General features: G+C 45.2%; 3 protein-coding genes across 14 annotated transcripts; 2 read left to right on the plus strand and 1 right to left on the minus strand.

Moving 5' to 3' along the window:
* Nucleotides 1–6,047: 6,047 nt before the first annotated feature.
* On the minus strand, nt 6,048–17,283 carry RNASEH1 (ribonuclease H1). 7 transcript variants are annotated; one of them, XM_083495696.1, is made up of 10 exons: nt 17,084–17,283; nt 15,965–16,045; nt 14,604–14,704; nt 13,733–13,801; nt 12,512–12,691; nt 10,764–10,863; nt 9,325–9,379; nt 8,820–8,904; nt 7,297–7,421; nt 6,048–6,453 (listed from the first exon to the last, which is right to left on the minus strand). In XM_083495696.1, the coding sequence occupies exons 1-10, from the start codon at nt 17,266–17,268 to the stop codon at nt 6,367–6,369; spliced, it is 1,068 nt and encodes a 355-aa protein (XP_083351822.1). In that variant the 5' UTR covers nt 17,269–17,283; the 3' UTR covers nt 6,048–6,366. The 7 variants fall into 7 exon arrangements, with proteins under 7 accessions (XP_083351822.1, XP_083351821.1, XP_083351826.1 ...); XM_083495695.1 differs by having other exon boundaries at nt 14,583–14,704; XM_083495700.1 differs by having other exon boundaries at nt 14,583–14,704; nt 17,080–17,179.
* A 2,666-nt stretch (nt 17,284–19,949) lies between these two features.
* RPS7 (ribosomal protein S7) lies at nt 19,950–26,818 on the plus strand. Its single transcript, XM_083495775.1, has 7 exons — nt 19,950–20,036; nt 21,925–22,006; nt 22,429–22,500; nt 24,266–24,409; nt 24,865–24,929; nt 25,723–25,873; nt 26,690–26,818. The coding sequence occupies exons 2-7, from the start codon at nt 21,932–21,934 to the stop codon at nt 26,765–26,767; spliced, it is 585 nt and encodes a 194-aa protein (XP_083351901.1). The 5' UTR covers nt 19,950–20,036; nt 21,925–21,931; the 3' UTR covers nt 26,768–26,818.
* An 11,542-nt stretch (nt 26,819–38,360) lies between these two features.
* On the plus strand, nt 38,361–60,013 carry COLEC11 (collectin subfamily member 11). Of its 6 annotated transcripts, none has more exons than XM_083495736.1 (7): nt 38,361–38,659; nt 41,922–42,071; nt 47,651–47,722; nt 53,320–53,391; nt 53,681–53,734; nt 55,303–55,398; nt 55,523–60,013. In XM_083495736.1, the coding sequence occupies exons 2-7, from the start codon at nt 41,942–41,944 to the stop codon at nt 55,930–55,932; spliced, it is 834 nt and encodes a 277-aa protein (XP_083351862.1). In that variant the 5' UTR covers nt 38,361–38,659; nt 41,922–41,941; the 3' UTR covers nt 55,933–60,013. The 6 variants fall into 6 exon arrangements, with proteins under 6 accessions (XP_083351862.1, XP_083351864.1, XP_083351863.1 ...); XM_083495738.1 differs by having other exon boundaries at nt 38,364–38,659; nt 55,541–60,013; XM_083495737.1 differs by lacking the exon at nt 38,361–38,659 and adding an exon at nt 41,370–41,792.
* Nucleotides 60,014–60,948: the final 935 nt, after the last annotated feature.

The following is a 60,948-nucleotide window of genomic DNA, read 5'->3' on the forward strand; positions in this document are numbered from 1 at the left end:
TTGTTCGGTCCCTGCTCCTGCCAACCTAGCAGTTCAAAAGCACATCAAAGTGCAAGTAGATAAATAGGTACCGCTCTGGCAGGAAGGTAAATGCCGTTTCCGTGCGCTGCTCTGGTTCACCAGAAGTGGCTTAGTCATGCTGCCACATGACCCGGAAGCTGTACACCGGCTCCCTCGGCCAATAAAGCGAGATGAGCGCCGCAACCCCAGAGTCGGTCACGACTGGACCTAATGGTCAGGGGTCCCTTACAGGTGGGTTGGAGAGAAATTCACACTGTGAAAGCCTGCCTAAACAATTACCATTTTCAGAAAACATCTAAAAGAAGGTAGGGATGATTCCTGACAAACCTCTACTAGTTCAGCAGGAAGTAAGTCTCACTTTATTCAATGGGGCTTAGTTCCAAGTAAGCGTGCATCAGAATGATTCCTCCCACCGAAACACACACACACAAAACATTGTGGACTAAGCCTTGCAACCTGTAACATTACAGGCTTTTAGCATGAAGCTAGAAGGCAAGAGCAAAGCTGGAGAGAGACTGGCCTTGCATTTCTGATGCCAGAAGGCAAAGATCAGGTATTACAGCTTCACTGCAGGGCATGTGTGTGCGGCTTATTCCTTTGATTCGGCTGCCACATAGGCAATCAAGTGGAAAGCTGTCATCATATTGGGCCTGCTTGCACAGAAGAAAAGTCGGGTAGCGTTATTGCCTTTCATCTGGCAGGAGAGAAATAGGGCAGGTTGCCAGTCTGCGCAGGACCCCAAGAATTTATTACGCTCAAGGCTCAATCTATATACACACACATCTCCTTGAACATTAAATTCCAGACGGACATTGCTCACAGCAGGAGCCTAAGGAAACACCAAATGTTGCATCTCGGTGGTGTTGTCAGGGTTTTCCTCCCCTTTTCCTTTTCTCAATTATTTTTAATTCAGCTCCCCTCTCGTTTGCGGATTTCCAAGCATATGCCAAGCACAGCTTGCCACACATCAAATGATTTTTATTTTGCTGGTGTATCCAAAACTGACACAGGGCAGGATCAGAAGCGATCAGCAGGAGTGGAGGGTTTTTTTTTCTCCTTGTAAAACCCCCTCCCCAAAAAACCTGCCTGCTCCCACGGATGCCTGGAGGCCTCCATTTTCTCCAGCTCCCCGGACTGCTAGAAACACACCACGCGAAACACTCCGGCAAATCAATTCTGAGTCAGATGCTCCTCACAATGCTCCCCTCGGTCCCTCTAGGCAAAACTGAAGGAATTTCTTCTAAGCTAAGCAGGCCAGAAGGCTGTCTGAAAAAGACAGATAGGCAGAGAGAAAATGAGCTCTAAAGGTGCAAGTAATGGAAGGCTTTCTTAAATCTCCCGGCTCAAGCTAGAAGGCTGGTCAGGGGGAGCTGAGAAACAACAGTCAGCAGTAGGCCATCTTGAGTTCTTGTTTTCAGGTCTCAGAGCTCAGGTGAAGAAAGTTAAATACTGCAGTGGTAATCTTTTTCTTTTCTTTTCCTGGGCTAACGTTCTTTGAAACTATTGCTGGAGCGCTGGGCTTTCTGGGAAAACAAGGGAGCCTTAGTAAAGGTAAAGGGACCCCTGACCATTCGGTCCAGTCGTGGCCGACTCTGGGGTTGCGGCGCTCATCTCGCTTTATTGGCTGAGGGAGCCAGCGTACAGCTTCCGGGTCATGTGGCCAGCATGACTAAGCCGCTTCTGGCGAACCAGAGCAGCACACAGAAACGCCATTTACCTTCCCGTTGGAGCAGTACCTATTTATCTACTTGCACTTTGACGTGCTTTCGAACTGCTAGGTTGGCAGGAGCAGGGACCGAGCAGTGGGAGCTCACCCCATCGCAGGGATTCAAACCACTGACCTTCTGATTGGCAAGTCCTAGGCTCTGTGGTTTAACCCACAGCGCCACCCGCGTCCCAAGGGAGCCTTATGGCACTTAAAAAAACTATGGGTGAGAGTCACGTAATGAGCCTCATCAGCAGAAGTCCTGCACAAGGACTTCCGCTTGAGCAACAGGGCTTTGCCCCTTCTTCCCCTGTGCATCCCCCAAAATTGAGCAGGGTGCAAGGAGGGATAATTCTGAACAGCAAATGGAAATGCTTGTGCAGATGGAACAATTAGAAGCGCGCAACATTTGATTACCCCCGTAAGAAATTGTGGCATAAGCCAGCGGGTAATGAACATGTTGCCTGGCAGCTATTGTGACATTTCTTATCCCCGTCCCCTGGCCATGCTACCTGATGGCAGCTGTAGTCCCATGGCATCTGGAGGGACTGAGGCTCCCTATAAGCTGTTGTGGACCAGAGTCTGCCTCATCAGATGCCGGAAATGTTATCCTAAGACGGCAAGCGCGCGCACACACACTCATTGTGTTCAGTGGAGCTTTTACCCAAATAAATAGGCATTGAGTTACAGTGAAGTCTTTATTTTATTCAGCATTCTTCAGTTACAATGCAGATTTAATCCCTCAGTGGTAGCTTTGCAAGGGAGAGCACAGGAGAAATTAGGTGGAAATGGAACTAGGCTGTGCACGCTGCTTTCAGGAAAGACCCAAATTTAACTCTTAACGCTGAAACCTCAAGGCTCTGGATCTGTCCCCCTGGGCATAATCTGAACTTCGGAAGCAATCGCTGTTCTCTGCCCACCTCAGCCCTCAATTCATACCTTTGAGGATTGAGGAAATAGCTCGGCTGGTTAGAGGGTGGTACTCATAATGCGAAGGTCGCAGGTTCGATCCCTGTATGGGACAGCTGCATGTTCTTGCATTGCAGGGGGTTGGACTAAATCAGGGCTTCCAAAACATGGTCCTCCAGCTGTTTTTGGACTACAACTCCCATCATCCCTAGCTAACAAGACTAGTGATGGTCAAGGGTGGTGGGAATTGGACCAGATGATCCTCAGGGTCTATGATCCTATTGCTGGTGTTGGCAAACGGTGCAACTTTTTTCCATGTTTCTGGTTACATACACCGTCTCTGTTGCCATAGGTCATAGGTAGGCAAACTAAGGCCTGGAGGCTGGATCTGGCCCAATCGCCTTCTAAATCCAGCCCACAGACAGTCCGGGAATCAGCATGTTTTTACATGAGTAGAATGTGTGCTTTTATTTAAAATGCATCTCTGGGTTATTTGTGGGGCACAGAAATTCATTTTATTTTTTCAAAATAGAGTCCAGCTCCCCCACAAGGTCTGAGGGACAGTGGACCAGCCCCCTGTTGAAAAGGTTTGCTGACCCCTGATCTAAGGCCTCCCATGAATGAAGAGTCTTTCCATTTGCAGAAGGCACACTTACAACCAAAGCCTTAATATTTAGAAGATGTGTCATGTGGATGTTTGCGACTAGTGACATACTAGCATAACGAAAGGCCACAAGCCTCCTGGAAGATGGAATTTCTCCTCAAATCTCTCTGGGAGAAAAACTTCTTAATTGTTTGAGAAAATAAAAGCTGAATGCATAGGCAGCCTTATCTCTACTAATGCACACACAGAAAAATCTATTTTATTGCGTATTTTTAGTATGTGTGGCCATGTTTTTATAACTGGTTTTATATCTGTATACTGCTTGGAAGTCATTGTGGCAAGTAAGTAAGTAAAAATGAAGGCTATAAACACATTTTTTAGATAGAGTCAAATATGCAAGACAAGACAATCGGGAAGCTTGAGGTGCTTTATTTATCACCCACCCTGATTACATACATCCTGATTTTACGCACATGTACTTGGAAGCACATGTACTTTGGGACGCAGGTGGTGCTGTGGGTTAAACCACAGAGCCTAGGACTTGCCAATCAGAAGGTCGGCAGTTTGAATCCCTGCAACAGTATGAGCTCCCATTGCTCGGTCCCTGCTCCTGCCAACCTAGCAGTTCGAAAGCACAAAGTCCAAGTAGATAAATAGGTACCGCTCCAGCGGGAAGGTAAACAGTGTTTCTGTGCACTGCTCTGGTTCGCCAGAAGCGGCTTAGTCATGCTGGCCACATGACCCGGAAGCTGTCTGCGGACAAACGCTGGATCCCTCGGCCAATAAAGCGAGATGAGCGCCGCAACTCCAGAGTCGGTCACGACTGGACCTTACTTGGAAGCAAGACCCAGCCTGTTCACTGCGGTAACATGCACAGGACTACAGCCTCAGATCTTGACCAAGGCTGCGATCCTAACTGCTACGATCTGGGAATAAGCTTCATTGAATTCAGTAGGACATCAGAGTAGACATGGTTATGATTGCAGGACAACCTCCAGACTTTGTAGCCGTTCTCTAAGATGCATATCAGGCACAGGCAAATTTGGCCCTCCAGATGTTTTGGGACTACAACTCCCATCACCCCTAGCTAACAGGGCCAGTGGTCAAGGGTGATGGGAGTTGTAGTCCCAAAACATCTGGAGGGCTGAGTTTGCCTATGCCAGGCATATATCCAACCTTTTCCTCCCTTGTTCAGATCCATTTCTAATTTGAAGCCATCTTTTGCACTGCCTGCAGTGATTGTAAAATAGCCTTAAACCAGGGAGGCTGCACTAATGGGCCATAAACAATGAGAGCAAGCTGCAGAGAACTCCAGCCACTTCTAAAGTGCCTGCCTTTTAGAGGTTGGGTTGAGCTTTGAGTGCATTACATTCTATGGGGCAAGTCAAAACACAATACCATGCCCCTTAAGCCTGTGTGACATTAGCTGGAACATAGAAGCTGGTGACTAAAACTGGCGAAACATCCCCTTCCTTCTGCCAGTAGATGTTTGGTTGGCACAAATCATTCCAGGCCTCTTTTAGACATCTAAAAACAAACGGGCCTTTGCAACGTCAATTTCTTTTTATCAGCCTGTATTTATTATCGACGTTTACAATTTCTGTCCTCCATTTTTATGGTAGTGTCGTCTAATTATTTTAAGAAAAAGAAATTAAAGTGTATCAGGAATAGAAAAAAAACCCAAACTTTGTGGGTTGTTTCTTGTTTTGCATCGCCCAAATAAAATAACCTTGTAAATATGCAGAAATTAGACCACTGAAGTCATCCACGAATCACAGTGTTTCTCGTGGTTCCAGGTTTCTTGATGACAATACAACATCTCCTCCTCCTGGTAAAATAAGCAATAACCTCAGCAGACGGGAAGAAGCTCTAGGAGGGAGAAGAGTCACGGAATAAAACATCTGCTGTGTATTCTGAGCCATCACCTCCCAGGGAGATTGGCAAATGACTTCTGCCTTGCCAGTTCAAGGAGAGACAGATCAACAGCACCATGCTCTCTGATAGATGAAGGGGAATATGAAGAGAGGACTGGTCAGGAGAGGTCATTAATAATCTCAGAGAACCATGAAAACTGTCAAAGTCAAATCGCATGGCATCCAGGCAGGAAAAAAAAAAGCAAGACTTGGAATGCATTTCTCTGCACTATTATTGTCAATCCATTTGGAGAGGCACACAGCTAAATAAGCAATGGCCACAACACAGTTGCTGGGATCCAGTTGGTGCCCTTGAATTTCCGGGGGGGGGGGGGGGCTTTTAAACCAGCAGCGGTCTGCTAAGTCTAGAAGGATATTTATTTACCATCCCTAATCCCCAGTTTGTGCTGGGTGGTAACCCGCGAGCAAATCTTCCATGGCCACAGGGAACTGGGGGAGCAGGATCACCGCATCCTCTGTTGGCATAGGTCAAAATGTGACCCCCAGCCCTTTCTTATCAGGCCCTTGGGACTCTCTCTGTACGGCATACCCCACCAAACCTACTTTACCCTCCTCCAGTGTTTCTGTGACTGGAGTGTATCTCCAACAATGCCAGGGTTGCCTGGTGGATTCTGTGCAGAAACAACTACCTATCTTAAAAAGTCAGAAATATAGATTTGCTGCTCTTCCCATTTTTGCTTCTGGACCCACCCACCAACAACTTGGTTAATAACAGGCTCCCCGCATGTGGATTGAAGTATGAATTGGAGCAGTTTTTTGGGCTGATTTGAGTATACTGTCCTGCAGTTGCTACTGATGTGTATTTGGCACGTGCTGTTGTAATCCATGATTTTGGTGTTTGTTGTTATTATCTATCGCAGTTGAGATGCCAAGATGAAAAACAAAAACTTTTATTATTATTTTTTATATAAAACACAACTCTTGAATGTACAACTGTGAAACAAATGACATGCTCTGGCAACGCCTTACGTAAAATTCTGCAGTGTCGTAACCAGAATGCATCAAACAAGCATTTTGTTCAAATATCTCTTGCCGTCTTTCGAATAATCCTAAGTATCCAAACTTGAGGCTTCTCAGTATCAAGAAATTGGATACAAGTCAGTAAAACTCACATTTATCCATCACAATCGCAGCCTGTCAGTCAGAAATGCTGTTGCTCTGCCCCCAAAGTCAATGAATATTTCTAACACATTCTAGGACAAGGACTTTCCAGCTCCTTTTTTTGCTAGTCGATCAGCCGCTTCATTTCCAGCAAAGCCAGAATGACCTGGAACGTGTTTCTGTTAACAGTAAATTGAACCAGTTACTACAACTGTACAACCATCTTCATTTTATGACTATCTCCAAACCCTCCACATCTCACGAGACAGCTTTCAGTTCAAAGTGCCAAAAATGACTCTTTAAAAAAAATGCCAATACAGTGGTGCCCCGCAAGACGAATGCCTCGCAATACAAAAAACTCGCTAGACGAAAGGTTTTTCCGTTTGCGATTTGCCTCGCAAGACGAATTTCCCCTATGGGCTTGCTTCGCAAGACGAAAACGTCTCGCGACTTTTTTTCTTTGACTAAAAACAAAGACATGTTTTGTTTATAAAGTTAATTTATTTTCCCTTAAATTTTTGAACTGCTCTTTACAGTATGTGTGACTTTAAAGAGCAGTTAATAAACTGTTGTTGTACCAAATTTGGCTTTGTTTGGACTTTTTTTGACCATAGGAACACATTAATTGATTTTCAATGCATTCCTATGGGATTTCGTGCTTCGCAAGACGAAAAATTCGCTAGACGACAAAAATTGCGGAACGAATTAATTTCGTCTTGCGGGGCACCACTGTACTCAATTCTTTTATTTCCAGCCCCCCACCCCACTCGCAAAGGGTTAGAAAGCAACATTGTATTTCAATTTTCCCTAAAAAACTGGTGGAAAAAAATACACGGGTCAAAAGAAAATGCTGTTTTCTGATTCAAAACATAACAAAACACAGGCCTTCCGCTGGACTGGTACCAAACACTTGCACATTTCCATTACTAAACAGAATTACTTGCATTATTTTGTTAACATTCGTTTTTAATAGTATGCACTTGATATTTACGAAGTCTGCCTTTTCAAACCTCATAACTTACCCACTGGATATCCATGCCTTCCGAAAGATTAGCAAGCCTTTCAAAGTCCTCTCTGTTTGTTACATCTGTTCCTTTGTATGTTTTCCAGTCATTCTTCTTCCAGTTTTTAACCCAGCTTGTCATACCTATGTAAGAAGAGGCATCTGTTGTATCGTGACTTTTTTAAAGGACTGCTGAAATTGTCCTCGGATTCTACCGCACATCTGCAAAATGGCATCCAGTTGTGCTGTTCAAAGAAGTGCACATGGTGGTGAATCCAAGCTAGGTCTAGGCAGGCACTGAATGCTTGCTGTGATAAATTTGCAGCCCATTGTAAGTCATGCATATTCAATTTGACTTGGGGCCCACCATTTTAAGCACCGGTCAGCTTATAGCTGGTCTTGCCTGCCAAAAGTAGAAGCTGAAGTCCAGATCTTGAAGGGGTCATTTGTGGACAGGGACCCACTTCCAAGCGTAGATAGCAGGTAACATCTGCAGATGTTCAGGTCTCTCTCAAAATGAAAAGTTAAAACCAGATGTGGATTCTACAGTTATCAATTCACTTCTAACCTTTGCTTTTGAGAAGGAAGTCACCTTCTGGGTATACAGTGGTACCCCGGGTTACAGACACTTCAGGTTACATATGCTTCAGGTTACAGACTCCGCTAACCCAGAAATATTGCCTTGGGTTAAGAACTTTGCTTCAGGATGAGAACAGAAATCGTGCAACAGTGGCGCAGTGGCAGGCCCCATTAGCTAAAGTGGTGTTTCAGGTTAAGAACAGACCTCCAGAACGAATTAAGTTCTTAACCCAAGGTACCACTGTATATGGGTATTTATTTATCTATCAGGTTTGTTGGATCCCTGCCAATGCAGGTTTTAAACATAGGAAATGCCAATCCCTAGCTTGGGAACAAATGCATCCAAGTTGAAAGAGGATAAATCCAGAAAGGCAATGTTGGCTGGTAAATCTTGGGACTGGGGGTTGGGTGGAAAAGAAACAGTGTATGGAGAACAGCTTCCTTTGGCCACAATGCTATTATTGATTAAGTATTCTCCGGAGAGCAGCATTTGTTAGCTTTCAATGTAAACCCTTCCCAAGCCACGAGCTTTTAATAGAAAAACACCCAACGCTCATTCGCATGCCTGCTTATCACCAGGATCTGCTTAAACATCAAAAGCAAACATTCATTATATATTACATGCTAAATTCCTAGGTCTTGATCATTGGAACGTTCATTATTTCTAGCCCACCTTTTCACCAAAGAGCTCAGGATTGTACACATAGTTCTCCTCTCACTCTCCATTTTATCCACGCAATGCTGTGAGGTAGGTTAGAACAAGAGAATGTGACTGGCCCAAGGTCACTCTGAGTTTCATGGCCAAGTGGGACTAGAACTCTGGTCTCCCAGAAAGGTGCTAGAAGCGTCTGGTAAATAATCAAAACAGCAAGTCCCATGCCCTGCACAAACTTATTTTCCGTTCAGAAGGCCATTTCACATGCTTCTTGCCTTATTACTTACTCCCAATACACAATGACTTACCTTCGATGGTGAACTTGCTGTCAGTATAGATTGCCAGTTTATTGATATTTTGACTCTTGGCTTGCTCTATTGCTTTGCAAGCTGCCTACGGAAAACATTTAGAATACACAACTCAGCAGAAAGGAAGTTGAACCATCAATACTGATGCCAAGTTTCAAAATTGTAACACAAAAGCAACGTAATCCAATTCTAGCACTGTTCGTCCAGAAGTTGATGCAAATTATGTTAAAGACAATTGGGGGGGGGGGAGCCATGGCCAATTACTTAACTAGGTTTTATGAATTTTCATAATAGCTACATAATTATTATGTGGCACTAGCCTATCAATCATGCAATTTCTTGTTAGGATTTATGAGTTAACTTTTTAAATTGTACTTTCAATTTCTCCAAACACTCTCTCTATATATATCCATGCAGTTCCCCCCTTGAAACAGAAGGGCATTTCCATTAAAACTAAAAGGCTCAAGCACTCAATTGTGCCAATTTTGTGTTCCATTCAACTTACATGTATTTCAGCCCTTTGATTAGTCTGCCGCCCAGGAAGTCTTTCACTACTATTTCTGTAGGAGTACAAAATACATACAACATTCAAGTAATTTTTCTCAGGCATGAAGCATTTCAAGGCTAATATAGGGATCAAAATACATCTGTGACCTGAAAGGCAGTCTGCAGGTTTATAAGAATAGGAAAACCAATGTTGTTATTCCTTCAAACCACAGATTTTCAAATTTAGCGCTATGCCATGTTTGTTTCTACCTGAATTGCTCATATTGGATTAAAATAAATGCCAGAGGAAGGCTGTGGCCCTTCTGTCCCAACAGCCCCTGCCAAAAACCCATCCAAGGGTTAGGAAGCCCTGTTGAGTGAGATGGGCTGAGGAACTATGGCATTGAGGGATGAAGTAGAAAGGCCGAAACTTGGACAGAAGCACCTCCTGGGAATGGAAATCCAATCCTTGCCATTTTAAAGTGTCTGGAAGTGGGCCACTACCAGATCTCACATTTCCCCCAAGAGCAACTGGAAGGTTTGAAGGGCTTCTCATGCTTTCAAGGCTGCCAGTGCAAGATGTGATGAATGGCTAGTGCTCTTGGTTCTGAATGATTTAGAGAAATCCCCTGGGAGGATGACCACCTATTATTTATGATGATGATGATGATGATGATGATGATGCAGTCGCTACTTTCCTTTGGTCCACACATTCGTCAAACAAGCCATTTCCTTCAAATGTGACCAAGGAAAGGACAGGATTGGTAGACAACAAATTGCTCCAACTCCGACCATCCACCTGGACAAACGACAGAGGCCATACTTTCCCTCTACATATCACAAGCCCTGAAGATCTTCAGCTGGATAGGAAGACACATTATACTGAGGGCTTTGGAAGCAAATTCTGACAGATGCTCCTGGCATTAATTGCTTCTGCCAGGGACATCTCAGCAGCTATTTTGGACAACACTGTGCTAGCCTCCATAATGTGACTTCCTACCAGTCTGGTTTCTGGACATTTGCTTTGGTGGGCAAGGAGGCAGCCACTTTATCCGTCTGAAGCAGCATGAACTCCTTCAAGACAGAAGAAAAGGGATATATCGAGACGGCACCATGAGGCTGACTCAGACTCCTCTTTGGTTAGGAAAGCAGTGGACAGATGCCATGCACACTTTTTCTTCTTCTTACAGCCTAGTCTGCAGCCAATGAAACTATGCTTGGACTGGTTTCACCTGGCCGAGTGGATGGGGCCAGGAACCTGCAACTCTTCACAAGAGCCAGAAGACTGGATCAAGAGAAGTGGGTCCACCCTCTAGCCAACGTTTTCTTCTTAAAATAGTATTAGTGGAAGGACGGCAAAATACCGCGTCCAGATTCAAACAATAGGGATCACCGCAAAAAAAGTGCCATTAGAATGGTTTTTATAGTAAGTTATTGGACCATTTATTTCTTACTTACAAAGGATGATCGGGTCCCCAATAGACACCAGTTCCAGCACGTGCTTTATGGCGCCCATTACTTGAGCAACACCCATCAGTATAAACAACTGCATAATCTCCTAAAAATGCAAATGGGACAATTAATTCAGAAGGAATATTGCCAGCTGGATGGACAACAAGTACTGATATTTAAGAAAGGTGATCAGGACAACCCAACATACAACTGCCAAATTGAAGTCTTATTGAGGTTCCCTCAAAAATACACACAGGACATATTTTAGAACAATGGGTAAAAAAAAAACCACCATACAAAGAAGCCATGTGCTGCTCCCAATGCAGACTGGCTTTCAAGGGACACAGCACAACTGAGCCAGTTTGTTTTGAATTACAGTATTCAGAAAAAGATGGTGAACTACCAAAATAGCTGTATGTCACATTAACATTATTGTTATTTATTCGGTTTATATACTGCTCTTCATCACAAGATCTCAGGGAGGTTCACAGAATAAAACGAAAGATAAAAACCACAAGTTTTAAAACATTTGTCTCCCATGACTCCATCAAAGAGTTATTTCATCTATTTACCAGGAGATATAAAGTGCTTTATTATACTAAGGGTCATCATCTACTAGAACCTATTACACAAGTTTGTGAATTATTATATATAGTGCAGAAATCTGCAGTAGCTTAAGCAGAGGATAAATTGGATATAATCAAATATAAAATCCTATGTGAACTATTTAAGAGCTCCACACAGAATGTCTGGTACATTACTTTGAACTGTGAAGTAGCTGTCTCTTCTTTAAACGGAGGCATTCATATATCCCCAATTCAGTGCAGCGGTACCTCTGGTTGTGGGTGGGATCCGTTCCGGAGGTCCGGTCGGATCCCGAGGTTTCCGCAACCTGAGGATCACTTCTGCACATGTGCGCAGGGCGAAACCTGGTAAAATACTTCCGGGCTTGCCGCATGTGCATGCCAAAGTTTATGTAACCAGAGGGTTACATAAACAGAGGTTCGACTGTACTGGAAAAGCTCTCAATGTAAAAATTGTTATCGGTCAATGTGTTAAGACCTGGACTCCAAACTCTGTACAGCCACTAGTGGTGCAGTTCAAAACCTGGACTACTCTGGTTTAGTGCTGGGGCCACTGCTGAATCCACAAACTTGCTTCACACAACAGTAGGAGTGGAAGGTGATGGGGGTTGGGGAAGCAAATCACTGCACCAGCAAGTGGGCCCAAAGCCATCATGTGACAACAGTGGGGCCAACTCAGGTCCCAAGGGATCCTGGGCAGGTGAAATCCTTCCCTTGGAATACACGTTCCAGCAATTTCTACTGGCTACCGCTGATATGAAACCCACTAGTGGCACTTCTGCTTGCATGTCGACAGGGACACCTCTACCTATCCCCCCATCAAAGAGGGTTTGGATTGTGTCATAACTCACTAGGCAGCAGCTAAGTCAATTTCAATAGGAGTGACTTGTGCATTTCCAAGAGTAAGAAGACTGCAAAGCTCTTTTGCATATTAAATCTATATGCAAAGAACTTCCAATGGGGGGGTGGGTGGAGAAGAGGGCTATTGGGTTTCTTTTTGCTCTTGTTTTTCTTAGCTATTTTGGGGTTTGTTATCTTATATTTTTTTATGTTGTGAACTGGATAGAGGATGGTGTAAAATTTTAATAAATAACAACAGCTTAAAAGGTCTATTTAAAAATTTTAAGGAAACGACGTTGTTTAGTCACCTGCTACAATAAAGGCACTTACCCATATATGAGAATTCATCTTTGCGTTCTGGAGGTGTGTAAGGTACTTCGGTATATTTTACACGCTTTCTCTCACGTTGGTTCTCTGAGGGCTGTTCATATGGTTTCTTGTATGAACTATAATCTGACCACGATGTTGTCTTCTTACCCCTGAACCTATTATTTCTTGGTCTTTCATAAGCTGCATTATCGAAACCGTAGAAGAAATGAAATGCAAAAAATAAAAAATCACATTGAAAGTATAATATTCATGTTCAAGAACCTTATACACCCACAATCACATAAATGAAGTCCCTCTAAAGTAATTAGAAATTAACTCATAAATTAACGGTGAGCAGGACTGCAGAAAAATGCATAACCACACACAGAGACAGACACAATAAGGGATATACTACAAGGCTAAAGAGTGAGCAGTGCTAACTTGTAGAAGTATGCTTTCAGCGATTAAATGGAGAGCAGCACAGATCCACACAAAAGATGAGCTCGTGGAAATCCACTGGCAATTTCTAGGACTACTTAGCTGTCTCTACTACAAAACAATTAGGACATGGTAGTTTTTCCACATATTAGGTACATGTTACAAGTTGTGAGTGGCTTATGTAGATCTGTATTGCCTACTATACAGATAGGCAACAAGTGTGTGAGCTTCTCAAATGTACCAGAAAGGAATGCCCTATTTGGGCTCACTTGATACTTTGGATTCTCAACCAAGTGACACATAATGTAACTCTTCCATTGTTTGGTGTAATGTATCTTGTGTTAAGTTGCTTGGAGACCTCTGAGGACCAAATGACTAACAAGTCTAACAAATCGCCATAATCAAGTAAGTTTTTTTATCCAAAACCTACAACAAAACCTGGGGGATATTTTCATGAATCTGTAATTTGTCCTGACCTATCTGAAGCACTTGCTTATTTTTATACTCCCAACTCTTTCTATGCCTTCTCCAAGCACTCAGTCCATGGCATTCAGCCACCAACAGAAATATGTGGAAGCACTAAACCAGTATCCTGGGCGAAAGCAATCCAGCGGTGGCACTGAAACACTCCGTCTCTCTTTCTGGCAAATACCACACTGAGCAAGAATGAGAGACAGTCAGGTTGCAGTTTAGTAATGCAAGGCACATTAGACAAGCTCCAGAACGAAAGCACAGGGGTGTGCAGCCTGGCGCATTATGCATCTGCTACAGCACTACAAACACCAAGACAAGTATGAGGAGCACCTTCAGTAACAACCGCTGGGTCATTAGGTGGTGATGCAGCTGCATGTCCTGCATCCCCTGCCGGTGTGCCTAGTTTAAAGGGAACACATTGTATTATGTGACAAAGCAATTGCCAGTACAAGTTCTTCTTGTGCTAGATGATCTGCATACAAAAGTCACGTGGACCAAGCTCCAATGCAACTGTAGGTTTATCGAAACTGCAATTTGATCTTACATGCTTCCTCAAAAGTAAGCCCCACTGAGTTCAGCAGGACCCATTCCCAAGGAAGTAAGCAACGGAATGTAATCTTCATTTCCCAGCTTTCTAAAGTAGCCCACAGGAATGTAACCATCTTCAATAGTTAGTCAAGCAGTACACTATCTAAAAATCTTGAACACTCTCATAAAGCAAAGGAATTATTTTAATTACAAGGTCTTTCAGGCCCCTTATCTGTTGCCTTTCAGATGTTGATGGACTCAAACTTGCATCAGCCCAGACATGACAGAGATGGTTTGAGTTGTAGTCCAACATCTGGAAAGCCATATTCTCCCCATCTCTGATCTACTGCAAAATGAGATATGCAAGGGGTCTAGACTTTCCCTTCTTTCAGCTGTAACTTCTCACCGCTATTAATGCAAATCCACCACTTTCACTTAAAACCAAGCCAGATCCTAAATCTTCGGTGGAGCAATTAGCCTACATAAAAAATCCCCCAGAACTGAGAACTCAGTCTGTGCCATCTAGAAATACAGCCGACCAGTGACAAGTATAGCAAGCTTTCTGCGGGAAGCATTTAGCACGCCCACACTAATTACCAGAAGGCTACTCTTAAAATTTCTGCCAAGCACCAACCCTTTACAGGGTGCTTACCACTTGAATGACAAAATGTACCTGTTGATCCATCATTTACGAAGTCCCAAGCATCTTCCTCTGTTGAAAACTTCTTGAAGCTAGCATATTTATATTTGTCAACTTGTTCTTTACATTCCTCCCTATAAAAACATAAAGCTATTATTATTAATTATTATTATTATTATATCTCCAATGCCACCTACTCTTCTATTAGAGCAAATCGGGGGACACAAAGCTTTCCCCTATATCAGCTGAAGGGCAATCCTCACACAATTCTTGGAAGGAAAGCTTCCCAACCTCAATAATCCACCATAGTTTTAGCCCTTCAAAGGAGAAAGGTCGGGGTAGGCTATGCGAACCACTTTGGGGCCTGGAAACATTACATAAATCTAACCATTTTTTTGTTGTTTTTCAAGTAATTTAAATGCAAAGCCCCACTGAACTAAGAGCACTGAGCTAGTGTGAGGAAGATTTGGGTTAAAACCTGCACACAGTTATGAAGTTCGCCCGCAGCCAGACACCTGCTCTCAGTACCACCACCTGACAGTGTTGTTAGGAGAATGGGTTCTTTTTTAATTAAAAAAGGGGGAGTGAGAGATGATGTTTGCTGCCTTGAGCTCTTTGGTACAGGCTCAGCGGGTAGAGAACAAGACTCTTTTAATCTCAGGGTTGTAGGTTCGAGTCCTGCGTTGGGCAACTATTCAACACAGATATAGGCACAGTCATACCTCGGGTTGAAGTAGCTTCAAGTTAAGTATTTTTGGGTTGCACTCTGCGGCGACCCGGAAGTAACAGGGCGCGTTACTTCTGGGTTCCGCCACTCGCGCATACGCTCAAAATGATGTCATGTGCATGCACAGAAGCGGCGAAACACGACCCCCGCAGTTGTGTGCTACGTTTACTTCAGGATGCGAACGGGGCTCCAGAACGGATCCCGTCTGCATCCAGAGGTACCGCTTTTCCTTTCTCCTCCTGTGACGAGACTGCATTTCAATATTTTAATGTTGTATTTTAATCTTGTTTTTAAGTTGTATTCATTCAACTTGTTTTTATTATTGCTTGTTAGCCGCCCTGAGCCCAGCCTTGGCTGGGGAGCGCAGGGTATAAATAAAAATTATTATTATTACTGCATAAATTTGATTCTCTCTGTACTTTCGACAGATCGGTTACATCTGTTATTAATTAATATTATTGAGAGACAACGCACACGCTCTTGTAAATCAAGAAAAAAAATTAATACAATTTTTTTTTTTACTAAAAAGAAAAAAAGTCCTGCAGGGGAGGGAGGTGGAGCAATGACCCTCGGGGTCCCTTCCAGACTGGGAAGAATACGAAGCTTTTTAGCCCTAGGGAGAAGGGGGAGGAGAGAGACTGGCCACTCCAGGTGTGACTTCGCTTACCAGGTGCGATACACGCCAGTCCTCCGGCCCTTCCGCACCGCGTAGAACATGTTGCCGCTCCTGACGGTTCCGGGGCCGCTGCTGGGGAGAAAACAAGGATGAGCGAGTAAGGCCAGGATCCGGCGCAGCATAATAACTGCCGACTTCGCCTCTCCTGACCTCCCAGCTCCCCACCCACCGCCCTCTCTGCCCGTCTTCGCTGTTCTCCTACTCTTCCGCTCTCGGGCAGCTGCGCAGGCGCATAACTAGTTGCTGGAGTTTGAGGGTCAGGCTGAAAACAACAACAAAGGCAGCCGACACTTCCGGATCACAAACGGAAGAGGGGGGAGGGCACACGCAGCAAGTAACCTCCTCCGCCCCTCACATGGCAGCTATTTAAAACACGGACCGACCGGAAGAGGGGTGCTTTTCGAGTCTTTTCTCCCCTAGGGTCCAACCGAGGAAGTGACGACGCGGAGGAAAGCAAACAGTGTTGCGCGCAGGCGCGTTGCCACCGCCGCGGTCTCCGCCTCCGCTCCTCAACCGCCTTGCAAAAATCGGAGGGTGGAGAGGAAGGAAATCTCAATAAAGGAGACAGAAGCGCATGCGCTGGCGCCGAAGGCGGGAAAATGGAAAGCACCGGTGTTAATTCAGTGCACCTTACTCAGAAACAGCCAAATGGGACTGGAGACTTTTTTCACCAACAGCAGCTAATGGCTTTATTCTGCAAACGCTTTAAAGCCAAACTTTCTAGTTCCTGGATTTATTGAGCCTCTGTGATGGACAATAATTCTACACGTGTTTGCCCAGAAAGTAGTCGACGTTTACTCCCGGGTAAACTCGAATATATTATAGTCGTAGCTTAAGCGACATCACACCAAAGGACAGCAAAAAGCATAATAGAAGAAAGGATATGAGCCCCAAAGACTGACTGCATGCTTCGCCAATCTAACCCACTTCTAAGCGCCACTGCGCTGCGATAGTAGAATAAGGCTGCAATCGGCCACGTGCTAGAAACCTTTGCCGAGCAAGCCTTTAAAGCCATGGCAGGCTCTGGGCTGCAAACCCAGTGGCTCCACTTCGAACTGAAGCCTCCCTCCACCATTTTCGGCGCATCCGCCCATGCATCCGCTCACCTGCCTTATCTCGCAGATCAGGATAGGCGTGAACTTCTCTCCCTGCGCAGGCACACAAACCGAATGGCGCTTCCGGGACTTCCCGCTCTCCCTAGGAGAGATGGGGGAAAACCACTGGTGAAACAAAAAAGAGGGGGGAACATGCACCAGGGTCTTTGAAAGGTCGACTGTACTTCCAGGACTTTCCATGCATTACCCCTTTCACCAACAATGGTGCTTTCTTACTACCGATTTAGCAAATGCTGGAGGGCAAAGAGCTTCTATTGAAAAGAGGAAATGGTTCCCCCGCCCACTCTAAAATGTAAATTTGGAATGAGCGTAGGATCTCTTGCATAGGATCAGCAAACTTGCATTTCCCGACCCACCAACCTACCTACCTCAGCCTGTCGGTTATTGAGGCTCACGGTGATCATTTTCAATCTCCATTTGAGGCTGCAGTCCTTTACAATAAATTACACAGTTACCTTGGGGTTCAGTCCCATTGAACAAAGTGGGGCTTTTTTTTCTAGCAGGTGTGGATAGGGTTGTGATGCATGCGAAGAAATCCATGCCTTCTTCCTTTCACTTTTCCCAAATGATAATCGCCCCGAACCCAATGTTCTCCTACTTGCTTTGCAGCTCTTCAATTCCAGTGAAATGCCACTTCAGGGCTGCCACAAACACATTTTGACTAGCGGGGAAGCAGGAGAAACCTGAGTGCTTGCTTGATGAGCCCACCCAGGCTATACCTGAGGTTCCATCCCTGAGGTTCCTAGAATTATGTCCATCTGCAGAAGCCTCTCTTTGGGGACTCAAAAATATTGAGTCATCAGCAGGATGGTGGGTAAACTACCCCAGAAGGATAATACCCCTCCCCGAACACCCTATGCACCTCTATTTTTGCTTGTACACTACCACGGATCATAAATTATATTTGCAATGCGCCTAAAGTGATGTTTTGAAACAGATTGATAAATTCTACCTCTTACTGAGCAAAAAACAAAACAAAACCGTATTCTTACAGGTATACAGGTGAAACTCAGAAAATTAGAATATTGTGGCAAAGTTCATTTATTTCAATAATTCAACTTAAAAGGTGAAACTAATATATGAGATAAGACTCATGACATGCAAAGTGGGATATGTCAAGCCTTTATTTGTTATAAATATTTGGTGGAACACTCTGTCACAAGAGACTAGGGCCCTGCGGGACTTGACATCTTTCCGCAGGGCCTGCAAGACAGAGCTGTTCCACCAGGCCTTTGGCCAGGGCACAGCCTGACTCCCTCCCTCAGCAATCTTCGCGGAGCTCTGGCCCAATGGTTGCCAGTGGCTTGATTTGAATTAATTTGATAATGAATGATTTTAGAGTGTTGTTTGTGCTGTACCTTTATACTGTTTTATTGTTGTTAGCCGCCCTGAGCCCGGCTTCGCCTGGGGAGGGCGGGATATAAATAAAATTTATTATGATGATGATGATCATGGCATACAGTTGATGAAAACCCCAAATTAACAATACAGTGGTGCCTCGCAAGACAAAATTAATCCGTTCCGCGAGTCTCTTCGTCTTGCGGTTTTTTTGTCTTGCGAAGCACGGCTATTAGCGGCTTAGCGGCTATTAACGGCTTAGCGGCTATTAGCGGCTTTAAGAAAAAGGAAACAAACTCGCAAGAACTCGCAAGACGTTTCGTCTTGCGAAGCAAGCCCATAGGGAAATTCGTCTTGCGGAACGACTCAAAAAATGGAAAACTCTTTCGTCTTGCGTGTTTTTCGTCCTGCGAGGCATTCGTCTTGTGAGGTACCACTGTATCAGAAAATTAGAATATTAAATGAAATCAGCAAAACAAGGACTGCAAATAGAGCAACATTGGACCTCTGAGAAGTAGAAGCATGCATATGTACTCAGTATTTGGTTTGGGCCCCTTTTGCATCAATTACTGCCTCAATGCGGCATGGCATGGATGCTATCAGCCTGTGGCACTGCTGAGGTGTTATGGAAGACCAGGAAGCTTCAATAGCAGCCTTCTGCTCTTCTGCATTGCTTGGTCTCATGTCTCTCATCTTTCTCTTGGCAATGCCCCATGGATTCTCTATGGGGTTCAGGTCAGGCGAGTTTGCTGGCCAATCAAGCACAGTAACCCCATGGGCATTGAACCAGGTTTTGGTACTTTTGGCAGTGTGGGCAGGTGCCAAAGTCCTGCTGGAAAATGAAGTCAACATCCCCATAAAGCTAGTCTGTGGAAGTGCTCCAAAATCTCCTGGTAGACAGCTGTGTTGACCCTGGACTTAATCAAGCACAGTGGACCAACACCAGCTGATGGCATGGCTCCCCAAATCAACACAGACTGAGAAAACTTCACACTGGACTTCAAGCACCTGGCATTGTGTGCCTCCCCATTCTTCCTCCAGATTCTGGGTCCTTGGTTTCCAAATGAGATGCAAAAGCTGCTCTCATCAGAAAAGAGATTTTGGGAGCCATGTCATTTTGGAGCACTTCATGCTTATCTCATATATTAGTTTAACCTTTTAAGTTGAATTATTGAAATAAATGAACTTTTCCACGATATTCTAATTTTCCGAGTTTCACCTATAGGCTCACGCAGGCAACTTCCGTCTAGACAACATTGGAGCGCTTTCTTTTTAAAACGCCCATTAGTGCGTGCGTATTTGTTCCCTTGGTGGAGTTGCAACTTGGAAGAAGGAAAGGCATGGAAGGTTTACAGCCGACACAGCCACATACTCCCGGTTCCCCAAAAGTGCTCTTCAATACAGCACACAGTATTGCCGTTTGGTGAAAGCAGCGCTTTATCCTCTGCCAGGAGTTCCCACCCGCCGGAAAGCTTCAGAAGGGCGGAAGTACCATTTCAATCCCAAGCTCCCCGGGACGAGAAGTGGGCGGCGTTGCGGCTCTTCCCGGCAGAGAATCTGTGGCGCTCTCGCGAGAACTCTTCCTCTTCCTTAGGCCGGCGCTGAGAGAGGTAGGCACGGCCAGCCGGGGCCTGTTGGGCTGCGTGGGGGCTTTTTCCCGCGGGGGCTCCGGTGATATTACTCCGGGGCGATGGAAGCCCTCGCGCCTGGCCTAAGTGTCCAGAGATGCGTCCGATTCGCCGCCCCTTAATGCCCGATGGCTTCCTGGGACGGCGAAGGAGACCCATTTCGGGGATGGGGCAGGGGACGGTGGAAATGACCCCCCAATTCTCTTTCTCTTGGCTGTTGGAGTGTCCACGGGCCTTCCATGTGCGCCTGGCTTTCGCAGAGCGTTGCACCGAGCACACTGCTTGGGACGCGCTGTGAAGTCTTATCAGTAGCTTTAAGCACTAGGCAGGACTGCCTTCCGTGCTTTAGCTTTCCCGGGGGAGGGGCGCGGAGGCCAGTTCTACCTCCCTTTCGCCCCCCCCTTCCTCAACCTCCAAGGGTAGCAGCACATGGCGCGTAAGCTCCCAGTATGCCCTGCTCGAGTAAGAGAGGGATGCAAAGCAGGGAGCTTTTGCCCCACAGTTGTCATATCTCCCCCATACTGCAGGGGAGGGAGACTTTTGCCTGATGTGTGTGTGTATCTGTGAAAGTTGTTCAGACGTGGTCCTGCATGAATCCTATTTAAGATGAGGAGCCTGTGTTCCCCTAGGTCAGGGGTCTGCAACCTTTAAGACAAAAAGAGCCACTTGGACCCGTTTTCGAAGGAAAAAAAAACTGGGAGCCGCAAAACCATTGCGACATTTAAAACAAATATATCTCCGGAGCCGCGATCTGACAGCGGGCGGGAAGGTGATGTCGGGACGGTGCGTGACTAACGCACACACCACCCCCATGCGACATCACAGCCAGTACAGTGCCCGCCACAGTGGGGAGTGTCGGGGCGCACAATGCGCCTCCTCCCCTCGCTAGTATCCGCCCCGGAGCCGCAGCAAAGGTGTAAAAGAGCCACATGCGGCTCCGGAGCCGCGGGTTGCAGACCCCTGCCCTAGGTGTTAATGGACTATGGCTCCCAGCATTGGCCTAGGTGTCTGGAAGCTGCTGGGCTGCAAGTTCCCAAAAGCTGTTTCAGATGGTAGCTCTGCCTTGCCACTTAGGAATTCCGGATAGCATGCTTACATCAGGAAGAACTTTCTGGTGGTAAGAGCTGTTTGGCAATGGAACAGACTCTCAGAAAGGACTCTCCTTTCTTGGAGGTTTTCTAGCAGATGTTGGATGGCCATGTGTCATGGATGCTTTAGTCAAGATTCCCACATTGCAGGGGGTTGGACTAGAGGACCCAACCGGGTCCATTCCAACACTCCAGTTCCATGGTTCCATGATTGTGGCCCTTTGATAAAGCTTTAATAAGATGCTTAAGACTGGGGTTCTCATGTGCTTCTCTAGAGTCTCTTTGCCAGAATTCTGTGGTAGCTGGAAAATGCATGCTGCTGCTCGCCTTCTGTGTGTGGACTGTTCCGCATCGTATTAATCTTGCATTTTATTTGAGTGCTTCATATAGTTATTGAGAAAAAGGCCTTGTAAGATACACTGGTGTTAATGCCCCCATATTGTAGATGTGGGGGCTGCAGTTCAGAGATTATGTCCTCCCCACAGACCTCCATTAAGATCCTGGCTAAACTTAAACAAGAGTGTTGTTTTGCTCATAGTAAATACTTTTAACCACTGCACTCCTCTTTGTGCTACTTCAACTAAGCGTGCATACAACATTTTTTAATGTGTACTAAGACTAAATCTATCACTGCTTTTTCCTTAAATAAGATGACTGAGCCAGCCTTTAGAATTGGCTTCTTCCACCATCAAGGCTTTCCCTAATTTGATGTCATTGTGATAGGTGGAAATCATTCTTTAAAACAGTACATTGAGATATTGATTGTTTCCTTTGAAATGCAGAAAGGCCATGTTCAGTTCCAGCGCAAAGATTGTGAAGCCCAATGGCGAAAAGCCAGATGAATTTGAGTCTGGCATCTCCCAGGTAAGTGCTCCTTTCAGCTGGTAATATAGGCTGTATTGTGTACAGAACATGTGAGGGTTGGAATTTTGAGGCTCCAATATGATGTCATAGCCCTATATTTTAGTATAGATGTTGTGCTAATTAACATTCAGCAGCTGCAGCCAGAGTATCTTTGTAAGCTGTTTATTTGCAAACTCCTCTACTGTTGACCAATGTTTATGGGAACATTTGAACTATATGTATTTGATATGTAACTGAGGTAGTTGTTGCAGATCCTGCTACATCAACTTGTTGAATATGACTTTGACAGAAGTCAAAGGAACATAGGTATTCAGTGATTTCCCCCTCAAAACGTTTTTTACAGCCAAGAACAACTACAGTTATTTTAGAATTGGTTTGTTGCATATATTTGTTAACATTCCTTTTAACTTTCCTCCCTCAAGGCTCTCCTGGAGTTGGAGATGAATTCTGACTTAAAGGCTCAGCTGAGAGAATTGAACATCACAGCAGCAAAGGTAGCTTAAAAAACGGTGTTTCTCAATGGCGCAGGCTCATTTTATAGGATGCTTGGTGTATCTAAGCTACCATGTTGGTATTTAAAGTGGTAATTTCAGTGTGTGTTAAGTTCTACAGCGTTTTTCCGCCTGGAAATGTCTTTAGCGGACAGATGTGTAACTTCTTGTTGTCTCAGAGTCCAACATGGGCATCCATTGAGGTGGCTCTCACATGGCTCTGCCCAGGTGGCGTATGGGAGCTTAGCCCCGTAAGGGGCAATGATGTATAGTCCTATTCCACAATGTTGGACATGAAGCTCCCCCCCCCCCTCCCGACTGAAAAGGCTGTTGAGGGAGGCATCCTGTATATTCCTATAACTTCCCAGCTTTTACAGTTGCTGTGAAGACAAACCATGCAGGACACAAGTGATCAAACTAACTGGATGTGTTCAGGATGAGCTGCATTCATTCATTCATTCATTTCATGGAAACCAGGAATGTTGTTATGTGCACTGTAGTAGTTGTGTTTGCAGAAATTAGGGAAGCTGTGCTGCTCACAGAAAACAGATATGGAAAGTCAACATGCCATTCAAAAGTTAGGAATTTTAAAATACCTTAGAGGCCTGGTCATGTGCAGCATAAGCTATTATAAGCTTTCTTTCAGATGAGGAATCTGAAATAATGGCTATTTCATGAAGTCATGGCCAGGCCCTCATGAGTTCAGTGAGCTGTGTTGATTTTCCTTCCATTGGATATATCACATTACACAGTTATTTTTCCTTTGGTGATATATACTAAAAATGCACACAATCATCGGTTGTGTTCCAGTTTTGAGAATCACTGGAGATTATATCTGGAGCTGAACAATTATCTTTTTGTTAAACAGGTAAATTGGACTTCCATCCTATATCTACTTGTATAAAAGTAAAGATGTGTAGGGTTGTGGTAAAGGCTGCCTTAAAGGATTCTGGAATAGGCTACACCGGGTTTGATACTTATGTATCCTGTGGCTTCCTCTGAATTATCTAGTATTTGCCACTGTTGGCGGCTAATAGGCCAAGTGGATGCTGGTCTAACTTTTTGTTGGAGTTTGTACAACACCCGAGGTGTTTGTAACCCAAGGTACCACTGTAGTTTATTGGACAAGTGCTTAAAACACTTGGAGGTTTTCAGGTGTGCTTTCCTAGTTAATTTCTTTAAATATATATATCATTAAATAAGATACTAATACATTTAATATGGAACTTGATAAACGTGGTTCTTTTCTTCCATAAAACTTAGTGGTGCTTGTTTCTATTGGTCTGGCCTTAGGTCTACTGCAAAATGGTGATACTTAGAAGTGCTTCTTAGGTTGTTGCCTTAAGAGCCTAAGAGTTTTTCCAAAAAAATAAAGATTTCATTATTGATCCTTTTATTTTTATTTATTTATTTTATATACCATCTTTATCTTCTAAGGATCTCAAGGTGTGGTTTACATGGTTTTCCTCCCCATTTCATCCTCATACCCACCTTTGGTAGTTTAGCCAAGAGGGGACATAATGTAGTGGTAGAGCCCATGCCTTGCATGCAGAAACTCCAAGGTTCAGTCTGTGGTATCTCCAGCCGAATGACCAAGCTGCAGGCACTTCTGCTGTGACCCACCGCTAGTCAAGACCAGATCATAACTGAGCTAGATAGACAATGGTCTAAAGAAGAGCCGTGTTTCATGACTGGAAGTAATCCTGCAAATGCTGGATGATATTTCAAAACTTAAACCATGTTCATTCCCAGTTCTGTTCTTGCTTAGGAAATTGAAGTGGGTGGCGGTAGGAAAGCAATCATCATATTCGTGCCAGTCCCTCAGCTGAAATCTTTTCAGAAGATTCAAGTGCGGCTAGTTCGTGAGTTGGAGAAAAAATTCAGTGGAAAGCATGTGGTGTTCATTGCTCAGGTAGGTGGCACCTTGTCATAACTTTCTACAAAATGCTGGGTTGGTGGGGAAGTGTTAATGGAGGTAGAACAATTATTTGTCTGTGAAAGGTGTGCTAAATTGAATAAGAACACTGCATGCAGCCTTGTACATACTTAGGCACAAGTCTTGAACTGATTCCTACTTCCAGCTCTGTATATGCAGCATAGCATCACACAGGAACTAGGATCACAAGAGTCATAGCCTTATGTTTTTAGAATTGTCCTCCATGAATTTGTTCCTATCAGTGCTGGAGGCAGCATTCCTCTGAATACCAGTGGGTGGGGAGAGCACCATTGTGTTTAAGTTCTGCTTGTGAGCTTCCCATGGGTATCTGGTTGGCTCTAATACTTTTCATCTTAAATCTGGTTTCTTAATTCCATTCCTAAACACGAGAGAAATGTGCTGATATATGTCATGCTATTGTCTTTTAACAGAGAAGAATTTTGCCGAAGCCAACAAGAAAAAGCCGCACAAAAAACAAGCAAAAGCGTCCCAGGAGGTAATCTCAAATTTATATTATATGTGTAATAATCATGCATTCATCCATTCCCTTCCGTTTGGCATGGGTGCATATTTTAAAGCTTGAAAGACTCAAGGGAGAAGACTATTTTAATCTGACAGTTGTGGGTCTCTGATTCTTGCCAGGCATTCATCTTGGGTAGACCCATAGCTCAGTGGTAGATGACATGTTTTGTGTGTAGAAATTCCCAGCCTACTGGACTAGGTGGGGCAGTGGTTAGCCTCAGTATAAAGTAGCTCCATATTTATTTATTTAATACAGTGATACCTCGGGTTACATATGCTTCAGGTTACATACGCTTCAGGTTACAGACTCCGCTAACTCAGAAATAGTACCTCGGGTTAAGAACTTTGCTTCAGGATGAGAACAGAAATCGTGCTCCGGCGGCGCGGTGGCAGCAGGAGGCCCCATTAGCTAAAGTGATTCTTCAGGTTAAGAACAGTTTCAGGTTAAGTACGGACCTCCGGAATGAATTAAGTACTTAACCCGAGGTACCACTGTAACTAAAACTTAAATGCTGCTAGATTTTGTTTACTACCTTATTACTGGCATTTCATAAGGTTTAGTCACCAGATCTGTCTGCTGTACCCCTAGGATTGGGCGAGGGTAGAATAATTCATTCTGTGGATGTTTACATGCTACCTGCTGTGTTAGTATCCAGTCCACAGAAGTATCCAGTCTTTCTGCTTCTCTAATGATTCTCTGTGGTGTAGATGAAGGGAAAGTTGACATTCGTAAAAGCATTTTAATTGTACATCATATTTCTGTTTAGCCGCACACTCACTGCGGTGCACGATGCCATTCTTGAAGATCTGGTTTTTCCCAGTGAAATTGTGGGCAAGAGAATCCGCGTAAAACTGGATGGCAGCCGGCTCATAAAGGTTCACTTAGACAAAGCGCAACAGAACAATGTTGAACACAAGGTAAGAAAGGGCGTCTCTGTGGCGCAGTGGGTCTACCTGCCAACCAGAAGTTTGGTGAGTTTGAGCCCACCCAGGGATGGCTTGTGGGCAGGATTCCTGCATTGCAGGGGTTTGGACCCAAGCAGAGTTGAAACTGGCAAAGATTACTGCTATTCCGGCTGCTGTGATTAATCTGTGTTCAAGCTGTTTGACAGCCCATCCCCTTGGGGTGCTCGAAAGAGCCAGGTTTTCCTCCACCAGCATCTACAAACAGGAAGCAAAAACTTGGGGAAATTTGCAGCTTTCCTTGGGTTTTCAGCGCTGTCCTTGCTGACTCTGTAGTACACTGCAGTACCGCATGAGAATTTGTACTACCTGATTGTTAGTAGAAAAGATAATGTTGGTGTGTGCACCTGGCATCACAAGATGGAGCCATTTACGATGAACGATGGAACTCAAATGGCAGAGTGATACTGGTCCACTTACTTATCAACACAGGCATTGTTCAGATTTTCTCATAATTTTGTCTGAAGTTTAAAATGCTGTGCTTCTATACAAGTGGAGTGACACAGTTCCATTTCGCAGTACAGTATGGCAGAGGGACTTCGCCTCCAAAATTCCATATGGCAGGGCCATTTCTTTTGTATGGCTTCGTGAGCCCCTTTGGGAGGAAGAATGGGATAGAAATTCAAGGAATAAGCATTTTCTAAGAAGTAAAGCCATGTACAGCACCGTTTTGAAACTCTCTGTGTATATTTGTACAAGAACTATTGTGTCTGTAGGAAACTAGAGTTTTCTGTTTACCACTTTTATGACTTCTGTTCCTTCCCTTTGCAGGTAGAAACATTTTCTGGTGTCTACAAGAAACTCACAGGCAAAGATGTCGTCTTTGAGTTTCCAGAATTTCAGCTGTAAAGTACAACAAATGATTGAATAAAACAGTTCAGTTGTTCATATATCATAAAAGTAATGTGTTTTTATTAAAACATTTGGAGAGAAAGAAAATTTTTTTTGGAGAGAATGGGAGTCTCTGTGATAGGGTTTGGTTGTAGAAGGTTTAATGTCCCACCCAACAATCTTACTACTGCCCAAGGTAGGTAACTGAAAAAAAGTTCTGGCATAATCTTTAAGACCCTTGATTTTGGCTTTTCTAGAAAAAAAAAGGAACCAGAACAGTTTCTGATCCAGCGTTTCTGTATGAGATGACATTGAGCATGCCTTGATCTGTAGACCTTAGACCTGCCTAACAGTATTTCTGATATACAGCAGGATACCAATGTAGTTTTAAATGTTTACTGGTTTTTAGTCATTTTGGCATTTTAACAGTAAGCGAATTGTTCAGCAGCACTAACAAGATTTCTGCTTCAATGGCCTGGGTAAAGGGAGAACTCTGGGTGCCTAGGGTGGAGTTGAGCTGTCACCTTATTCAGTGTATCACATTATTGCTGATAAACTTTGATACTAACCTGAGCCAGTTTTGCTACACAAACTTCACAGAAGTATTTTGACCTGTGAGCCATTTTTACAGTTCGAAATGGCAAATAGCTTTAGGTTTTACCTATTGAACTGATGCTGTAATGAATTTGAGGCTTCAATTCTGTACCCACATACCGTATTTTTCGCCCCATAGGACGCACCTAGTTCTTTGGGGGGGAAATAAAGGGAAAAAAATTTATTTCCCCCCCAGGTGCGCTGCGCTAATCCCGAAGCTGGGGGCGTGCGGAGCTCCGCACGCCCCAAGCTTCTGGGTGCCGGCAAGCAGTCTGCTAGCCCTGGGAGAGCCGCGCGGCTCTCCCAGGGCTAGCGAACCGCTGCGCTAATCCCGAAGCTTGGGGTGTGCGGAGCTCAGCGCGCCCCAAGCTTCTGGGTGCCAGCAAGGTCTCCGCTAGCGGAGGGCTAGCGGAGCGCTGTGCTAATCCCGAAGCTTGGGGCGTGCGGAGCTCAGCGCGCCCCAAGCTTCTAGGTGCCAGCAAGCTCTCCGCTAGCCCTGGGAGAGCTGGGTCTCCCACAGCTAGCGGATAGCTTCCTGAAGCCTGGAGAGCGAGAGGGGTCGGTGTGCACCGACCCCCCTCGCTCTCCAGGCTTCAGCGAAAGCCTGCATTCGCCCCATAGGACGCACACACATTTCCCCTTCATTTTTGGAGGGGAAAAAGTGTGTCTTATAGGGCGAAAAATACTTTACCTGGTAATATGCCCCGTTGAACTCAATGAGACTTGAAACAGACATGTTTAAGATGATCCATGAATGTAGTTCATGTAAGGGAAATGTCTCTTTATAGTAATGAAAATTGCCTTTTAAAAGTGTGACGCTTGTAGCCTATTCGCATATATTCTTCATCCCGTAAATGTCAAAACAATAGAACATAGATCTCATCTATGGCTAGATGTACCTAATTCTGAAGTAATTCTAGTAGAATGGGATATATCAACATTCTGTTCTACACGCTTTTGTAGAAGAAGAAGAGGCGTTTGGATTTGATATCCCACTTTATCACTACCCTAAGGAGTCTTAAAGCGCCTCACAATCTCTTTTCCATTCCTCCTGCACAACAAACACTCTGTGAGGTGAGCGAGGCTGAGAGACTTCAGAGAAGTGTGACTAGCCCAAGGTCACCCAGCAGCTGCATGTGGAGGAGTGGGGACACAAACCCGGTTCACCAGATTACAAAATAGTGGCTGCTATCCAAAGGCTCATCCAAAAATTTGTTCACACCAATGAGGTTTTTTATGCTTTCTATTTTAACATTGGACCTCTGTACTGTATCACAAACTACTTTTGAAAGGCAGCTTAGAATTGAAAGCAAGTTGCTGTGTGTGCTATCCAAAACTGGCCAATCTACTCCCCTTGTGATGCTTCTGCTATATTCTTTCCAGGAATGTTCTATTAAGAATGTGAGAGGAATTTGAACTTCAACTTGGGTTCTGCTAATCGTTCTAATAGGGTTAGCTGGCCATGTTTTCTCCTGCTCTCTGCACTGGGTGATCAAAGAATTTCAGATCCTGGGTATCTGAATTGGAGAAGGAAAGATGCATGCAACATGAACTTGTCATCTTTCCCAGAATCACTGCCAAAAGAAACTCTTCCAACCCAGCTGGCTGGTGTTTTTTTTAGACTTCTTCAGTGGGAACCGTCAAGATAAATCTTTGAATAAAAAACATGTTGCAAAAGAATATATCGTGGGCAGTCTCTCAATCTGTAAAACTGATTGTTTTGTGACATCTCTCATCAAATGGGGTAAAGGGTTATCTTCCTACTTGGATGGTTGTCATATTACCTGCATCGAATATTCATAGTCTTAAAATCCACTGAAGGTTCATGGTGGCGCTGTGGGAAATCAATTATCTGCCCAAGTTTTTAATGAGTACTGGGAATGCTGCTGTTCTGCAGAACCCTAGAGTCCATTACATAGCTGTGCCTTGACCTTACCCTTTTTAAAATAAAATCTTTAGGCACAAAATCAAGAATCTGCAGGAAAGCAATTGGATTCTTGGCACATGGTTGGTTTGAGCAACTTTATAATGACATCCCGTGCAAATTCTGCATTTCAGAATTATCAGTCGGTGCTGTTTGGATAGTGTACATTATGAAGAGGGATTGAAATGCACAGGATTGTCAAAGCATTACTTCATGATAGGTTCAAGTGATTGGTGGAAGAGTTGCGTGTAACCTCCAGCTACCTCTTGTTCTCACATTAACAGTTAATACGCCCTACTGAAGATTCTTTTCTTTGAAGGTGGTTGTTTTGAAGGATGTCCTGAACCTGTAACAATTTCATTTCAACTTATTAGGCTTTAAATAGAGGTATCAACTCTACCTCACCTTTGGGTGGTTAATAATAAGGGTTGTTAATAATAAAAGTTGTTTTTTATCCCTCTCTTGAGGGATAAAACTAGTCCACCTGGAATGAGACACTCCTTCAAACAAAATGTGTGATACTTGACTGTACTCATACTTGTGAGTAGACTCACTCACTTTACTTGGTTGAATATCACCCAGATATTCTCTTAAGTTTCTTAAACTTATCCAAAGTATATCCATTTTAAAAATATAATATGCATTACTTTGAAAATGTCAAGCTGTTTATTTGGTTCCCTCTACATTTAAAAAAAAATATTTTTGTCTCACTACTATTACACTGTTTATGGGCAGAGAGATCAATGCACTGGCGATTTGTATGTAACAGTCTTCAAGGGGGGAGATGGGGACTGAAATAACCCTGACACATTCTGTACATCACACAGATTTATTGGTTGGTTGTGAGTGTCTTCTGATTTTTTAGGAACTATTTCTATGAATAAAGGGAAATTGTTGCTTTCCAGCTTGGTTCGGGGTTCCTGTGTATTTGAAACTAATTGCTAGAAAATACAGGAGCTCCCCAGCGAATGCTTCCACTAAGCTGAAGGGTAGTGAGAAATTAAAGAGTACTGAGGTGTCTTTTCCTCTTCCATTTCACTGGCTGCTATATCTTGGATGTTCTGCGCTGGCGTCAAACAAGACAGATGGAGACTTGGGACTTAAGCCCCTTGCAGGGGGTACCCCAAAACTAAAGGCATCTCAGTTTTATCTTAGCAGTTCAAAGCCTTCCAGAATATCATTACCATTATCTACTCTGAGAGATGAACTACTGGAAACCTTGTTCATCAAGAGAACATGTATAATAAGGCCTTTTTCTTATGTAAATCTGTCCTGTGATCAATGAATACCATTCAGGAGGGTCTCCAAACAGCAGCTGCTGACACGACAGTAGCTCCTGCTGATAATAGCCTACTATAATTTGGCTGTGCTCATGGTGGAATATGAGCTGCTATAATCAGTTGCTTCTGGGAGTTTCTTGGTGCATAAGGGAGGTTTTTCCCCCTACTGTGCTCTTTCAAGATAAGGAGAAATGGGAATGGGTGGGGCATCATTTTAATGGCCCAGTGTCGTTTATTAAAGGGTCAAATAGTAGTTTTCCACAAATATTTTGTGTATTTTTAGATGGCCGCAGCAAGAGCCTTAGGCTCCGGTCCAGAGGTCCTAGAGCAGTTAGTGCTAGGGTTATATGAATACGCTGTGGCCTTTTAAAACATTTTCTCCCAGCAGTTGCCGTTATAGTAGTACACCCTCTGAGTACAGTGGTGCCCCGGAAGACGAATGCCTCGCAAGACGGAAAACCCGCTAGGGTTTTCCGTTTTTGAGTTGCTTCACAAGACGATTTTCCCTATGGGCTTGCTTTGCAAGACGAAAACGTCTTGCGAGTGTTCCGATTTTTTTCCGCTCCCCCCTTTTTCTAAGCCGCTAAGCCGCTAATAGCCTTTTAGCCGCTAATCCGCTAAGCCTTTAATAGCCGCTAAACTGCTAATAGCGCTAATCTGCTAATAGGGTTGCTTCACAAGACGAAAAAACCACTAGACGAAGAGACTCGCGGATTAATTTCGTCTTGCGAGGCACCACTGTACACAAAGGGATCTCTCTATTCTAGGTTATATTCTAGCTTGTGAAGACCTGGGGGCTTCAGCATTGCTTATTGGTTTTTAATCCCATGCAAATTGCACTGTGGGGAGCACGCCTTTATTATAGTATAGAACAGGGTTTCTCAAACTTTGGGTCTCCAGCTGTTTTTGGACTGCAGTTCCCATCATCCCTGACCACTAATCCTGCTAGCTAGGGATGATGGGAGTTGTAGTCCAAAAACAGATGGAGACCCAAGGGCCTGCTGGAACCTGTCAGTGGCCCATCTAGTCCAGCATCCTGTTCTCGCAAGTTTGACCCGAGAACAAGAACCCTCACCCTGGGATTTCTAGCAACTGGTATTCAGAAGTATTACTGCCTTCCAACTGTGGAGGCAGAGCAAAGCCATTGTTGTTAGTAGCCACTTGGTAGCCTGATCGTCAGGAATTGGTTCTGTCCTCTTTTAAAGCCATTTTGAGTTTGTGGCTGCCGCTGCCTCCTGTGGGAATGAGTTTCACAATTTTGACTGTGCAGTGGTACCTCGGATTACAGACACTTCAGGTTACAGACGCTTCAGGTTACAGACTCCGCTAACCCGGAAGCAGTACCTCAGGTTAAGAACTTTACCTCAGGATGAGAACAGAAATCGTGTGGCGGCGGCAGCGGGAGGCCCCATTAGCTAAAGTGGTGCTTCAGGTTAAGAACAGTTTCAGGTTAAGAGCGGACTTCCAGAACGAATTAAGTTCTTAACCTGAGGTACCACTGTATTTCCTTTTATCTGTCATTCCAAAATTTAGGAAGACAAGACACATTCATGGCACCATATTGGTTCCAGGGGGGACGTGGGTGGCACTGTGGGTAAAACCTCAGTGCCTAGGACTTGCCGATCGTATGGTCGGCGGTTCGAATCCCCGCGGCGGGGTGAGCTCCCATCGTTCGGTCCCTGCTCCTGCCCACCTAGCAGTTCGAAAGCACTCTTAAGTGCAAGTAGATAAATAGGGACCGCTTTATAGCGGGAAGGTAAACAGTGTTTCCGTGTGCTGCGCTGGTGCTGGCTCGCCAGCTGCAGCTTCGTCACGCTAGCCACGTGACCCGGAAGTGTCTTCGGACGGTGCCGGCTCACGGCCTCTAGAGCGAGATGAGCACGCAACCCCAGAGTCGGAGACGACTGGCCCGTACGGGCAGGGGTACCTTTACATTTACCTAAGGAGTCTCAAAGTGGCTAACAATCTCCTTTCCCTTCCTCCCCCACAACAAGCACTCTGTAAGGTGAGTGAGGCTGAGAGACTTCAGAGAAGTGTGACTGGCCCAAGGTCACCCAGCAGCTGCATGTGGAGGAGCGTGGACACGAACCCGGTTCACCAGATTACAAGTCTACCGCTCTTAACCACTACACCACACTGGCTCTGGTAATAAGACTGGTAGCCTCATGGCAGTACTCTTCTCCACTGTGTTGGAGGAAGGGACTGATTAGGACAGTGGCTTTCATCTCGGGAGGTGAAAAGGCTTTGACTGGCCTTGGAAAACGCAGCTACAAGTGGTGTGTTTGCATGTGGCACAGAACTAACAGCTATTCCCACAGGAAGTGCCTTCTCTTAGCAGCCAAGACAAGCTTCAGTGGTGATATGATTATTGCACTTGATTAGGTTTTATCCTTGCTACTGCCTTGTCTTAGCTGTTGTTGGGAGAAGGCAGTCTGATACAGTTCCAATGTGCTGCAAGCAACATGTGAAACAGCAACTGCCAAGTTTCTGTGGCCAGGTAGAAGTGGTGCTGGTCAAGAGTTGCAGATGAAATACAGCCTTCCCTACAATTCAGTTATCTCCAGCTTCTACACTATAGGGCCTTTTTAACACCCCTACTGTTAGGTCGTGGGTTGACATAGCAGCCGGCACAGCGATTTCTTCAAGTAGCTCTTTATTTTGGTAAGCTGGAGTAGAACTGACTGCGAACAGCTCAGCCGGCCTGTATTTATAGGCAGCCGGCTGTCAACATTGTAACCACAACAGCCCAGAGTTCCCGCCTAAAATAACTGGCGCGGACCTGAGTGAAAACTATCTACAGACCTGAGTGAAAACTATATACAGTATCCCCCTGTTGGCCCAGGGTGAAACTACACTACATAACACCCCTCCCCACCGAGATAAGGCGTTAGTTACAATCGTAATGGTTTCCTTATATACAGCACTACGCGTAATGGTTCAATTAGGCACAAAAGCATATCGGTTACATTTCCCATACTTAGACCAACAGTGATACCTGTCCAACAACATAGTCCTTTAAATAAGTTGGGCGCTTGGAAACTCTGCCAGACTGCCGGGGACTGGTAGCCAAGTCCGGAGGGCCACACAGTTCTCGCTGAGGCTGTGGTGCGACCCTAGGTGGCGTTGGAACCAACTCCCCTGGATCCGCTGCTGTGGGTGGAGCCTCCGCAAGTGGAGTGGTCTGAGTCTGTTCTGAAACGGCTTGGTTCGGCTCCACGCTGGCAGTTTGCGAGGGAGGTGTAGGTGGGGCCTCACCATCTGTACGTGTCTCTTCTGGAGCCGCAAGCGCAGTTGGGGGCACCTCGGTAGTGTCTAAGTCCCCAACCCTGCGCCTAAGCTGGTCTATGTGCCTTCGCCACAAGCGTCCGTCTTCGAGTGCCACCTGGTACGAGCGAGGTCCAGTGACTCCCACTACTGTGGCTGGCACCCAAGGGATGTCCCCCACATAGTTCCGGGCAAAGACCTGGTTTCCTGGGACAAATGACCGTGGTGCGTTGGCACAGCCTGGGGGTTCAGCCACGGCAAAGTCTGGGTGTAGCCGGTCGAGCGGTGACCTGAGGCGGCGGCCCATAAGCAGTTCAGCAGGACTCCTCCCTGTGGCCGCATGAGGGGTGATGTGTTGCACGAACAAGTATTCGGCGACCCACTCATGCCAGTCTCCCCGGTCCAGGCGCGCCAGTGCCTCTTTTGTCGAGCGCACCATTCTTTCCGCTTGCCCGTTGCTGGATGGATGAAAGGGTGCCGTTAGGGCATGGTGGATGCCCAGTCCCAAAAGATACCGCTCAAACGTGCCTGACGTGAACTGCGGTCCGTTGTCAGAGACAAGGACATCAGGACACCCATGCGTTGCAAACAGGCCTCGCAGCACCCGGATGACAGCTTCGGTAGTGGTGGAGGGCATCAGGGCGACCTCCAGCCATTTGGAATAGGCGTCCACCACTACCATAAAGGTCCGGCCGTGAAAGGGGCCAGCCAGATCGATGTGCACCCTCGACCAGGGTGTCTTTGGCGTCTCCCAGGTGTGTCCCTTAGCTGCCGGTGGTGCAGGCCTCGACTCCTGGCACGCTTGACAGGCGGACACCCAGGCAGTGATGGCATCGTCCATATTAGGCCACCAGACGTAACACCGAGCCAACGCCTTCATTTTGACAATTCCCGGGTGGCCAACGTGCAGAGCCTCCAGGACGCGCTGACGGAGTCCCTGGGGAATCACGACGCGGTCTCCCCACAGCAGACAGCCGCGATGAGCTGAGAGTTCATGTTGTCTGGTTGCAAAGGGCTGGAACTCCGATGCAAAAGGCCCTTGTGGCCACCCCCTCCACACCCAGTTGAGCACCCGGCTGATGGTGCGATCCTGGGCAGATGCGGAGGCCACAGTGGCAGCCGATACAGGCGCTGCCGGAAGATCCTCAATCAGAAGGAGCGATGAAGCTGGAGCCGGGTCTTCCACAAATGCTGGAAGAGGGCAACGGCTGAGGGCGTCGGCATGGCCCATCGATTTCCCCGGGCGATGGATGAGCCGGTAGTGGTAGGCAGCCAGGAAAACAGTCCATCGCAGCATGCGTGGTGAGAGGACCGGTGGAGTTGGACGATCACCGGCGAGGAGGCCCAGGAGTGGCTTGTGGTCAGTGATGAGGTCAAAAGTCCTGCCATAGAGGTATTCATGGAACCTCTTCACTCCAGCCACAAGTGCCAATGCCTCCTTGTCGAGCTGGCTGTAATTCCGTTCCGTCGGAGATAGTGTCCTGGAAAAGTAGGCGAGCGGTGCTTCTCTTCCATCTGGAAAACGGTGACTAAGGACAGCACCGATGCCAAAAGGTGAGGCGTCGCAGGCAAGGACCAGCGGCCTGGATTCACTGTACTGTACCAGCACACTGTCTGAAGAAAGGAGAGCCTTGACCGCGTTGAAGGCCGCCGTCTCCCGATGACCCCAGGCCCAAGGCGTCTTAGTGCTAAGGAGTCGGTGAAGAGGCTCAGCCACTGTGGCTTTGTGGGGCAGGAACATGTTATAAAAGTTCAGCAGCCCCAGGAATGCCTGCAACTCCGTTTTGTTCTTTGGGGTGGGGGCCTGCTGGATAGCGCGGATCTTGGATGTGGTTGGATGAAGACCGGAGGCATCGATAAGATAGCCCAGGAACTCTACCTGTGGAATGGCGATCTGGCACTTCTCCCTCTTTACCTTGAGCCCGGCCTCCTGGAACCTGGTCAGCACGGCACGGAGGCGCTCGAACAGCTGCTGGTGTGAGTCTGCAGACACCAAGACGTCATCAAAATATGGTACCATGCCCGGAAGCCCTTGCAGGAGACGCTCCATAAGGCTTTGGAAGATGCCAGGAGCCACACTCACCCCGAACTGCAACCGGCGGCAACGGAATGCCCCCCGGTGGGTGACGATCGTCTGGGCTTCAGCAGTGGCATCATCGACTGGCAGTTGTTGATAGGCTTGGGCAAGGTCCAGCTTAGCGAAGACCTTACCCTCACCCAGGGAATGCAGCAGGTGTTGGACAACAGGAACCGGATAAGCGTGCTGCTGAAGTGCCTTGTTGATCGTGCACTTGTAGTCAGCGCAGATTCTCACCGACCCATCTGGCTTGACAGGCGTGACGATGGGGGTTTCCCACTTTGCGTGGTCAACCGGCTCCAAAACTCCTTGGGCGATCAGTTTGTCCAGTTGTTCGTCCACCTTAGCCTTGAGAGCAAAGGGAACCCGGCGTGGCTTTAGCTTGATGGGGGCGACTTGTGGATCAAGGCTAAAGGAGATGGGCGTACCTGTATATTGGCCCAAGGTGCCGTCAAAAACCTCGGCAAAGTCTTTGACCAGACCCTCAGTCTCTGCGTTAGAGATGCAGTTGATGCCGGTGACTTCCAGGCCGAGGGCATCAAACCAGTCTAGCCCTAGGAGGCTTGGCCGCTGACCTTCGACCACCACCAACCGGAGCAGGCCCGAAAAATCCTTGAAGGCGATCCGGAACCGGCCAACGCCTACCACGGGAATGTCGTTTCCCTGGTAGTCTCTCAGGTGTACGCGGTGAGAGTCGAGTTGCCTTTTGGACACTCTGGGTACCAGTCTTTTGATGGTGCTCCATGACACGATGGACAGGGCAGACCCGGTGTCGATCTCCATGTCACATGGAGCTCCTTCAATGAGCACCGTGACGTTCAGCTTGCGTCGCGTAGGCGAGTCGGTTTGGCCAATCGTGGTTCCAGACGGGCAGCGGCAGTTGGTGAGAGCGAAACAACTTTCCTTGGCAGACTGGAGTGAAGACTTGGACTTGCGAGTCGATGAAGGGGGGGTGTCAGACGGAGCCGATCGGCAGACCTTAGCGATGTGGCCCCTTCTGGAACACTTCCTACAGATGGCGTCTCTGAATCGACACTTGGCACGGGAATGGTTGCCTCCGCAGCCAGCACATTCCGGTTGGCCCTTGGACTTCTGTTGGAACTTCCTGCGCTCCCGCTTTGTCTGGTGCACGTCATCGTCTTCACTGGAGGATGCCTCCTCACTGCTGGCCTCTTCATGATGCACCGGAACTGGCTCCCTAGCAAGACGCGGGCTGCTGGACTTGCGGATCTCCTGGGCGGAGCGTTCAGCAGCTTCTGAGGCCACAGCCTCCTCAATGGCTTTCTGTAGTGTGAGGTCTGGCTTGGCTAGGAGACGCCGTTGCAGATGGATGTCCCGGACCCCGCAGACGATTCGATCCATCAGGGCATCGTCTAAGTCTCGGAACTCACAGTGCATTGCAGCCTGTCGCAGGGCGGTGGTGTAGTTGTTGATTGACTCCCCCTCTGCCTGGTTCCGGTGGTAGAACGCATGGCGGGCAGCAATCTTGGACGGCTTTGGTGCGTAGTGGTTGCGGAGCTTCTCTTCGATCGTGTCCCATGGTGTTGCCTGGACTGCTTCAGGCGCAACCAACGCTCGGGCCGTCTCAAACACCTCAGGCCCACAGAGGCTGAGGAATAGGCCCCGCTTCCGATCCTTTGATACTGCTGTCAGCTCGTTGGCTTGGAGGTAGCAGTCGAACCGAGCGAGGTAGGAGTCCCATGATTCAGAGGCTGGCGCAAACGGCGGTAGAGGCACAAGTGAAGCCATGATTCCGATGCCGGCGTGAAGGGCGATGGATGGAACACAGTGCTCTAGCCAGAACAGTCAGCTCTGAATTGGTTCTGCCCAGTGATTTCGCTCAGTGATTTCAGCTCAGTGATTCAGCTCAGTTCAGAGGCTGGCCGCATCTGGCTGTGCTCTGATGTCCATCTATCCCATCCTCGTCGCCAGTGTTAGGTCGTGGGTTGACATAGCAGCCGGCACAGCGATTTCTTCAAGTAGCTCTTTATTTTGGTAAGCTGGAGTAGAACTGACTGCGAACAGCTCAGCCGGCCTGTATTTATAGGCAGCCGGCTGTCAACATTGTAACCACAACAGCCCAGAGTTCCCGCCTAAAATAACTGGCGCGGACCTGAGTGAAAACTATCTACAGACCTGAGTGAAAACTATATACAGTATCCCCCTGTTGGCCCAGGGTGAAACTACACTACATAACACCTACCTATGGTCTGAAGTGGTACAGTCCATAATTCCACTACCTCGCTGTGTTTAATGTGTAGAATGTCTCTAAGCCACGTGCCAGGATTTGATGAGAACCATGGCCACCATGCATTTCTAAATATCCCGTCCGAAAACTAAAGGGAGACAGCAGAAGCTTTGCTCTAGCTGGATCCTGTTTACATTACTGCAACTGGCCAGACCTAAATGGTTAACCAAGGATTTCTCTTCATGGGAAGGAGAGTTGTGAACGGAGAGGCATTCTGCATTCCCCAAAAAAAGCGCATTGCCAAAAGAAGCAGCTTACATCATGGGTCGCTGTAGCGTTCCCACACATTTTGCTCCTAATTACTGTCCTGCTGGACAGCTGAGCTGTTTCAAACAGGAAGCTGTTTATAGATAACGCTTGCAACTGTTGGGTCTGATTTGCTGGATGCCGAAGAGCAGGAGACGAGTTCGCTTCAAATTAAAAACTATCAGGCTTTTGTAAATAGTAGCAATGAGGTTCATCTGCGCAGTGTCCCTCCAGGCAGAGGTTGTGCTACGGTGCCTGTTTTCTCAGCAACTGTAAGGTAGGTGATACTTCAAAAGCCCGAGATAAGAAGATAGATTGTGGGGCCACATACACTTGCTCAGTGGAGTGGGTGGTAAACTTAAGGCTGGATTAACAGTGGTGTAGCATTTTTTTATTTTTTAATGGAAGCTAAGCTAAAGAGAGAGCATATTATGTTCAGTAGAGGAGTATAGTTTCTGGATTTAGTTTTTAACAGTTCTTGAAAAGCACACATGCTGCAGTGTCTTTTTACAGATGGCGTAGTAGTCACTTGAATATTTACTGCAGTCTGTAGAAAGTGTAAAGTAAGCTCATAGAGTGGAGTTTGTGTTGAGGGGTAGCAGACCAAAAACGAGCTGTCTTCACAGCAGCAAACTAATAAATCTAAGGGGAAAATAGCACAGATAAATAGTAAGCAAAACCTTTCCCAACTCGTAATATGTCCTTCTAGCGTTGCAAAAGGATGGCAGCTCTGTTCTCCACATTGCTGAGCCGCAAAAATAATACTGTTTGATTTTCTTTTTTTCCCCTTTAAACAAAGAGTAAGGCATATTGAATATGCTCGGCTTAATTTTTTGCCTGCCACGCTGCTGTTAAAGACAGCTAAGTCTTGCCAGGAAAAAAAGGTGGCAGTAATTAAACGGTATTGGCCAACATCTTAGAGGAAGGCGTGGTGTGATCTGCATGGGTGCAAAAAACATTGGAAACTCTTGGAATCGGTGAGATTTTCTAAGAGTCAGATTGGAGGGAGGGAGAGATGGAAACAGCAGCAACGGAGATGGAAAATGCTCTTTCCCATTGGTGGGTTCTGGTGGGTTCCCTTCCTGACCTGGCCTCTACACACCCTCTTCCAGGCAGTACTTAATTAAAAAGTGACAGGCTTCAAGGCTGCCTATAAAATTATAGCCTCTGACTGGGAAATGATTCCAAGAGTGGTTGCTGGCTGTGAAGAACTATCTGGGACTGAGGGAGAAACTCCTCATTTTCCAGAATGGAGCCCAATGCTTGAAAGGAGTTCTAGGAAGCCCTGACTTGAAGTAAGATCTGCTTCTGAGAAATACCTATGGAAACAAAAACAAAAAGGGGGGGTGAAAGGCCTAGTAGAAACCCCCCAAAACAAGATTAAAAAAAGAGTAAAAGAGGAAGGATGCTGGGTGAGTAGGGTTGGTGGTGGTGTCAAGTCAAAGGAGAATAGAAAAGAATAATGGCCGCCTAAGGGGGGGTGGTTAGTTGTGGAGAACTGAAAAGTGGAAGGAGAAGAGGACAAATGTATGTGGGAACAGGAAAAAAGACAAATAAAGATCCCGTAAATGGTCTCTGAGGTGTGTGAGAGATGCTGCGATGGCACTGCAAGTATTTCTGAGGTACCCAAGTCAGCTCAGACTAATCTCCCAGTTCTGGGCGCTGTCTAGTAGCCACTGCTGATGGGAGATACCTGGACTAGGAAGACTATAAAGGAAAGGAGGTAGGGTCCAGGGCTTTGAGGCTCCTAGCAATCTTCTCCTCATCTCACGTTTGCGGAAAGCAAGCATGATAGGTTAAGCTGCTCTGGAAGTGCAGTGGGGCCGAGGGAACTAACAGACCCGGGGGAAGAAATGAAGTTGGGATTAATCCATCTTCCCCCCAGCCCAGTGCTCGGCAGATGTTTGGCTTGCATTTCTCCTCAGCCCCAGGCAGGGCATCAATACTTGCTGGAGTTGGTTGGGGCTGTAGTCCAAAACATGTGGAAGGCACCAGGTTGGGAAAGGATGCATTTAAAGAAGGCAGTGGTCAGCTCCTACAAAAGCAAGGAGGAAAAGTAAGTTGCTTCTTGCTCTTCCCAGCCATCTCATGGCCTGGCCTAATATTAGGTATCAGTGGTTATTGGCTACGTTGAGCCCTGCAGCCATGATACTGAGTCAGTAGCCCCATTATTCAACCACCTGCACAATCTATATTTTTGTGGACAGTCTTAACCGTCTTGGATGGGCAGCAGTGCAGCTCCCCATATGTACTCCTCACATAATATTTCAGCTGCGTGCAAACAATATTTTAAGCCACTGTTCTTCAACCTTGGGTCTCCAAATGTTGTTTTTCAACTCCCACCATCCCCAGCCAATGGTAAAGGATGACAGGAGTTGTAGTTCAATAACATCTGTTGACAGGCTGAAGAACAATGGTTAAAGCAAGGTAGGAGGTTTAGGAGGAGGCAGAGTTTAGTCCTGAAGCCTGTTTCAGTGTCAGGGTTCAGACCTTAAAGCAACTTTATCAAGAAACTGCCACAGTAGTGAGTAACTGCACTGAGACCTCCGCAGATCTCGGATTAGCGAACTGGGCCTCTCTAGAAGTGATAGCAGTCCTCAGGAATATACACTACCTAAATGCACACCAGGTTTGACAGGTGGAGGCAGAACAGAGAGTTCCAGTCCTTTCCCCCAAACCCTACTCCATCTTCATTCCCTGCCATTACTGATGCCAGTGCCTCTTTTATCTCATAGAATAAGAACCAAGACACCTAGAACCAAGACAGCCCCAATCCATTTTCCCATGCTAATTCAGGAAGAAATTGACGTTCGTTCTTCCTCTTGAGCTTGCAAACAAGAAAAGCAGTGGAAAACAAAACAATTTAAGGCAGTTTTTTCATTAGGTTCATCTCACCCAGTGCATTTGTACTTGGGATCTGTTCCTAAGCGACTTTCATTTCCCTCAGTTGAACTCTCATAGCGGTTTTGAAAATGCAATTCGGGCCTCCCTAAGGGAACCGTGAGCTGACCTCTCCCACCGTATGCATTGATTGGGCTTGGAGACTGGCTGCCAGCCTTTCCCTCCCAATCAGTGCAGTATAGGACTCTGTGACTGCCTGCTGTGTTGTCTGTAGTGTGCGAGTCCCCCTCTCTCTTCGCCCTCCTTCCCTGGGGAACCTTAAACCTCTTCAGCCTTGCGTTTCCATTTCTTTTGATCTGTTAGTCTGAACTTTTTTCCTGGGCTGAGGACAAGAGTGAGCTTTGGCTTGGCAAAGGCCCCTTTTCTCAGTTGCACTTGGGAGGTTTTGAATATTTCTTTGCTTTGCAAAGACTCTCTGACGAAGTCTGAGAACCCCTGATATAGCTCTTCTGCACAGTTAAGCAAATGACGTCCTGTGGAACTCGACTCTATATACCGCATAACACAAGGTACATGATAAGCTGCTTACATGCTGCAAAGGTAGGAGGCACTGGACTGTAGAACACTGCAAACACCGCCTGGAACTACTGGAAGTCTTTGGAATTCCTTTTAACTGTTTATTCATTCTTTCCTTTTAGGAGTAAGGGACAAGCTCATTATGAAGAGTGATCTGGTTTTCTTTGTCTCTGTAATTAGCCTTGCCTTCCTGTCTCTGCCAACATCTGGATATGCTCAGCATATTGCAGAAGAATCCTGCTCTGTTCAGATTCTGGTTCCAGGCCTAAAAGGTAATGGGAATCTATTTTCATGACCAATGAAGTTCCCCCGATCCCACCCAGTCATATTTTTGTTTGCTGAGGTTGCTTTCGGGATTGTTAGGTGTTTTCCATTGGTTGGCAAGAATGCGTTTACTAGGAGTTTCACAAACTTGATCAGGAGAGTGTTAAACTGAACCCTGAAAGGGGGAGATAATACTTTAGAGGACAGGGGACACACCAAGTAATGGGGACAATAACTTCATTGGTGTACAGGAAACTGGGTCAGTAGTACAGGAACTTGCTAATGGGCAGGAAAAACCAATAAGGAAGCTGCTGGAGGAAATGATTTATGGTTTTAGTTGTCTTTATACTAATGCACAGAACATGGGGAATAAAAAAGTTGAACTTGAGCTCAGAAGGTGGTAGACTCTCCTTCACTGGAGGTTTTTTCTTAAACAGGTGGCGCTGTGGTCTAAACCACAGAGCCTAGGGCTTGCCAATCAGAAGGTCGGTGCTTTGAATCCCCGCGACGGGATGAGCTCCTGTTGCTCGGTCCCTGCTCCTGCCAACCTAGCAGTTCGAAAGCATGCCAAAGTGCAAGTAGATAAATAGGTACCACTCTGGCGGGAAGGTAAACGGCGTTTCCGTGCGCTGCTCTGGTTCGCCAGAAGCGGCTTAGTCATGCTGGCCACATGACCCGGAAGCTGTACGCCGGCTCCCTCGGCCAATACAGTGAGATGAGCACCGCAACCCCAGAGTCGGCCACGACTAGACCTAATGGTCTAGTCTTTACCTATTAAAGAAACTAGATTGTCATCTGTCAGGGATTCTTTAAGCTGTTATTCCTGCATTGTATGGGGTTGGATTAGATGAACCTGGGGGTGTTTTCTGACTCAATAATTATGTGATTCTATGAAATTACATGTGCATATTCGTTTTTCTAAGGCTTCGCCTCTGTAGGGGAAGGAGCTTTTAGTCTTATGGTAGGGAGGTAAAGAAATCACTGGAATTGTAGGCAAGACCTGGGAGAGTTTTTAATGGTGGTGGTGATTAAACATCACTGCACACCCACACCCTTAGTTCTCTGTCTAAACAGGGCTGAGAAAGCTGTAGCCCTCGAGATGTTGCTGGACTCCAACTGCCATCAGCACCAGCCAGCGTGACCACTGGTCAGGAACGATGGGAATTGTAGTCCAGCAGCATCTGGCTTCGGGCATCCCATGCCTGCCGTAACCTCCCCCAAAGCATTGTAATGTGAAAAGCGTTGTGAAATTTGGAAGATTTCCTGATGGTCAGAATTTCAAGGGGACCTGCACAAAGGTGTGCTTCCCTATTTCCATATAGGCTGGCATGTAGCCTGTTCTGGAATTCTGCATACTGGTGCTAAATCCAATTTGTAGTTGCATTTCCAGATCACTTGTTAAGAATGCTGTAGAATTTTCTTTTAGGCCTGCATTATATATTTGAAAAAGGGATGCAGGTGACACTGTGGGCTAAACCACAGAGCCTAGGGCTTACCGGTCAGAAGGTCGGCAGTTTGAATCCCTGCGATGGGGTGAGCTCCCGTTGCTCGGTCCCTGCTCCTGCCAACCTAGCAGTTTGAAAGCACATCAAAGTGCAAGTAGATAAGTAGGTACAGCTCCGGCGGGAAGGTAAATGGCGTTTCCGTGCGCTGCTCTGGTTCGCTGGCCACATGACCTGGAAGCTGTATGCCGGCTCCCTTGGTCAATAAAGCGAGATGAGCGCCGCAACCCCAGAGTCATCTGCAACTGGACCTAATGGTCAGGGGTCCCCTTTACCTTTATATATTTGAAGTGAATTTGTCACTTAGATCACTGCTGATCAGCTGATGCATCCTTTAATTCCACCAGATCTTGGTCTGCATCTCTGGTGATGCAGAGCTAGCTCACCGACTAGGAAAATAAATAAATAGATGCCTCCTACATGGCGGTTTCAGTGCATTTAACAGTGGCCCGATATGCATAAATCAGTAGATGAAGCTACATGGAAAGAAGCACCATCTTCTAAAGTTTGTGCACTGAGCTGCTGTTAAAGACACAGCTGCAGTCACCTGTAGAAAAGAACGACAACCTATTATGATGGTGCAACGCAAGGAATTCGAGTCTCTCTGAAGCCTCCTTTTGGATCAACAGTTATAGTGCTTGCGGAACATGTTTTTCAGAGAAACTACTTGGCATGTCTCTTGACTTCATTCTCCCTAGGGTTAGTTAGTATGGCCTACCAACCCTCCTTCTGCCCTCCTTTTAACATTTCCAAAACATTTTCTGGGAACTGTCATGCCTGAACATTCTGCCTCTGACCTTAAGGCCGCTACACTTAAAAAAGAGGGAAAGTAAATAAAGGGCCAGTTGGAATAAACTGGAATTATTTAAGAAATGTGATGCCAGATCCCATGCTTTAAGCATTATGGCTGAGTGCTTTTTTTTTACCCAGCCAGATGGGTGGGTGGGGGGTATAAATAATAAAAATATTATTATTTATTACTACTACTACTACTACAAGAAGTAAACACACCTAACTAGCGTTGCAGCAGTTTTTAAATATTCATGCTTTGGTATTTTAGCAAATGAAGGAAATTTACATTTTGGTTGCTTAATGTCTTCAACATTTCATTCTCAAAGTATAAGGACGTCATTTTTTTTGCATTGCTGTTCTTGCCAATTGCCACCTAGTTTAATTTGTTGTCCCAGTGTACTTAAGCATTAAGGCCTTCTCATGCAAATGGTAAAACAAATTCAAGCCAATGAAAAGGCAGCACACAAAAGGGCAGCTTACATCTACGGTGTGTATCCCTTGGGCATATATGTGCCGTAAACTTATATCGCTGTTAGGCCATCGTTACGGATTTGCCACAAGGGATCTTTGGAATTGCAGTTTGAGGCAGAGTTTTGCTCGAGTTACCGTACTCCTTACAGATCTACAGTTCAAGAGGGAAGGATTATTCAACTAAATTTAAGCCAGTAGTATACAGTTATGCCACATATACAGACCGCCTGCAGAAATAGACCCTAGTTAATGTGTAGCATTACAAGGGACGCGGGTGGCGCTGTGGGTTAAACCACAGAGCCTAGAACTTGCCGATCAGAAGGTCGGTGGTTCGAATCCCCACGGTGGGGTGAGCTCCCATTGCTCGGTCCCTGCTCCTGCCAACCTAGCAGTTTGAAAGCACGTCAAAGTGCAAGTAGATAAATAGGTACCGCTCTGGCGGGAAGGTAAACAGCGTTTCCGTGCGCTGCTCTGGTTCACCAGAAGCGGCTTAGTCATGCTGGCCACATGACCCAGAAGCTCCACGCCAGCTCCCTCGGCCAATAAGGCGAGATGAGCGCCGCAACCCCAGAGTCAGCCACGACTGGACCTAATGGTCAGGGGTCCCTTTACCTTCACCTAATGTGTAGCATGTGGTTGTTGGCATCATGGCACATGTGTTATATAGGTATGAGAAAGGCCCCTAAAGCACTATGCAGTGGAAGATAAATGTCTTTTGCAGTGAAGACAGGGAAAGGTAGAGCGGAGTATAATGTGGCTGCTCCTTCTGCAGGAGGAAAAGGTGGCAATGCCTACTGTCCCTGCCTACTGTGCATAAACTGGGCTGGGGTATGAGTCACTCTTGTGAAGGAAGAATGGTATGTACTGACTGTGTGAGTGAGTGAGTGAGTGAGTGAGTGAGAAAGACCTTGCCCATTCTGCCTTTATATTCCAGAATGCCATTGCCCAAGCCAAAATCCTGATTTCAACACCTTGAAGATGAAACTATCCAAATGCAATGCCTGAATTTAGTAGGATGCTTTTATTCAAACAGGTAGCACAGCACCCTAGAGAAAATGGAGAGCAGTGTTAAATTGGGACTGGTTGTCTCTTAACGAGATTTAATACAGTGCATATTTATAGAAAGGAATAGTCTATTCTGCAGAGCACAGACTAGGTAGATGGGGGCATTAATCTTGATCTACTGATGCCTTCTTTGACCTTGGAAGAGCATCTTAACTACTCTATCTTAGTTTCCCTGTTTGTAAAGTCAAAGCATTACCACTAGATAAAACTACAAAACCACACGGAGTATGAACAGTTAGCTTACGTTTCGGGGAAAAGCCCTTCTATATATTGTCGCACAAATGCTAAAAATGATGGTTGTTAGCATGCACAGGTCTGGCTGTTTAATGAGTTCCAACAATCTCATATTCCTCAAATGATCAGAAAACACTGAACTATCTGTCTATCTCTGCCTGAGAAAGAAAGGGAGATGGGTCCCAAATCTGCTCATGGGTCCACATATCCTACCTAATTAGAAGCTATAATCATAATAGTGAAGGAGATTGATGAAGAAATTCAGTGAAGCACAAAATGGCCTGCGAAGGCCACAGCTAATATAAAATCTCTAAAAAGCCATCAGTGCCTGATCTAAACTGTCAGGGGGCTAGCTGGCTAGCTTAGAGGAGTGCTAATGAGTTTTGGAGCCTTTCATCTGTTGGCTGAAATCCAGCTCATGCCCTCAGCTTCTCCGCAGCCTTGAGTCTTAGTACTTTGGAGCAATCATATTTCTTTTTCTGGAGGATGTTGGTGAGGTGCCTTTGATGCTACAGCAAAGTTCAAAAAAGTACCCACTTCACATCTGGAATGGCCCTGTGGCAGAGGCTGCATTCACACAAAGGCAAAGGGTGTCAGGTAACCTTGTTGGAGCCATGGCTAAGGGCATGGCTCGTTTTTCTAAGGCCTGTACTGTATACACAGCAGTACATTATCCACATTTTCCTTCACAAGGAGGGCTATTGATCAATGAAGACATTTGAGAACATGCCAGAGTTTCCACTGCTACATTTTCTAGTGACCTATGGTACCATTTAAATGTTGCATTTCTCTAATGGTTAGTGCTTTATATTAGTTTGTTTGTGTGTGTCTGAATGTCTTATCATGTATTGTTGCTGTTGTTTTTAAGTTGATAATAGAATGGAAACCATGACTAAACGCAGAGGCTCTGTCCGAAGTTTACTAACTGAATTCCCATTGCATGGGTGACATGTATCTGAATGTTCTGTGACCATGCTGTTCTTGTTTTCCGAAACTGAACTTTCTGCATCTTTTTTTCAATTCTCTTTTGCCATTCTCAAGACCTCATTAGGTTCTGACAAGCCAGTTCTTTTCCTCTTGCATTTGTACTCTCTCCCTTTACCTTTGGCCTTTTCCCATTGACCAGGCTTGAATGTAACTACCTTAGGGAAGAGACCTACTCTTCATTATATCTTTTAAACTTTTACCTGGAAAATCCCTCTGAAAACTTAAAAAATGGTGGAGTTCAAAAGCCGAGGTTGCTGAGCAAACACAACCAACCAGACCCTTGACACCAGGTGGTTCTTCTTATGTCTAGACATACATACACACACTGACACCCAAATGACATTGAGTGATCTTATACTCAGTTATGCTCAGAGTGGGCCCTTTGGTATCAATTGCAAAATTATTTCAGTGGATCTTCACTGAGTTTGAATGTCGTCCACTCCTATTACTTTCACTGCAAATCAAGAGGCTTGTTCATATTGAGAATTCAAGCATGTTGTTGTTGTTATCGTATCTCCTTTTTAACTACAAAACAGGGGATGCTGGAGAAAAGGGGGAGAAAGGTGCCCCAGGCCGCCCAGGACGAGTTGGACCTCCAGGAGAAAAAGGTCAGTACTTTTTTAAAGAGGGAGGTGATGGAGGTTACTCTTCACGAAACTGTTTATTTCCTAGTGCTGAGTAGAGGGCAATCATGTATATCAGGCTTTCTGGCATGATTGTCGGGTCCAGTGTTCTCAAAAGAGAAGGAATGGCTCATAGCATCTGGAAATGCAAGAAATGAGAGCCAGGAACCTAACATTTCTTCTGCCTTCAGTTTTCCTGGCATCATAATTCCATCTTCTGTGATGCAATCAAAACCATTGGAATTCCTGCCCTGTCCTCCATCACCAGAGGGAGTGCTGCTAGAGAAAGCCGCTTCTACCTGTAGAAGCTATAAAATATGTGGAAATGCTGCTGCCTTCCCTTGGAGCAAATATTTCTTTGTTTGAATACGATTTCCATCTACATTTTCCCTGGAGCATATGGGAATTATGGCTGTTCCTCATGAATCCCAAATATTTGTGATGAGAGCTTGTTCAGAGATGGTCTGAATACCAGTCGTGGAGAACAAACCACCTGCTCAATGGCGTAGCTTGATGGGGAGCCACAGGGGAGGTTGCCCCGGGCACAAAATTGATAGAGGTGCAGAATTTCAACACCCAGTACTGCCTCAATACAGCTGTCGCTAGGCTCCACTGAAAACTGCTTCTCCATGCGAACCAGGAAGCGATCTCTCAAGAATGACTCTTTTCTTATTTCTGCGGCTGCAATCTCCTGGGCGACACGGATGCCGTTAGGCAGCTGAACGCACATGCATACTCCATCTTGTTTCCCTCCCTCCGCATGGCCCTGCGTGCTGGCAACCCCTGCTATGCCACTGCCCTGCTTGTTGGCTTCCTGGATGCATCTGGCTTGCCACTGTTGGAATCAGGATACTGGGGAAACCTCTGGTCCACAGACCAATTTGGCCTGGCAGGCTGTTGCTTAAAAAACACACCCCACCTGTTGTCAGCTGAGTGACATGAGTGGTCCCACCCACTTATCAAAGTTGACCTATAGGTGTGGTGGGAGATAGTGACCAAGCAGAACTGAACTTCCAGTGGATCTATGTGCATCAACTGATTGAGCAGGTACAGTGGTACCTCAGGTTAAGTACTTAATTCGTTCCGGAGGTCCGTACTTAACCTGAAACTGTTCTTAACCTGAAGCACCACTTCAGCTAATGGGGCCTCCTCCTGCTGCTACGCTGCTGAAGCCCGATTTCTGTTCTTATCCTGAAGCAAAGTTCTTAACCTGAAGCACTATTTCTGGGTTAGCGGAGTCTGTAACCTGAAGCGTATGTAACCTGAGGTACCACTGTACTTCAGTTCTGCTTTTTGCAGAGTTCTGGCATGAGAGAGGGTTCTCAAAACCAAAATCCAGCAGGACCCTGCTTTCTTGTAATACCAGACTTAGCTAAGGAAAGGTATTTTTCACATTCAGGAAGCAGCCAGAGTGAACAGACTGTATTGCGGGGGGCCAGTAATGCCTGGAGCAAGGGGAGGGGTGTGTGAAAGTAATTCCTTGGCCGATCTGGCAATGGTTTATGTTTATAATGATGCTTTGGGACTTGCACAGGCATTTCTGTAATTCCATTTGTGCCAGGCCTGTAAGTTCTAAAATACTTAGGCTCTCTGAGTATTATTAAAAAGACATAAGAGGCTATTTTCATTGCAAAGAAATCTTATGAGAGAACAATTGTACACCAGAAACCAATTTATCTGACCCCTTTTATTTGACCTTTCTTCTGGACTTAGAGCACTGGGAGCTCTTTGAGAGAGACCTGGAAGGAGTAGTTAGAAAATAAATACAAAAAGTAAATGCGGCATTTGGCTTTAGAGAAGGTATAAAGTTTCTGCCCCCCCCCACAAGCTCACCATAACAACGGTAAACAGCTTTGCAAGAAACGAAAGAAATAGTTAAGAACCTCTGAATACCAGTTAATGTTATACTTGTCAATTTTGTTGCATTATGGTTTTTTTTTAAAGAATACACATACAATAATTGTTCCATTTAAAAAAAAGAAATTGGATAAAACAGTAAATAGCAATCTTAAAACACAGGGCATCTGATTTCATCATCATCAATAGTAACAATATTGATTATTATTATTATTTATTTTTAATTGCAAATTTAACAACTTTTGTTGGGTACTACTCCTAAGAAGAGTGAGGGTTGCTTCTGCATAGAGTTCCAATGTAGAGAATGTCAGGTGACCCTCTGGCAGGTCTAAGGATGGAGAAATCTTCCTGCCTTCCTTCTTTTGAATTTCCATTGCACACTTCAGCTTGCCAGAAGAGCTGCCTAGGCTTAAATTAATAAGTGATACTAGTTTTAAGTGCTTTATGTTGAGACCCAAAGACGTGAGTGAACCTCAAGGATCAGAAAACACAGGACTACTGAAAAACAAGTCCTTTATTAAGAACAATCACAGTTCAGAATGAATGATGCAAACTCTCAGGTTGGACAGAACTCTTCTTCAGGCAAGATATTTCTATAATGGTTTTTGTTTGTTTAAAGAGGGGGTTGTTTCTATGCCAGAGATCCATGAAGGATCATGTTAGCTGGAAGTATATTGTTCTATTGTCTAATGCAGAGGTTTTCAACCTTTTTGAGACCACAGCTCCCTTGACCAACTACAGTGGTACCTCGGGTTAAGTACTTAATTCGTTCTGGAGGGCTGTTCTTAACCTGTAACTGTTCTTAACCTGAAGCACCACTTTAGCTAATGGGGCCTCCTGCTGCCGCTGCTGCACGATTTCTGTTCTCATCCTGAAGCAAAGTTCTTAACCCGAGGTACTATTTCTGGGTTAGCGGAGTCTGTAACCTGAAGCGTATGTAACCTGAAGCGTATGTAACCCAAGGTACCATTGTACATTATTTCTGCAGCACCCCTGTGGGGCTCAAGAGCCCAGTTATTTCATCTCTTGTCTGCAGAGATGGCAGCTTCTCACCCTTTTTCAAACATCCTCCCTTGCGGAGTGTTTCCTCAGCCTCCTCTCCCCTCTCCTTGGGAGTCTGGGCAGCCGCTGCTGCTGCCCCAGATCTCTGAGCTGCCCCATGCCTGCCCCAATGAGAGGTGCTTCCTCACACTGCCCCACAGGGGCCTGGGTGTCTAATCTCAACAGCAAGGGCTGGCAGACTGGCTGGCTGGGCTCCCTCGCCCGCTTGCTTGCTCACTCTGAGGTGACCTCAGCTCCTGGCAACCAGCACCCCCTGACCAGCCCCAGAAGCAGCATTTGCCTGGGGAACTTGTAGCCAAGGCTGCTGCAACAAACAGCTGTGCAAGCCTTTGGGAGGTAGAGATGCGAGAAGGCATCAGAAGAGAGAGGGAAGGAAAGAGAGACAGAGGCCAGTGTTGCCCGTGGCACCCCTCAACATCATTCAAGGCACCCCAAGGTGCCATGGCACACTGGTTGAAAACCACTGGTCTAATGCACGGAACCCTTTCACACAACTCAATTTTGTATTGAATACAGGGATTATTTGGTTGCATCTGTTATAAGAGCTTCTATCTTCCTACATGCAACTCACCCTATCATATGTACACAAGCGTCCTATATAATCACTCTAATTTTTCCACGCATGGATGAGAGCTTCAAGCTGGGTTCCAAAATGTTGGCTGACGAGACTGCTGCTTCTGTTATCTAGTCGCAGAAGACTGTTGTGAATTTTTCCTGTGTTCATGATGAGCATTGCAGCAGCCTCAAATATGCCCACCAGAAGATGCCACAAAATTAGTATTGGTATCTCACAGCAGGAACCGAGATGGTTTTTCAGTTTTAATGGCAATGCTGTACAGCATTTTTACAGCAGAGTTGTGACAAAACGAGCCTCTTACAAAATTGGCTATCTCAGCTATTTGTCATGAATAAGGGACATACGCACAATAAGGCACAAGTACAAATATTGCTAGCAATGCTTAAGTATTTGTTTTGTGTCCTTTTCACCGTTTTTTCCAGGTTGACTCAGGGCCTGAGGTTGCAACCCTATACCTGCTTTCTTGGCAATGAACCCCATACTTCTGAGTAGACGTGTACAGGATTGCATCATAAAACAATTCAGGACTGGGGAGGGAAGCGTCCAGAAGCCTCCGGATTACTGTAGCAGCTACTGGTCAAGTGGAAAAAACCATTCAGGCTCTTTGTTTGCATGTTCTGCCTGTTCACTTACAATCTGCCACTACAGGTCTTCTCCTTGCAGCACCAAATAAGAAACAAGATGGTTGTAATGGGGGTTCTTGGAATATAGCTCACCAGAATTCATGGTTGCTACAGCCTGCTGGGAGCTTCTGAGCAGGCAGAGGTTATTCTTAGGCAACTTGTGTAAACTGGTTACCTCCGTACTAGTGTGTGCTCTTCTTGGAATGAGATCTACACAAAACAATCCATGTTTTTTCATTCTTCTGCTCATTTTGGGTGCTATTGAACAATGTTGTTGTTTAGTCGTTTAGTTGTGTCTGACTCTTCATGACCCCATGGACCAGAGCACGCCAGGCACTCCTGTCTTCCACCGCCTCCCGCAGTTTAGTCAAACTCATGCTGGTAGCTTCGAGAACACTATCCAACCATCTTGTCCTTTGTCGTCCCCTTCTCCTTGTGCCCTCCATCTTTCCCAACATCAGGGTCTTTTCCAGGGAGTCTTCTCTTCTCATGAAGTGGCCAAAGTATTGGAGTCTCAGCTTCAGGATCTGTCCTTCCAGTGAGCACTCAGGGCTGATTTCCTTCAGAATGGAGAGGTTTGATCTTCTTGCAGTCCATGGGACTCTCAAGAGTCTCCTCCACCACCATAATTCAAAAGCATCAATTCTTTGGCGATCAGCCTTCTTTATGGTCCAATAACATACATTAAAGGTACACACACACACACACACACACACACACACACACACACACACTGAATCTAAGCTCCTGCAACCATTTCTGTTGCATGCATAATAGAAAACCTGGGCAAATAATGAAAAAGATGGCCAGATGCTGAAGTGTTGTTGACAATATTTATATCTGATTTGTGCTGCAATGTGCATATTTATCTCTTATTCATTAGAATTTGCTGAGGCAGCCAATTTTTTAAGAGGCTCGTTTTGCCACAGCTCCGCTGTAAAATGCTGTATAACACTGCCATTAAAACTGAAAAACCTTCTTGTTTCCCGCTGTGAGGCTCCAGATAGTTATTTCGTGGTATCTTCCTGAGGCTGCTGTGCACTCCTCGTTAATAAAGACTTTGAATGCATACAGGGAAAAGATCAGCCGTGTAGTCTGCTTAGCATAGATGAAATGAAAGGGCTGTAATCTCAGACCTGTGGTTGTGAGGGCACGATCTATTCATTCCAGTGGGGCTTGAACTAATTTTAGTCTCTGGCAACTCTGACTGAGGACTACATGATGCTTTTGGGTATTTTTTGATACATCAGTGAGGCCAAGAGGAGGGTATTGTTGTCTGGGTAGCCCCCATACATGCTGCCCAGGCTTGTGCTCCAGGGAGATCACTTTCGTGTTGCTAACACAGCAGTTTGATTTCACCCCTTGAGGCAGACTCCATTGTCTCTCAATAGTCTCTGACTACTGAGGGTATATCTAAAAAATTACATTTAATTTGTCTTTTGTTTTGTTTTTTCCTCCTCTAGGAGAAACAGGGGACAAAGGACAGAAGGGGAGCATAGGGAGACATGGAAAAATTGGCCCCATTGGCTCAAAAGGTATGTTTCCTTTCAATATTTGTTAGGTGGTTATTTCTGCAAAGTTGTTTAAATTATTTTGAGGTTTTTTCTGCAAGGAACAAGAGATGATTGACCATGATTACAACAAAGCCATATGCGATGATCATGACAAATAAATGAGGTTGAGTTTCCTTCACATAGGTCAGCATTGGCAAGGCTTTAAAACCCCCATACAACTAGTGTTCTGGTGTCAGTGTATAAGATAAAGGCTATTGTTTCTACTTGAAGCTATCTGCTGAGAAGCTTAACTTTATTTTCCTTTTCATAGGAGAAAAAGGAGATAATGGGGATGCAGGCCCACCTGGTCCTAATGGAGATCCAGGTAAACTAACCATATTAGCACTGGTTTTAATGTCTTAACATCCCATTTAAGGTCCTAATTAATAAATGTGAAATTATGTATAGTTTGTATAAGCTTGTATAATACGGGTTTTTAAGATAGAATATTTCAGCAGCCATAATATTAGATTAACCACTGAACTCGAGTGATATGCATACAGATGTGAATTAGCCTTTAGCAGTCCAACTCATCTTTTTTGTACCAATGTGTACTACGCTCTCTCAAATTCAGCTCATGTCTGTGAATCAGTCACTCCCCTACCCCCACCCCAGCATAATTCCTATTTTGGGAAGACACAGCAGAATCTTAGTTTGAACGCAATTGTGAATGGATACAGCCATTTCTATGATTATCTTAAATAGTTGCAGGAAACTGTGGGCTCTGTTTGAGTGCAGCCAAGATTTTATTGGCTTACTACACATGGTTGTTCAGGAGAAACAAATGATGGTTTGCATATAATGCTAAGAGCAGGCCTCATGGTTTATATTGCTTGGCTGCAAAGCGGGAGCAACTGAGCAGCATCTACCAGCAAGGTGTTCATTCATAGTCTGCCATGGTTTATTCCACACTATGGTTTACTATGATGTACAGACCATCCCGTGATCCCTTTGTGTTGGGATGGACCATGTTGAACACAAACAACTGTCTTATATGTATGTACCAGCAGCCAGTCTGGGGGGTTCAATACCTGCAATGCAGCGTTATTGGTATCCTCCAGAGCAGGGGTCGGCAAGGCTTACCGGGCATCGGCCGGATCACTCCCACAGAGATCCTCCGTGGGCGGGCCAGTGCAGCGCGATGCTGGAAATTGTGTCTGCGCATTGCCAGATGCCGAAAATTGCACCTGTGCAGAAGCAATTTTCGGTGTCTGGGCATGCGCAGAAGCGATTTCTGGAGCCACAGAAGAGAGTCCCCGCGCCACGCTGCACCAGTTTAGCGCAGCGCACAGGGACTCCCTGAGTGGGTGCTCGGTTCAGGGGTAGCTTGTGGGTTGGCTAAACGGCCTCCGTAGGCCACTTCCGGCTCATGGGCCTTAGGTTGCCTACCCTTACTCCAGAGGGTTGGAGTAAGAGGATAGTAAGTTAATGGATGAAAGCTATGAAATATGACTATTTTGGGACATGGGTGGCGCTGTGTGTTAAATCACAGAGCCTAGGACTTGCCGATCAGAAGGTTGGCGCTTCAAATCCCCGCGACGGGGTGAGCTCCCGTTGCTCGGTCCCTGCTCCTGCCAACCTAGCAGTTCGAAAGCACCTCAAGCTGCAAGTAGATAAATAGGTACCACTCCGGCGGGAAGGTAAACGGCGTTTCCGTGCACTGCTCTGGTTCACCAGAAGCGGCTTAGTCATGCTAAGTCATGACCCGGAAGCTGTACGCCGGCTCCCTTGGTCAATAAAACGAGATGAGCACCACAACTCCAGAGTCAGTCATGACTGGACCTAATGGTCAGGGGTCCCTTTACCTTTACGCACTATTTTGGGTAGCCAGAAAACAGTGTGAGACGTTTTGTGCAAATGCCCATATGTAACTTGCACACGGATTTTCTGCAGGCCTTCCTTGTGAATGTGGCCAGCTACGAACAGCCATTGGTAAAATGGATAACCAAGTGTCCTTGCTGACGACTGAGTTGAAGTTCATTAAAAAAGGTAAGAATGTCCAGACAAACATTCTCCCCTTCCTTGCATGTGGGGCAATCTTGCTTGCTTAATCACTGGTTGATTGTGCTATGCATTAAGTTGGTTTATAGAAATGCAAGTGCTCACTTTTCAGCACTGCCCTCCCCCGCAGCTGTTGCTGGTGTGCGTGAGACAGATAATAAGACTTACTTGCTGGTGAAAGAAGAGAAGAGGTACATGGACGCCCAGCTCTACTGCCAAGGAAGGGGAGGAACGCTGAGCATGCCCAAGGATGAAAACACCAATAGCCTAATTGCTGCTTACATCAATCAAGCTGGCCTCAGCCGAGTTTTCATTGGCATTAACGACCTAGAGAAAGAGGGCCATTTTGTTTACTCTGACCGGTCCCCGATGCAGACCTTCAACAAATGGAGCAACGGAGAGCCAAATAATGCTTATGATGAGGAGGACTGTGTAGAAATGATAGCCTCTGGAGGATGGAATGATGTCGCCTGTCATATTACAATGAATTTTGTTTGTGAATTCGACAAAGAAAATGTGTAGAAATATAATTCCTGCCCCCCACTCCCAGCTCAATTTTTGAATCAAGCTTTGTATACAGGTTAGGCTGTGTGTCTGCACTATTGGTTTTTTAATGTACCGGAATAAGCTGGTGCAGTCCACAAATCCTGAACTGCTATCTGTTTATGGGTGGTTTTTGTGCATGTGTGTGTGTGTTTGCACATAACACTAAGCTATGGTTGGTTTTAACCATGATATATTTAATAAGCCATGGGTTGTCTCAGTTTCTTTTGTTTCTCCAAAGCTTGGCTTGTTTCCCAGCCACTCCTGCCTTGTGATTTGTAGCCTGATGAGCATTTGGGGTGGGGTGCCCAAGCAAGCCATGCTTAAGCAAGGTTTTCACATAAAGCCAACCATAGTTAAATGAGTCATGGGTTCACAAGCATATCATGTTTGTTGGCAGAAAATAAACCAGGGTTTATTTGCTGGGTTGGGTTCACCCGTTCAAACAAATTTATTTAGGCTAAACAAATCATGGTTTAGCAGTATGTGCAAACCAGCCTTTTATTTGAAAGTTAGTACCTTGTTGATGAGGTACTAATCTTTCAACAAGCTTCATATTAGTCTGGACAAATATCCCAGAACACCCTCACCTCTGCCAGCGTTTCAAAGTTGTTCTCTCACCAAAAAAAGCAACATGACATTTTTATGTGTTTAGTTCAGGTTATGTGGATAGCCATCCTGCAAAAAATCCTCATATCTGGTCTGTGTGTGTGTGTTTGTGTGTGTGTGTGTGTGTGTGTGTGTGTGTGTGTGTGTGAGAGAGAGAGAGAGAGAGAGAGAGAGAGATGCATACACATTCCAAGATTAAGCCATGGCGTATGTCAAGTTTCCCATTCCATTTGTGTGTGTGTGTGTGTGTGTGTGTGTGTGTGTGTGTGTGTGTGTGTGTATTCATAGCATGGGTTTTCTTCACTCATATTCAGCACAGCTTTTTCTTTCTTTCTTTCTTTTAAGCCCTGTTTCATGTATTATCTTTGCACTGCTCCCTCTCTTCTGTCATGCAGGTGACCTCATGTACGAAGTGGAAATTCACAGCACATGCTTCTTTTTCTTCCACAAAAAAGGAATTCCAATACAGTTTGCTTGTTTTAGCCATAAGCATAGCTACCTTGTGGAAGGAATAGGGGCGTGCCCACTTCTATACCATGCAATGAGGAATCCCTCCAAGCGCAACCTTTCACTGAAATGATGAGACTCATTCATTTTAACATAGCACAGGAAATCTTCCTAACAGATTAAAGAACAGCACATCATCCTGGATAGTAGTAGGCACATGTGAACATGAAATATGTTAAGAATAGGACACAGGAATTAATGAAGGACAAACATCAACATTAAGATCTATAACACAGGGTGCTTGTGCCAGTCAACTCCAAGACCTACCCTAGTTACTTTTGTTGATAAAGTATTATAGTGGTATTTTTAGAAGTATATTATATTAGTATTGTACAGCTGTAAATATAATCTAGGTATTTCAAATATCAATATTCACCCTTCAGAAGGGAAGAGCAGAGTCAACAGAGACATGGTTTAAAGAAATATGGCTGTAATCCAACATAGAATTAAGCATAGTTAAACCTCTTGAAATCGTTGGGCTTAAACTCAGTTCTGCGCAAGATCTCTAGGCAGAAAATATCCATCAAATCGCTTGTTGAGATTAATGGAGATCTACAACGAAAGTGGAAGGTTTAAATGTAGATTTTAGGAAGCTATTTTTGAAGACCTATAGCCACCATTTCTATCTTTTAAAAAGCCTACTCTTCTATTGCTCACATTAAGTCCTGTGCTGGTTCATAATGATAAAATGTAAACTTTATCTTTTATCACTTTCTGAATCCTAATGAACTAGTTCTTTAGCTCTTCCATTATGCAGTTGCTAAAGTGGGAATACAGCACTGATGTAAACCAGTTCAACTCTTTAGGCAGTGTTTAATAGATTATAAATTGAGTATTGCAAAATTATTTACAGAAAACATGAATATTACATTCTCCTTATGTACCCTTTGGCACAGAGTGGATCTGAGCATTGTGGCTTGATGGCCAGAACAATTTAGCAAAGTTAATCAAGTCCCAGCCTGTTGCAGTTTAAAGCAATCTCTACTCTGAATTACACATGAATCAGGTTGTTCCATTAAATCAGGAGTACGTTTTGCACAGAACTACATCCTAGATAGCTGACATGATTGTGTTTAGATATTTGCATGCTATTACTGTTTTCTTAATAATAATAATAATAATAATAATAATTATCCAAGCAGGTCTTTGTAAGTTGTCATGCAAGTCACGAAAACTTTTAAGTTATTCATATTCTGAAAGATGCTTTAAAATTCATTTGCCCATCCTTCCGTTTGTCACTGTAGGCACATAGCTAAATGAATGCTAAGATTTTGTGGGAGTAAGTTGACTCTACAGACTTAATGAATGTTATCCATTTACAACAGAGGATGCAGCTGGTTGCACCTGACGTTTGGCCCTTCATGAAGTTCTATAGTTTTAATTATTATTACTGAGGCCTTAATCCCATGATAGAGTCAATCCAATTGAATTTCTTCTAGCCTGGTTGCAAATCAAGGGAGGTAGCACATGAAACAGTTGAAGTTAAAATTAAATTTGCATTTTATTTCCCAGTTCATCTGCACAAACAAATCCACCTGAAGCCAGATACAAATCCCAGCACTCAAGCAGTGGGTATTAATTCAGCTGGCTTCTCAAGATTGCTGGCGTTGGAATTAAACTGAGAAGTTCATTAATAATGGGTGAACTACAAGACTGAGTCCAGTACATGAACAAGAGTTAAAATTGGTTCACCATCTCTATTTGACTTTAGGAACAAGATTTATGCTGTTGTTCCCCACAGGAATAGTCATTGGTTTAAAACAGGCATCCCCAACCTTCGGCCCTCCAGATGTTTTGGACTACAATTCCCATCATCCCTGACCACTGGTCCTGTTAGCTAGGGATCATGGGAATTGTAGGCCAAAAACATCTGGAGGGCCACAGGTTGGGGATGCCTGGTTTAAAACTTTACAGAAGCATAGGACAGCTGTTCATTTAACAAATCTATATTGCCAATCCTGCCTATGCATAAACAAGTGCATTCACTTATTTAATAGATATAAAAATGTGGCTATTTGTTATGACTAGTTCACTTCTGCATTAGGCTTGCATTGCTATGCTGGTAGAATGCTTTCTAAATCTGTTCCCCCTTGTTGGGATGTTGTAACTTCTGTGCAGCACAGAGCTATTCCAGAATTTGCTAGCGGGCCATCCATCACTAAGTCACTTATGATTCAAGCCCCTTTCCCTTTCTCGTTGAGGTTTGTAGCATTTCAAGTAGGGATAAATAATCTTTCCCCATCCAGACATTGTTGGATTTCGCTCCCATCACTCCCAGCCAGCAGGAATGATGGGATTTGCAGCCCAACACCATTTTGGAGGGCCACAAGTTCCCCATCCCTGGTTTAAAGCTCTCTGATGCTTTGCTCATTAGAAATAACTTGGATACAAAAATGAATGTGGGGGCATGCATAAAATAGTGAATACTGGCCCATGTGATAACTTGGAATAACTGCAGTCTTATGCATAGTTGGTAGTGTATTCTGCTGAAGAAAGAAGGAGTTCCTTCTAAGGCAATACACAGGGGATCAGACTGTAAACCTAATCTTGCCAATGTTGATTCAATAGGATTTCTATGTAAGCAAAAACAACAGGGTTGGGTGTATAATAGGTTTCCTGACGCTGTAACATCCCAGAGACTATGACAAAAACAAGAGTGGATTATCTGTAACTTGATACTGACCCATTGATTTAGTTCCCAGCATTTAAAGCTTTGAGGGTATACGTTTTCTGTTGTGTTCTTCAATATTTATGTTTAATCTAACGATAAGCTTCCTGGTAGCACACAAATGCAAGTAAGTAACTAATTTATAGCGACTGGATTGATAAAGGATTTTTTGTTTGTAGCAATTTTGCTCTCAAAAATAAAAGTATGGCAAGCATTTGAAATTATTGTGTATCGTTTTGCGCTTAGGGGGAAATAAATAAATAAATTTTATCCCAACTTTTGTTTCCTCTGAGCTTAATTTCTTTTCACTTGTTTCTACCAGCTTCCCCAAAGAGGTGGAATCCCTACAGTTTGATTACAACCCTAGAATTTTAAAAGAATTTAAGGAAAGAAAAAAATAACGGTAATATGTTTGACTCTACATAGAGTGTTTTTCTCCGTTAAGATGTAAATTGGCTGCAGATATACATGTACCATGCCTTGGGACCTCAGATAAAGTTAAACTGAAGAAATTAATGGGAGGAAGTTCTCACTGCTTCCAGGAAGTTATCTGCGGACTCACCCACCCTGCCAATTTTGGGTGTTTCAATACCCCTGTGTTGCACCCCAACCCTCTAGAGAGGTGCAGTGTTCATCACTGTGCATAGGTTGCCATGTCTGAAATGTGTTTGTCTAGTAGACCAGCAGTTCTCAAACTTTTTTCTCTGGGCCACGCTTTCAGAATAAACATTTGCTCTTGCCACAACAAGTTTTTAATTGACAAGAAGCACATTGGAAAACAAAAAGGAACAACTCCTAGCAGTCGCTTGATTTATAATGTAGAGCACAACTACTTTGTAATATATTCATGGGACACCCAGAAAATTTAAAACAATGCAGCAACATAAGAAATCATCATGCCCTACAACAACAGCAGACAACAACAACAACATTTGTACCCCACCCATCTGACTGGCTTCTTACATGCATACCTTAAGAATGTATATAAGATCAATGAGAGATATGAACTTGATTTTGCTGGGTAATTAATTTATATTAGGTCTCAGCTCTTCATAAACACAAAGAAGCCTTTCTTTTTCTGATCTTTCATATCTGTCAGAAAAGATATCTATCCATTTTTCTGCAAATAAATAAAAAAATATTTTGATACACTACACTAAAATGTTTACCATATTTTTCGCTCTATAAGACGCACTTTCCAACTCCTATCC

Source organism: Podarcis liolepis, assembly GCF_965112155.1.
Source record: "Podarcis liolepis genome assembly, chromosome: 3".
NCBI classification, from domain to species: Eukaryota; Metazoa; Chordata; class Lepidosauria; order Squamata; family Lacertidae; genus Podarcis; species Podarcis liolepis.

What these genes read in the sequence shown, in the direction of transcription:
- RNASEH1 (XM_083495695.1), bottom strand. Translation starts at nt 17,268, where the DNA reads ATGGAAAGTCCTGGAAGTACAGTCGACCTTTCAAAGACCCTGGTGCAT. An exon ending in ACTGGCGTGTATCGCACCTG is followed by an intron (nt 14,705 to 15,964) that starts GTAAGCGAAGTC and finishes ATGTTTTTATAG; the next exon opens with GGAGGAATGTAAAGAACAAG. An exon ending in AAGGCATGGATATCCAGTGG is followed by an intron (nt 6,454 to 7,296) that starts GTAAGTTATGAG and finishes TACTGTTAACAG; the next exon opens with AAACACGTTCCAGGTCATTC.
- RPS7 (XM_083495775.1), top strand. Translation starts at nt 21,932, where the DNA reads ATGTTCAGTTCCAGCGCAAAGATTGTGAAGCCCAATGGCGAAAAGCCA. An exon ending in AAGCAAAAGCGTCCCAGGAG is followed by an intron (nt 24,930 to 25,722) that starts GTAATCTCAAAT and finishes ATTTCTGTTTAG; the next exon opens with CCGCACACTCACTGCGGTGC. An exon ending in AGAACAATGTTGAACACAAG is followed by an intron (nt 25,874 to 26,689) that starts GTAAGAAAGGGC and finishes TTCCCTTTGCAG; the next exon opens with GTAGAAACATTTTCTGGTGT.
- COLEC11 (XM_083495736.1), top strand. Translation starts at nt 41,942, where the DNA reads ATGAAGAGTGATCTGGTTTTCTTTGTCTCTGTAATTAGCCTTGCCTTC. An exon ending in TGGACCTCCAGGAGAAAAAG is followed by an intron (nt 47,723 to 53,319) that starts GTCAGTACTTTT and finishes TTCCTCCTCTAG; the next exon opens with GAGAAACAGGGGACAAAGGA. An exon ending in TGGTCCTAATGGAGATCCAG is followed by an intron (nt 53,735 to 55,302) that starts GTAAACTAACCA and finishes GATTTTCTGCAG; the next exon opens with GCCTTCCTTGTGAATGTGGC.